The sequence below is a fragment of the Zingiber officinale genome, chromosome 6B (assembly GCF_018446385.1).
Source record: "Zingiber officinale cultivar Zhangliang chromosome 6B, Zo_v1.1, whole genome shotgun sequence".
NCBI lineage: Eukaryota > Viridiplantae > Streptophyta > Magnoliopsida > Zingiberales > Zingiberaceae > Zingiber > Zingiber officinale.
Genome location: NC_055996.1, coordinates 109,329,149 through 109,401,237, shown reverse-complemented (window position 1 = coordinate 109,401,237; position 72,089 = coordinate 109,329,149). Strand labels below are relative to the sequence as shown.

General features: G+C 37.9%; 2 protein-coding genes and 1 pseudogene across 2 annotated transcripts; 1 reads left to right on the top strand and 2 right to left on the bottom strand.

Annotated features, from left to right (window-relative positions):
- Positions 1-31,628: 31,628 nt before the first annotated feature.
- On the bottom strand, positions 31,629-51,513 carry LOC121988846 (annotated as a pseudogene).
- A 1,896-nt stretch (positions 51,514-53,409) lies between these two features.
- LOC121988845 (protein CHUP1, chloroplastic-like) lies at positions 53,410-56,022 on the top strand. Its single transcript, XM_042542534.1, has 4 exons — positions 53,410-53,747; positions 53,880-53,947; positions 54,026-54,724; positions 55,016-56,022. The coding sequence occupies exons 1-4, from the start codon at positions 53,531-53,533 to the stop codon at positions 55,805-55,807; spliced, it is 1,776 nt and encodes a 591-aa protein (XP_042398468.1). The 5' UTR covers positions 53,410-53,530; the 3' UTR covers positions 55,808-56,022.
- A 265-nt stretch (positions 56,023-56,287) lies between these two features.
- LOC121988844 (beta-galactosidase-like) lies at positions 56,288-60,094 on the bottom strand. The gene is made up of 18 exons (XM_042542533.1): positions 59,791-60,094; positions 59,615-59,710; positions 59,429-59,541; positions 59,260-59,326; positions 59,084-59,176; positions 58,866-59,009; positions 58,661-58,749; positions 58,482-58,587; positions 58,326-58,413; positions 58,143-58,261; positions 57,912-58,076; positions 57,671-57,840; positions 57,464-57,573; positions 57,280-57,389; positions 57,088-57,198; positions 56,897-56,998; positions 56,623-56,828; positions 56,288-56,517 (listed from the first exon to the last, which is right to left on the bottom strand). Exons 1-18 carry the CDS (start codon positions 59,965-59,967, stop codon positions 56,406-56,408), a joined length of 2,178 nt encoding a protein of 725 aa, XP_042398467.1. The 5' UTR covers positions 59,968-60,094; the 3' UTR covers positions 56,288-56,405.
- Positions 60,095-72,089: the final 11,995 nt, after the last annotated feature.

The window sequence follows — 72,089 nt, the reverse complement described above, 5'->3', positions numbered from 1 at the left end:
TTTTTGAGATTTTTCCTTGTTCTTTTTCTTCAGTTTGGGACAATCATCCTTGATGTGTCATTCCTCATTGTAGTTGTAGTATCGGACCATCCTTCTGTTGCGTTGATGTTTCCTCGTCTGCGATTTAAACTTATTAGTTTTAACAAACTTATTTAATTTTCTTACCAGAAGAGCCGCTTCAGTTTCGTCGATCGATGCTTCGGAGTCGGAGTCGTCCTTTTCGGCTTTTAGGGCGATGTTGAGGTTTGACTTCTCTACTTATTTAGGCTCTGCAAGTCGAGACTCGTGAAGTTAGAAGGTAGAGAATAAGCTTTCTAAACTACTTATCTCAAAGTCTTTAGAGATGTAGTATGCATCTACTAAGGACGCACATTCAGGAGTTGTGGGGGAAGACATTGAGCGCGTATCGGATGGAATCTCGATTCATTACCGATTCGCCGAGATTTTTCAGCTGCATTATCAGCTCCTTGATTCTCGCTTGAAGTTGCGCTACCTTCTCGTCGTTGTTCATTCGTAGGTTTGTTAGTTGTGTCCGGAGGATGTCGCGTCTCACTAGCTTTGCTTCTGAGGTGCCTTCGTGGAACTCCAGGAATTTCTTCCAGAGGTCTTTGGCGGAGCCGTAGCTTCCGATCCAACTTACCTCCTGGGGTGGCAGGACATTGAGCAGGTGGAATTCCGCCTTTCCGTTGGCCATGAAATCGGCTTGCTCCTTCTTCGTCCAGTTGCACTCTTCTTTGTCTTTTGGCGCTGCATATCCATATTTCATTATTAAGAGTAATCAAATTTAGTTTTAAAGAATACCTCCATTTTTCGCTTCCATGTTGCGAAGTGTAACGACCCAATTTTCCTGATTTCGAGTTCTAAATGTCCATAAAAATATTTGGAAATGCTTTTAAAATATTCTAGAGATTTTTAGAGTATTTTTACGCAATTTTTGGAGGTCGTTTAGTATGGTTACAAAAAGAAAGAAGTTTTGACCAAAAATTTATGAAAGATGAGATTCGAACCCAAGACCTCCGGCCGAACCGGACTTAACCGAATACAGCCAACCAACTGGGCTACGCGTGTTTTGTTAATCAAATATGAAGCGAGATGTATTTAAGTTATAGTAAGTATCAGAAATAAAACCTAGGTTATAAAGGGTTAATTTCTTTTACCCGAACCCTAACTCCTCTTCTCCTCACGCCGTGCGATTCATCTATGCTCGGGCGAAATGAAGCCGTATTAGGGCTTTGTCTCCGGCGCCGGCGAAAGGCCCTTTTCGGCCGGTCTTCACCGTGCGTGATCACCTCGACGAAGGGAGCTCGGAAACGTGAAGAGGAGCCGAGATTTCAAGCTTCTCCCGAAGCCCTAGTTGTCTCCTTCAGGTTGTAAGTCCTAAAAGCAAGAGTAAGTTACTACTCACCTGCAGTAGGATAGCTCCGAAGTTATTCTTGTTCTTTTCCTTGTTTCCGAAGCCTTGCGTGAACCTTAGAATATGTGTTGCTCATTCCTTACCATCGGGTGTGTTTTGAGGATTTCCGTGGGCTTTACATGAACCCTAGGTTGCATCTTGTACTTAGGGTGCTTAGATTTTTCAATTACAGTTATGCAAACCCTAGGCCTTCTACAAAAGCATGTAGTTCGGTTTAAATAAATAATCTACCTTGTACCAATAGGGTTTTCTCGAATTTTCTACTATTTAATATAGCACGAACAGTTTGTATTAAACATGCTATATCAAATTTGATTGAGCATTTAATGTGTTTAAACAGCCTGATAATTCTAACATCCTAAATGTTATTATTCATTTTCCAGTTCCATGCCATGCTATTATTTTGAGCAAGTGGTGAGATGACAAATGTTATTATTCATTCTGTGTCCATGCCATGGCCTAATGCAGTAGATTTATTCTCTGATTTCCCTGGAGCAGTATCATTGCATGTCTAAAACTACACTTGTATATGTTAAGAACATTAAGTGCTTGGATTTGTTCTACTATCACAGTGTGTTTTAAGAGTGTGGTTTAGTTTCGGATTTCATATGAAGAATTTTTGGATGTGCTAGGGATCTAATTTCTGCTAGTTTTTGAATCATACTGTAAAAGTTATGGTTTAGGGCTTGCCGCTGTGAGTTTCAAAGGAAATACATGAAAAGGATAAGTGTGAAGAGTATGTTGATTCCTTTGGTTTCTGCTGTGGCACTGAATAGGGGATGTTGAGGTTTCGGTTTCGGGTTGTTGCTAACAATGAGCATGAAGTGAGTGGATTTGGAGCATGTTTGCCATTTTCGTGGTTACTGTTATAAACAGAAATGATTTACATATTTGTAATGTCCCAGTATATGATTTTCTTGCTGCCATGTATTTCAAAAAGGGGAAATAAATAGTATGGTTTGGGCATGTGGTTTAGACCTCTTTAGTTTCCTAATTAACATTTTCAGAATAGCATGAATTCTAAATAAATAGCATGTTAGATGTGGCTATTGAAGTTGCTTTCTTAGCTCTATTTTATAGTATGATTAGTAAGCTTAAAGTTGCTTTCTTAGCTCTATTTTATAGCATGATTAGTAAGATTAGATTAGCTTTCTTTGCTCTTATCACAACATGTTTTAAAAAGTTCAAACTAGCTCTCTTTTGCTCTATTCTATAGCATGATTAGTAAGTTCAAATGTGCTTTCTTTTCCTTTGTTTTACAGCATGTTTAGAAAGTCCTAGTTAGCTTTCTTTTGCTCTATCTTACAGCATGTTTAGTAAGTCCAAGTTAGTTTTCTTTTGCTCTATTTTATAGCATGATTAGCAAGTTTGAATTAGTTTTCTTTTGCTCTATTCTAGAGCATGATTAGTAAGTTCAGATGTGCTTTCTTTTCCTTTGTTTTACAGCATGTTTAGAAAGTTCAGATTTGCTTTTCTGTTGCTTTGTTTTATAACATGCTTAGAGAGAGTTTGGATTTGTTTCCCTTGTATTGTTTTTATATAGCATGCTTAGTTAATTATAATCCTACACTTGTTAGGTATATCTAAAGGATTCCAATAAATCTAATAAAGGATTATGAGGAAACTGAGTAAAAAGAAAGAGACCAAGGTCTAGTTAAAAAGAGATAACAAGTAAACTAAAGTAAGAGGCTAGTACCCGACTTCCAAGGTTGTCGTTAAACAAATCTAGGTGACCAATTCCAAGGTCTTGGCCCTGGTAAGACCAAGGTCTTTACCTCATAGGACTAGAGACTCGCTACCTCAGTCACTATTAGAGAGCGCGCAAAATAAAGATGGTACTAAGCCTGGGCCCAAAGAAGAAAGAAGAAGAAAGAAAAGAAAAGAAGAAGAAAGTGAAAGAGAAATTAAAAGATTAATTTATGGTATAAAGATATAAGAAAATGGAACAAGTTTATGCTTAGAATCAATAAAAGTTTAGTTCTTTAATTCTAAGCTTACAGTAGTTGTTTCATTACTTTCCTGTCAGTTAGTGAGCATGTTTAGTATTCAGTTTTATTTCTGTATACCATGAGTACATGCAGTTTTGCTTTAGCATTTCAGTTTCAGTATTATTGCATTATTTTTTTTATGCACTTCGAGTTTTGTGAGATAGATTAGTACTTACTAAGCATTTTCGCTTATAGATCTATTTTTCTTTCCTCCTACTGCAGATAAAGGACAAGCTAAGATATAAAAGGGAGGCGACAGGGTGGTGGTGGTGATGAAGGTGTGTGATGACTGGACTATGGAGAGATCCAGAGTTTGCTAGCAAATTTTCAGGACCTACCTGTTTAGAGTTTCAGTTTATGTTTTTAGTTTTCTTCTTAAATGTTATTATGAAGTTGAGATTGTAATGGAGTTTAATTCGTATTTGTAGCTTGATATGCCCTACTGTTGGAGTTATGTTTGGTTACTATTGCTAGAATAGCTCTCTTTTAGTTATAGTGTGTATTATTACTGCGTGGTTGTGGAAATATATGTTCCAGCCGCCTGTGGCTGAGTATAGATTGTTTGTATTATGGATTTGGTCACCGGTACAGGGGAGACTCTGTCGAAATTTTTCGGTAGGGATTTCTCGTAGTTAAGTAGCGTACCGGTTAAGTAGAGTTAGTAGTTAAGTAACGGTCACTCTTAGAGAGTAGTAGTAAGAAGGGTGGTCGTTACACGAAGTCTCCGTCGAACTTTGGGGGATGAATATTTGCGCCGACCATTGTCTCGATCTTTGTACTTCAGTCAACTGTTAGTCCTTGTGAGGTTATCAGACTCTGATACCACTTGTTGGTTCAGCGGGACCGGCAAGAGGGGAGGGGGGTGGGGGGGGGGGGGGGGGGAATTGCCTGCAAACAAAAATACCCTCCTCAAAACTTTCTAACTCAAAATAAAAGCAACAGAAAAGTTAAGTAAAAATAACAGAGAAGAAAAAGGGGCTTAGCGAATTGACTTGGTTACAACCGAGAAGGTTGTTAATCCAAAACGGTTGAACAGGTGTACTAACAGAGTCTCCTTCTCTAAAGGCGGAGAAGTCTTTTACACTTTGAAAGCTCTTACACGTTGCTTGGAAATGAAATACAGAGTTGATTTTCGTTGATCCTGAATAACTGTTCGAGACCCCTTTATATAGGGGTTCCAAGACTTATCTAGTTCACCTGATCTTTGGGATCAGGATTTGACTCGAGAGAGATCAGTCGATCAATCCCCAGGTTCGGTCGACCGAACCTGCGTACTTGACCAGCCTTCCGTCCAGATGCAGTCTGTGTGGATCGAGCCTGCGTTCGGTCGATCGATCGATCACATTGTTCGGTCGACCGATCAGCCAACGGTCTCTCCCTGAGCTGGCCCGATTTACATGCTCGATTAAGTCTCTGGTTTATCTCTGGTTCGGTCGACTGATCGGGTAATGGTTGGTTGCTGACGTGGCTGCTGACGTGTTACCAACAGTTGGTTTCTGATGATAGGAGTTCGGTCGACGGATCATGGTGTCCGGTCGACCGAACACTTGTCAAGTCAACTTCCAAGTTGACTTGCTCTGGTTCCGCTTACTTAGGTGATTGCGGTCAACCGGAATAGGGCTCACACGAACCCAATTCCTGGTCTTCTCCTCGAGCAGTTTTCCGTCCCGGTTTTACGTCCCTCGAACGTCGCGCACGTTCTTCTCGTCCATTGGTGTACTCTTCCGTAGCTCTCTCGTCCTTCGGGTGCATCAAGCCTGTCGGCTCCCTTCCTATGTCGTTATTCTCGCTAGCTGTGTCTTCCGCTCGACTTCCTGCGCTCCTAAGCTCATGCACACTTAGACACAGAGATTAAAAATAAACAGGACCTAACTAACTTGGTTGATTATATCAAAATAACCACGAGATCCAATAATTATATGTTTGTTAAATGTTCAGTCTATATATATATATATTATCATTATTATTGTAATTTAGCCTCGAAGACCTGGCTACACACTTGCTGCACGAGTCCTCATTGTCTAATTATAGTATCAAACTTATGTTAAAATAAAGAAGAAAAATATTGACAACCATGTATTATGTTGCCAAGCAAAACGAGCCGCTTGATTAATTCATTGTAGCTCCCCTTATTGTGGTAAAAGATGAATATATTTGTCCCTAGTGCCCCCGTCAATCCGTCCTAGGGCTAACACATTATAGCTACCCTTATGATAAGTTCATATGTGGTTAATGAAAATATTAAATGTTCACTACACAAGTACAAGATGACGTAGTAGTGGATCTCAATCAAGAGAATAGAGCTGTCAGACGGACCAATCCATCGCGGGACGGGTTAACTCATGGCGGGTCAATCATTTGGTGGGGTAGGCCAATCCGTCAACTTGGCGGGTTGGGAAATTGTTAACCCAACCTAATCCAAGGCGGGTTACGAGTTTGGCGGGCCAACCCGCAGACCCATCAATTTTTTTAAAAAAAAATTTAAAAAATATATCATATCTTCAACGTTTTACTTCGTAAAGATTTCATCAATCAAATATATCCATAAACCGTATAATACTTATGTTAAATGAAAATGTACTATTTTTATTTCAAAATTATAACAAAGAAAAATAATAAATTGATATAAAACTTAGCTCACATGTATTTTTCAACCCGCGGGCCAACTCAAGCCCGTCGTGGGCTGACCTGCGCGGGTCACGAGCCTAGGCGAGTTGACCCGCGGTGGACTTGGGTTGATAAAATTCCAACCCAATCCGCTTAAATTATTTGGCGGGACGGGTCAATCCAACGGGCCCAACCCAAATTGACGGACGATTGGGCTTATACGACAAGGAGGAGTCTGCGATGAAGCGGTGCAAGGAGCTCCAGCCGACGCGAGAATTATCGGCGCAAGTGACCACCACGTCCGCGCTTGCCCCGCTCGCGGTATTCTATCCGGTACAAGACCGTCTGCTGCGAGGGGAGGCACCATCTTCAATGTAAAAAAACTTTAAATCTATAATAAAAAATAAAAATTTGGGCTGGGCTACAACCCATAACATCTTCAAATAGATCCGTCTCTGGTTGTATGGTGATGACCATAAGATTATAGTCGTTTGCAAGAGTTCCAAAGGGTAATTCTGGGGATGATCGGTTAAGAACCACTGTTTTCCACACGACTTGTGTAGTTGCAAAGAAGTCTGTACTTGAAGATTCTACAGGATTCTGAAGATGCTATGGAGCTTGCTTCTGCTTAAAGCAAAATTTCCACAAGTAACAGTGAATTAGAAGATGTTCGCACGGGAGTTGGTGAGCATGAGAGCGGAACTTGACAATGCCATCTCTCATCTGAATTTAATGACGGAAGAACAAAATGAATTTATAGGGAGGTGCCTATCTTTGATTGCTAAAATAGAGGTGGTTAGTAGACAACAGGAATCATTGAAGAGATGGTCGTTGCAATTGCTGTTGTCATCACAGTTAGATGCAATTTACAAGGAAAAGGATGCACTAAGGGAGCACCTTATTCAGGATGAGGAAAAGTCTGCTTCTATCAGAGAAACTAAATATTGCTAACAGGAAAAAAAAAAGGACTTCTGCAGCAAAGAGGTGACATGAAAAAAAAATGATAATGTTTATGCTGCTTAGAAGTTGGAAGAAATTGAAAAATAGAATCTTGAATTGCATTCAGCAGTAGTTTTTACTGAACAAGAGGCATTGATATTGGGCTTACCATGCACTTCATGGACCTCAGATTCTTAGTTATGGTTGATAAGATTTCCAAGATGGTCCATGACGTAGGAAGGGAGCAATTTGAGTCTTTTTATTATTTTTATCAAGTTAGGATTTTAAGAGTATTATCAACTTTGTAATGTTAGGGGTTTAAGTCTATTTAAACACCTATTTAATTGTTTTGAGGAAGTTTTTGATTAAGAAAAATTTGCGGTCACATCGTTTCTTTCCGAATATCGAGTTTGGTTGCCTATCTTCTTGCATTCTACAGAATCAATAGAGTTTAGAAGATCACTTCTCGTATTCGTGTACAAATCAATAGAACCGATAGTTTTTCGTTGTATCAACCATTTTGTATCTTGCGAGAAGATTATGGATGTTGCCGGATTGCACATCTTTACTTCAAGAGTTTGTGCGCTTACATGGTATTCCTAGATCCATCACTTCAAATCGTAATACCAAGTTCATTAGTCAATTCCAGAGGAGCTTATGAGGAAAATTAAGAACATAGTTAAACTTTAGAAGCACCTACCACCCTAGACATATGATCAGATTGAGGTGGTGAATCGGAGTTTAAGCAATCTTTCGAGGTGTTTGGTAGGAGCAAAGCCGAAGCAGTGGGATATAGCATTACCCCAAATAGAATTTGCCAATAATAGATTAAGAAACAGAACTACAGGTTTGTCTATTGGCCGAACTCATCTGCAGTACTGGACTTATTTTGCTAATTATTTTTAAAAAATTTGTATTTCTATTGGTGACTCCTGTAGGGAATATAATCAATTTGTCTTGAAAGAAACGTCAAAGCCAGTGACACTGGCATCTTGTTTAATTATAGTGTTCAATAACGTCCTACAGGAATCTAGGTTGGGACTCCAAAATTAATGAAGGCCACTTGGATGCTACGTTAAGAGGGGAGCTATTGACTGCTCTTGCCCAGTTGGGTCATGATCTTACAATCAAAGAAGCAGTCAGACGTTTTTATGCCTTCTTAGATGACACAGATACATCACTTCTTCCTCCTGATATAAGAACAGTGAAGCAAAGCATCGAGCGTGTTAGAAACAATGTAAAATGGATCAAGAGCATTAGGAGCAAACAAGTTCTAAAGAGTTTTTGTTGCATTCGCCATCTTCCATGTTGAACCCGGACAGTTTATTTAATTTGCTCAATGTTCTGATAGTTTCGTAAGCAAATTGTCTGAGTTTATTAACACGAAAATAAGCTTGAGCTCTGTGACTTAGGCTAACATTTTCTTCTATATGCTGACAAGTTGTGCTTGCATAATTTGATCCAAATTATTGCCAAAGACTGCAGAAAAATGACTGAAAATCAGAACATTGTGTGCTTATTTATGCCATGTATTAGTGCCTAATTTACTCTCGTGGCAAAAGGTGATTCGCTCGCCCCCAACGTCCCCGTCAATCCGTCTTTAGGCCAACACAGAGGAGGAAAATTACGGATGATCACTAGCCATTAGTGTAAATGGCCAAGATATGGAGAAGATTATGTTCGGTCACGCAACCTAATTTACTCTCAAGCAGCATGTAGGAAATGCTGACATGGCATGGGTGTGACCTTGATAATGATCATAATAGAAAGAAATAATCTTTTTTTTGATGAATTAAAAGAAAAAGATGCCATTGTGATTTGCCCTAGTGTTTTTTCTTTTTTCTAGCGATTGGAAATTTTAATGATGTGCTCTCAATAGAACAAATTTGTTTTTTATACATGTTGCTTGAATTGCTAAGTGGAGTCCCCTTGGGGCGGTGCGATCTTTAAGGTATAGGGTATTGTCATATGAGGTCTTGGGGTCGAAACTAGGCGTGACCGAGTATAACCTCCCCCATGTCTTGGCTATTTGCACTAATGGTTAATAGTCATCCGTGATTTACCTCCTCCGTGTTGGTCTAGGGACGGGTTGACAGGAGCGCTAGGGGCGAACGAATCACCTTTTTTGCCACTTGAATTGCTAAGTGGATTTTGATTTCCCCCGAGAGAAACAAGTGACTGTTAGATAAATGAGGGAAGGGAAGGATTGCAGATTTGCTGGGGTTATTATATTTGGTTAGGCTTCGATAGATGAGAGATCGATCAATTGGAGGCGAATGATTGTGAAATGTTGATATTGTTTTCTTCTCTGGTAGAATCCTTCATGGTTTCCTTGCCGCCCACTTTGTCGGCAGTAAATCGATTAGAATAAATTAAGAAGGCAAATCCAAATTGGATTGTGAGAGAAAGTGATCAATCATATATGATGCAAGCAAGCATACGTCAATCCTATTATTCAACGTGACGTACTCGCGCACAGATCGAATCATGGAGGAGTTGATCAGTTGCCTTTTCTTGACAAATTGTAACAACGATATTTCACGCGGGTAAAGAGTAGTGTCAATCTACTTGGATTCTAAATCTCTAGAAGATGTCTAGAATCTTATCTTTTATAGAGAAAAAAAACTCCATCTCCTTTTCTAAATCTAAATCATACGCGTTTGCTTGTTAGTGAAGTATGTTTGCTTTGGAAGAGAATTCTTTAATGTAGGGATAATCACAACCTTTAGCTCGAGATATGACTCGATTCGAAGTGTTGACTTTTGACTAGGGTACATCAAGACATCCATTTTATTTATTTATTATTGATAATCTAGGTATTCTTGGAGATAACCGGTTTGATCCCATAAAATTTTTTCATCGGTCATCAAAGTAAATCAGAAAGCACAGAAGTATAATAGCGGACGACCCAACGTCACAAGTTTTTTAAACTCCGTAAGTGTGTGTAATGTGTTTTGGGCGAGATTTAAACTCTCATTTTCTAGGAAGCCTCTCCCACCTCTTACGATCTAGAATACTGAACAGAAGAGCTAATTATTTGCGAGTGGAGAGATACAGGAGATCTTTGTTTATAGCCTAGTAGCATTATTATTTTTTTAATAATTGAGAGGTTCATGTAGGATCAAAGATGACACTAGAGGGGTGAATAACAATCATCTTTTTCTTTTTTGTTTCGTTCTTATTAGGATTTCCTTAGTTGCTACACATTATAGTAGCTACTACAACATATTGGAACTATTTCATATAACTCCTACAATGTGTAGTAACTACAACGTACAAGCTAAACAATCTTTTCTTATAATGTCAATAATCCTTTTTGATAAATTTAATTTTTTTGGTTGTATATTTTTTTATAGCATCTACACTTTGTAGCAGCTAGTAGCTTAAAAATATTTTTAAAATTTTTAGCAACTTAATAAAAAAATATTTAAAATCATTTTAATTATTTTTTCTCTTTATATTTTTCTCTGTATTATTCTTTTGGTACTATTGAAAATTTTAATTTAAATTGAACTAAATTAGTCATTCCATAGTAATAGAAGAAACCTGTTTTAATAATCAGTTATATATTTGCCCAAGTTATTGAAAATCGAAAATCAAGGATTGAGATGGAATGTGCATTAGTGGAGGAGTCATTTTCGTTCTATAACTAATATACACGAGAAGTCGAATTTAGTGCAAGAATAGGTAACAATTGTTGGTGCAACCTTAGGTCAAGGTTGACCTGGTTAACCTGACTCGAGTTGACCTGACTCGAGTTGTGTTTTGATGTTTGACGATGTTTGACGAGAAGAGAGTTGTATTCTTGATGTTTGACAAGAATAGGTGTTTGGGAGATTGTAGGTGCAACCTTAGGTCAAGGTTGACCTGGTTGACCTGATTCGGGAAAAGTCCAAGCAGGGAGCTTGACACGCGAAAAGTCCAAGTATGGAGACTTGGCACTGGAAAAGTCCAAGTACGGAGACTTGGCACGGGGAAAAGTCCAAGCAGGTAGCTTGGCACGCGGAAAGTCCAAGTATGGAGACTTGGCACGGGGAAAGTCCAAACAGGGAGTTTGGCACGGGGAAAAGTCCTGGTGAGTGAAGCCAGGCAGTCGGAGAAGTCCTGGTGAGTGAAGCCAGGCAGTCGGGAAATCCTGGTGAGTGAAGCCAGGTGAAAATCCTAGTGAGTGAAGCTAGGTGAAAGTGGAAGTCCTGGTGAGTGAAGCCAGGCATTCGGGAAAGTCCTGGTGAGTGAAGCCAGGCAGTTTGGAAGTCCTGGTGAGTGAAGCCAGGCAGATTGGAAATCCTGGTGAGTGAAGCCAGGTGAAAACCCTAGTGAGTGAAGCTAGGTGAAAGTCCTGGTGAGTGAAGCCGGGCAAGGGAAAATCCAGATGGATCAAGGGTGATCGGACATCTGGTGTTGAGAAGGTCAAGTAGGTCAAGGGAGTGACCGGATACTTGACACGAAGAGAAAAGTCCAAGTGGGTCAAAGGGATTGACCGGACACTTGGTGGAGAGTCTTAGCGGGTCAAGGGAGTGACCGGATGCTAAGCATGATGTACCAACAGGTCAAGGTTGACCGGATGTTGGTTTGGGAGACTTGGGACTTGGTTTGGGCAAAAACCAAGCTCTGGATCGGTCTGCAGACCGATCCAGTGATACGTTTGTGTATCTGATCGGTCTGGTGACCGATCAGATAACAAACAGAAGGCAAAGCACATCGGTTCTGTGAGCTTACTGATCGGTCTGGGGACCGATCAGCATGAAGCCTGATCGGTCTCCACGACCGATCCAGCTGTGGCCTGATCGGTCCACAGACCGATCAGGAAACGAACAGAAAGTTGGCAACTTTCTGTGAAGCATTCTGATCGGTCTAGGGACCGATCAACCCAGGGCCTGATCAGTCCCCAGACCGATCAGAAGGATCCTGGACCGATCAGGGTGGAGCCTGATCGGTCCACGTTAGACCGTTGAGTCACAACGGGTCGCTCCGTATTCTCCGCTGGCTTCTGTCTTCGCTGTGCAGGTTCGCAGGTTATAAAAGGAGATCAAGGCTTTGGTGCTAACTCTCCTTTTTCCTTCTTCCTGTCCCTAAGTGCTGCTGTGCTTGAGCTTTGTTGAGCTTCTCCAAAGCTTCGCGTGAGCTTCCGGCTGGATCACCTGCTGTTGTAGGCGCTTGGAGCTGTTGCTTCTTCCAGTCGACGAGAAGGCAAGATTGTTTTTACACTTGTATTGTCTTCTGCTTTCTTGTATTTCTTGTACATTCATCTTGCTGTTGCAAGAGTATTGTGGCGAGGTTTCTCCACCCATAAGGAGTTATTTTTAGCCGGTTTTCCGGGGACTCATCCACCGACGGATTGACTAGACTCGTCCACCTTACGGACACGCCGAGGAGTAGGAGCCCTAATCTCCGAACCTCGTTACATCGGTTTGTTTGAGGTTTGTCTTCTTTTCCTTCGTTTCTACGTGTTATTTTCCGCTGCGCTAACCTAGTTTGTAGAAACGCTACGATTTGGTGTCGGCTATTCACACCCCCCTCTTTAGCCTCCGTACGAAGGATCCTATCAACAATAAGAAAAATAAGAGAACAAATGAAGTTGGATGGAAATAATTTGTATACTTTAAAGGACATACATATGATAAATAGAATAAAGAAGCACAAGGTGATCGATCAAAGTAAAAAGGGAAAGAGAAAGAAGTTATGACTGGATGCAAGTAAAAAATTTCACTTGTTAAAGAACATACTAAGTTAAATTGGGATTCTCGACTCCTTTAAAGGTGTATTTGCTACGCTTACATCATAATGTTTATGCATTCAAGAAAGTATTAATTCAATAGTTTTCAGAGGCTAATGTGCTAACTTATCAACAAATTCAATTATTGGAGATAGAGTATGGAGGGTTTGAGCATGTATGTTTTACAGAAAGAGATATTAGAAATTTTGAGAAAGATCTAAGGGATGAACAAAACGGTATCAATGTTAAAATACTAGTCGAGTTATTTACATCTAAGATAAAAAAAGACTTAAGACTCCTTTGTTTATGAGACTGATTCAACTAACAGATTCACTAGATGTTTTTGGATGGATCATGTATCAAGGAGTGCATACAGTATATTTGATGATGTAGTTATATTTGATATGACATATAACACTAATAAATATGAACTGAATTTTGTACCCTTTGTAGGAGAATCATCATCATCAGATAATTGTGTTTGGTTGTGACTTTCTAAGTGATGAGAAAACAGAATATTTTGTTTGTTTGCTTAAGAAATTCATAAAAGTCATGTGTACAGGTCCACCAATCGTGATCATCACTGATCAAGTTTCAACATTGACAAAACTCATTGCATAAGTTTTCTTTCAAACAGTCGATTAATATTGTTTGTGGCACATATTGAATAAATTTTTAGATAAATTACTTTCTTTGATTTTTCACAACTACTATCGAAGCATAATTAAATGTCATTATGAACTTCTCAACACTCAATGAATTTGAGAAGTCATGAGATGATATTATCAAGTGTTTTAGCTTAGAGGAAAAATGATTTGTTGTTATTGATATCTGAATTATGACAAAATTGAGTTATATTATATTTTCGTCATGTATTTTTTTGTTGGAATGTCATTTAATCATAGATCTTAAAACTCGTATTCATTTTTCAAAAAATATATTTTAAGTAAGAACTCATTGATAGATTCTATCATTCATTACAATAGGATATTACTATACTAAAAATACAATGAGTTAGTTGTTGATCATATTGATATGAATAAATATTTCAAGATTATGATAAATTGATCAATGAAATTTTAAATAGTTAAATTATATAAAAAAAAGTTAGTTGCATGGATTAGGCGTTTATTTACCTCAGAGGAAAATAATAATTTTCACCGAAGGCCACTCCAAAGTCTTACAGGGGAAACTATTTAGCCTATTTGCTGAAAAAGTTAGCCATTTCCACAGAGGGTGCGGTGAAATCTTGATATTGTTTTCTCCTTTGGTAGAATCCTTCCGCTTCGTTGAAGTCCACTTTGTCGGCAGGAAATCGATTAGAATAAAGAAGGCAAATCCAAATTGGATTGGGGAGGGAGTCTGCAATGCATATGATGCAAGCAAGCATACCTCAATCCTATTATTCATTGTGACGTACGTAGCGTTTCAAAAGGCACCGTAAGGACCGTCTAGAACCGCCTAGACGGTCGGCGACCGCCCACCACCCATTCTTTTGCAAAGAAGGCCCTTCCCGGCATCGAATTAATCAATCGCCTAGGACCGCCAATTTTTTTTATTATTTTGATTTAAAAAAAGAAATTAAAAAAAAATTAAAAACATCTTTTATATTATGGCTCTCCTTGTACATTTTAATTTCCAAATTGACAGGGTGAAATTGCATATTATTTATTTATTTTAGTTTTTTAGGATAATTTTTATATTAAGGCTCAAATTTGTTATTTGTTTGACTAAAGTTGAGATTTGTGTTACTTTTAGGGGTTATGACTCAAGTTCATTTTGCTAAAAAAATTTCGATTTGTGTGATTGACTAATTGTTTGTATTAGGGTTACTTTAGTTTTTGGACCTTTAGTATTAAATCTGGTATCTTATTGTTGGACTTGAATTGATAATTAATTTTTTGAATGCTTAATAATTATTACTTGAGTCAAATGATTTTTTAAAATTGATATTGAATTATTGATAGGTTTTGACTTGTATAGTAAAATATTGGGTACTATATCTTTTAAAATATCTATTTCAATGTTAGAGATTGATACCCCTTTGAATTATAATTCGAATGATGTTAGATGGGAATTTGTAGACTTGGCATATCCTAAAAATTTGGATTTGTGGAAATGTAAGTTGTGTGAAAAAATAACTAGTGGTAGAATTTATAAGATCAAACAACATATTGCCATATCAAGAGAAATATTGCTCGTGTAAGAATTCTTCGGATGAGGATAAAGTGAAGGGTAAGAATGTAGTTGAAGAAATAAGAACAAAAAAGAAGCAAAAGGATATGAATGAAATGAAGGTGAGAGAAGAAGTTGTTCTTGAAGAATATGAGGAAGACGAAGGGAGTCTAGGGACAAAAAGAAATTTACTTGCTCTTGGCCCTATGGTCCAGTTTATATCTGTCATTAATCCCAATTCTTCATTGAGTGAAAGTAAGAAGATAAAATAGCAAAAAAAATATATTATTGATGTACTTTGGAAGCAAAGGACACAAAGTATGTATCAATATTTAGCTCAGTGGATGTACGAGTCTAATATTCCTTTTCATATCATTGACAATGATAGCTTCAAGAGGTTTTCGGAAACCTCCAAGGCGTAGCACAGACGGTGGACGCATGGTAACTCTGGTGTAATGGTCAGGGGTCAATTCTCCGGGGTGATGACCGACACGGTCGATCCCACCATGCGCTCAACGTTTGTGTATCTGCATGAACCTCCATCCATATCCGCGGGGCCGACTCTAGGGGGTCGCTAAGGTAGCGGATCTACCTTCAAGAGGTTTTCGGAAGCGATTGGTAAATTTGGCCTAGGTTATTGTCCTCCAACTCAATACCTATTAAGGGAGTCCTTATTGAAGGAAGAGATAGATATAACTAAAAGTCTATTAAAGAAGCAAGAAGAAGAATAAGCTTTGAATGGTTGCTCAATTTGACCAATGCTTGGACCGACTAGAAAAGAAGAAGTATTATGAATTTGTGTGTCAATTGTAAAGAAGGAATAACTTTCCTTTCTTCTAGGAAAGCATTGGATGAAGCACACACCGGAAATTATATATTTGAATATGTAGACAAGTGCATTGAAGAAGTTGGGACCTAAAGTGTAGTTCAAGTGGTAACAGATAATGCTCCAAATAATATGGCAGCAAAAGATTTGTTGAAGGAGAAGATGTCATATATATATGTTAGATTTCATGTGCAACTCACATCGTAAATCTTATACTTCAAGGAATTGGGAACCAACCTAAGCTCAAGGAAGTGATTGAGAAGGCAAAGAGCATGATTATTTTTATTTATGCACATCACAAGACATTGTCAATGATGAGAAAGTTTATCAAAAAAAGGAGCATAGTGAGAGTGGAAGTAACACGATTTGCAACCTCTTTACTAACTTTGTAAAGCTTGATGGAGAAGAAAAGTGAACTTATTGGAGTTGTGTTAGGACACGTAGAGAGCTGGGGGGTTAAATCGCTTCGTTTGCTTCTTCAATGATAACTTATAGCAAAAACTTGAAGCGAAGATCTTCACAATGCTAACACCCTTGATTTACTTGGTTTCCACCTCCTTGAGGTGACTAATCTAGGAATCCACACAGTGCACATAGTTCTACTATGAACACACTCCTTCTCGGAAGCCTTTCGGAGGCTGAAAAACCTTGTACAATCTCAAAAATAAGAAATACAACAAGAATACAAGAGCAAATGAAAGTAAATGTTTTACAATGAGATCTTGCTTAGCTTGCTATCTTGTTGTTAGAAATGTCTCTTGATGGGTTGGAAATGCAGCAACACTTCTTCCTCAAATGTCCCAAGACTGACGTGAACCTTTGTTTCTTCAAATCTTAGTGAAACCCCTTTTCTAGGGTTACCTTGACGTCTCTAATTGACTAGACTTACCCCTAATCGATCGTTACATTAGACGACTATTCAAACACCTACAGAATGACTCTTTTTCGTCAATCTAATCGATTAGTGAGCCATATCAATCGATTCAACAACTTCTAATTGATTGTCCTAATTAATTCAAAAGCTTTCTGTTTACGAGAAAAAGTAATGTAATTGATTGTCCAATCGATTTCCAAACTCTCTGTTCTCTCATGAAAATAGCCTTAATCGATTACCCAATCGATTAGCCAAGCCTTAATCGATTGCCCCAATCGATTACAACTTCTTCTATTCTTTATGAAATACAACTCAATCAATTACTCTAATTGATTGACAAACTTTCTCTTCTTGATACAAAACAACTCCCAATCGATTCCCAATTGATTGGAACTAAGCTTAATTGATTGTCCAATCGATTTCAAGCTCAATTATACACTTACAAAAACTCCCAATCAATTAGGCAATCAACCTAATCGATTGAACCAAGTCCCAATTGATTAAGCACTTTGCCTAATCGATTGGACTTGGGCAATTCAATTGAGTTGATTTATTGTCCAACCCTAAGCTCTGATCTCAAGTTTAGGGTTCCTTTACCCAACCCTATAGTCATTCGTGATTCGTTGGGACTTCCTGTTGTCTAATATTTAATCACCCTTGACCTGCTAGGGCTTCTTCACCAAATGTCCGATCAATCCTTGACCCACTTGAATTTTCCATTTCATGTCAACTTTTTATTAGACTTTCTATCATCAAATGTATGATTAACTTTTGAACCACTTGAACTTTCCCTTGACTAGCCCCACTAAGACTTCCACTACCTAATTCCTAGCTAGGTTTTCAATGCCTAGCCCCACTAGGACTTCCTATTGCCTAGCCTCTAGTTAGGACTTCCTGTTGTCTAACCTCCATTTAGGACTTCATGTTATCTAACCTCTAGTTAGGACTTCCTAGACAAGTATTTGGTCATCCTTTGACCTACTTGACTTCTCTCTCACATAGTCAAATATCGAAATTCAAGCTCCAGCTAACTCGAGCTTAGTCAAACTGGCTGACCTTAATTCAAGGATGATTGCACCGACAATATAGTTGCTAGTGATGAATAGAATGCATACAAATATTCAAAGAGTGAAAAGGGGAAGGAGACATATAATATCGCTTTGAGTGCGTCTTTTTGGAATGGGGTAAGTTTTTGTTTAAAGGCGTTTCATCTTGTTGATGGGGATAAGAAGTCATCTATGGATTTTGTGTATAGAGAATTAGTTAGAGAGAGAAAATAGATTAAAGTGGCATTCAAAAATTAAGAACTTCCCTATCATCTGCTTATTGATAAAAAAATTCATAATCAGCTTGATAGTTCATTACATTTGGCGGCCTACATCTTGAACTCTTATTACTCCTTTAATGATCAAAGTATAGAAAGTGAAGAAGTGGTCACGAATGAAATTTTCACTTGTGTTGAATCATTCTTTCCTAATGATATTGATAGCCAAAGTGAGTTAGTAAATGTAGAGTTGTTGAAGAATATAAACAAAGCATGGGGATTTGAAAGAGCATTAGCTGTGGTGGGATGCATAAAAAATGATAAGAAATATGATTCAGGTAAGAACTAAGTAATAATTGCTTACTTTATTTTATAATTTTTGTTGCTTGTTTCTTGATTTTGCTAATTGTTTTTGTTTGATTTTTTTTATATATAGTTAGATGGTGGCATATTTTTGGAAATGATGTACCTAAATTGCAAAAGATAATTAAAAGAAATTTTTTTTTTAACTACAAGTTCTTATTGCTGTGAAAGAAATTGGAGTACTTTTGAGAGGGTAAATACTTAATTACTTTTTGTGCACAATGTACTAACTAGTAATTACTAAATATCTAAATATGTATTCAAATATTAATATTTTTCTTTAATATAGATTCGTAGAAAGAAAAGAAATAGACTATGATCCCGTCTGAAAGTGGTGTGAGAAAAAAATGTAGATGAGATGGCTAGAATGTGGACCAAGTCGTCATGACTCAAAGGGAGGACAACTTGAGGAGTTGTCGTTTAGGTTGACTGAATTGCTGGACTTCCAAAAAGAAGCCAGGAATAGGGAGCCGAAGGTATAAAACGTCTCCCGTCAATAGTGCTTGCAAGGCTACTAGAAGATAGGAAAAGATAGACAGAGTATTAGGAGTCCGGGTTGTTCCAACCTTCCACTCCAATGCTCAAGCCAGTATCTGACAATAGGAATGAAGAAGATAAACAATGCAGTAAAGTAAGACATATGTGTAGTAAAATGTCTGTATAAATCTCTTATACCTTGGCTTGCGGGGCGGGGCATTTTATAACCTATGAGGATGAGATGCCATATCAAAGGCTATCAGAGGAGATGGTGTGCTTCTGACATAATGTCATGTCATAGTGAGGAAAATCTCATTGCCTATCCAAAAGTCATATCAATCATATACTGCACTGTATAAGAACTTATGGGATCACGCTAAGTCCATCCTACTATCCCATATGTCATTTCAATCAACATGCTAGAGCATCTGAGTATTTGAGCCTGGGAGAATCATCAGGTCAGAGTGGGGTGAGTTGGAGCGTCTGATTGACAAAGTCGATCAGACATGAACTAGATACCCGGTCAGAAAGATGGAGAAGCCAACATCCCAAGAGGTGGCGGCAATGGTTCAAAGGCTAGAACATGATAGTGGCTCGCAGGCTGGAACACAACAATGGCTCGAAGGCCGAACGACTACAATGTCAGAACACAACAGTGACTCGAAGGTCTGAACACAATAGTGGCGCGAAGGTCGGAACACAACGAAGGTGGAACACAGTTAGATAAGTGATAATGGGGTATGTGACGACAGTGGCAGGATTTATGCCAGGGGCAGCGACCGCTGGGGGTAGCATCCAGGGGATGACATCTCGGAAGGCTGCGTTGCCAATTGTGGTATAAGGGCAGCGTCGACCGACTATGGAGTGAGGGCAGTAACCCCGGAGAATGAAGGCAACGCCTTTGGGTTGGTTAGGGCCAAGGGTGGCTAGTGGCTAAGTTGACGAAGCTACCGATGTGTAGAGGGAAGGGTCCCCACGTGTCCTCATCTCCATTTACCACATTACAAGTTTCCCCTTCAAGTCTAGTTAAAGGAGGCACGAGTCTGACTGACTAGATAGTTTATCGTAAGGTTGAATCACTCCTGACTACAAAGTCAGATCATTGGCCTTGTCGTATGATGTCGAGCAAGTAGCTCTGGTGATGCTAAGCAAGCGACGATAAGCAAAAAATGACGTTGAGCAGATGACTGAGTAGATGCCGAGCAGGCGACCGAGCGAATGCCGAGCCAGAGGCGATAGCGGTGTCTAGCGAATGGCGAGGACAGTGTTGGGAGAGCAGCAAGTGAAGCGAGTGCCAATAAAGCAATGAGGGTGGCGAGTGCCGACTGAGCGACGAGTGAGGCAAGTGCCGACCGAGCGGCGAGTGATGTGAGTGACGAGTGAGGCGAGTGTCGATCGAGCGACGAGTGAGGCGAGTACCGAGCGGTGAGTGAGTCAAGTGCTAACCGATAGGTGAATGGTGCTAGTGCCAACCTAGCAACGAGTGAGGCGCGTGCCTACCGAGCGGCGAGTGAGGCCAGTGCCGACTGAGTGAGAGACGATTGAGGCGAGTGTCGACCGAGTGGCAAGTGAGGTGCGTGCTAACCGAGCGGTGAGCAAGGCAAGTGTCAATCGAACGGTGAGTAAGGCAAGTGTCAGCCGAGCAAGAAGTGAGGCACATGCCAACCAAGTGGCGAGTGAAGTGAGTGCTGACCAAGCAGCTAGTGATGCAAGTGTTGATCAAGCAGGAAGTTATGCACATGCTGACCAAGCAGTGAGTGAGGCTCTTGCCGATCGAGTGGCGAGTGAGATGTGTGACTATTGAACGACGAGCAAGGAGAGTGCTGACCTAGTGACAAGTGAAGCAAGTGTCGATCGAGCAAGAAGTGATGCGCATGCCGATTGAGCGACGAGTGAGGTGCATGCCGACCGAGTGGCGAGTAAGGAGAGTGTTGACCGAGCGGCGAGTGACAACCGAGAGGTGAAAAACTAGTTCCGAGTAAGCGGTGCAAGCAATGACATAGTACTAGGCCCATGACTCCCAAGGATCCACGAAGTTGAGGATTTGAATAGTCTGAGCGCTGGCAGTCAAAGGGAGCAAAACCCTTAGAATCATAGGGAGCATAGCCCTAAGAGTCATAAGGAGAAGAGCCCCTGAATATCTGATTGGGGAGTAGAGCCCCTAAAATATCTGATTAAGGAGTTGAGCCCCTAGTACCTGATCGCTGAGTTTGGCCCCTAGTCCAAGATCGGGGTATTGTACCACTAGTCTCGCATCGAGGAACTGTGCCCTTAGTCTCGCATCGGGGGGTTGTGTTTCTAGTATCACATCAGGGAGTTGTGCCCCTAGTCTCGCATCGAGGAGTTGTACTCCTAGTCTTGTATCAGAGAGTTTTGCTCCTAGTCTTGCATTAGGGAGTTGTGCCCCTAGTCTTGCATCAAGGAGATATGCCCCTAGTCTCGCATCGGGAATCTATGGCCCTAGTCTCTGATTGGAGATCTAAGCCCTCAATCTCTAATCAGGGAGTTGTGCCCTTGAAATCAATGGGAGCTAAGCCCTGAAGTAAGTTGGAGCTAAGCCCGTATGTTAGTGGGAGCTAAGCTCGTATGTTAGTGGAAGCTAAGCCCTGAAGTAAGCAGGAGTTGAACTCGTATGTTAGTGGGAGCTAAGCCCTGAAGTAAGCGGGTGCTGAGCTTGTATGTCAGTGGGAGCTAAAACCGAATGTCAACGGGAGCTAAGCCCTTAAGTAAGTTGGAGCTGAACCTGTATTATTGGGACACTTCGGAGCTAGAGGGTGGGGGGGGGGGGGGGGGGGGGGGAATAACTTGCTCGCTTCGTCGATGATGATCTTTTGCAGCGGATAACTCGAAGCAAGCTCCTCTAATGCTAATATAAGGATTTACTTAGTATCCACCTTAAAAAGAGCTAACTAATCCAAGGATCTACACTCGAGTACACTCTCCACTATATAAACGCTCCTTCTCAGAATAATCCGGAGATGGAGAAGCCTCGTACAAGCTCTCAATATAATAAGAAGAAAAGAGAAGCAAATACAAATGAAATTTTACAAGATTTACAATAATGATGCTCTAGCTTGCTCTCTTCTTGTTTGGAAATACTTCTTGATACTTGGAAATACAGCACTTTGCTTTAAGAGCCTTCACGAATCGCCAGCAGTAAGCTTGAGAGAGATCAGGAGAGGAGGGCAGAAACAATGCCAGAAAAATCCTTTTATCAGGCTCATAACAGCTAGTTTTCAAGCGTAATTATGACCCTAATCAATTATGCATGCCTAATCAACTAGCCTGATTGATTAGGCATGCTTATATTTGTGCGAGAATGGCTCTAAGTGATTGATATAATCACTTACGGTGTCCTAATCGATTACACCAAGCGATTAGGAAACCTTCTGTGCATTCACGAATTCTTGGCTTAAGCGATTACCCTAATCGCTTAAGCCAAGCTGAAGCTCATTGTGCACTCCTGAAAATGAGCTTCAGCGATTCTCCTAATCACTTAATCTTTGGTAATCTATTAGCCTAATCGATTACCAAATTCTAACTTTCAAACCTAAGTCTAGGGTTCCCTTACCCAACATCCGGTCAACCGTGACCTGTTGGGACGCCTCCTTGCCTAGCATCCAGTCATCCTTGACCTGTTGGAAGTTTTATATCAAGTATCCAGTCAATCCTTTGACCCATTTGAATTTTTCTCCTGATGCCAAGTATCTAGTCAGTCTTGACCCACTTGGACTTATCTCCTCGTGCCAAGTGTCCAGTCAATCCTTTGACCCACTTGGACTTTCAATCACCAGGTGTCCGGTCAACCTTGACCCACCTAGATTTTCAACTGCCTGACATCGCTCACTAGGACTTTTCATCACCTAACTTCACTCATTAGGATTTTCATCCACCAGCTTTACTCACTAGGGCTTTTCACCTAGCTTCAGTCATCAAGATTTTTATCTGCCTAGCTTCACTCACTAGAGCTTTCATCTAGCTTCACTCACCAGGATTTTTCAACTGCCTAGCTGTTGGAACCCCGTTGTAGTTTTGATGTGATCAAGCAAGTTAAAGTTAGGTTCTGTTATGTTTGACCCTTGTGTCCAAGGGTGCAAGAGCTTAGGAACACAAGAAGTCGAGCAGAAGACGCAACTAGCGAGAAGGATAGCACGGGAAGGAAGCCGACGGGCTTGGTATATCCGAGGGACGAGGTACTGCGGAAGAGTACACCGATGGATCAGAAGGACGTGTGCGACGTTCCGAGGGATGAGAAACCAGAGCAGAAGCCTACTCGAGGAGAAAGCCAGAAAATGAGTCCGGGTGAGCCCTATTTCGGATGGCTGCGATCACCTAGGCGACCAGAGCAGCAAAAGAGCGAAAGGAGACTGGAATTGCTTCTGGAGGAGGCAGCGCCGACATTGGCGGCTTGCGAAGGAGACGGCGCCGACGATCACCTCCAAACAAACGTCCTATGATGAAGAGGACATGACGATGGGCAGCGACAATGGAGACAGTGCCGATGGTTTTCGTAAGAGGCAACGTCAGCGGCTTGCAGAGGAGGTGGGATCGATAGCTTGGGGAGGAGGTGACACCGATGATCACGTGGGTGGGAGCAGCGACGAAAGCTTGGAATCGGCAAAGAAAGGAAAAATCGAAGAAGAAATGGAAGGTTTAGGTTTTTAATTATAAAATACATAAGTTTATTTTAAAATTATAAAATTATAAATTAATTATATTTATTTAATATATATTATCAACTTATTAATTAATATTATTAACTAAATTTATTCTAAAAAATAATCAAATATCAAATTGAAACAAAAGACAATACATTAAATATTAAATTAAGTTGTATTATAACCTAAGGGTAAATCAAATAATATTCAATTATGTTTTATTCCCTATAACTTTAGTTATGTGATTATAATTACATAACTAAAGTTATGTATGATAACTTAAACCCAACATATCCTGAGAGTAGTACTATTGATCACACACATATAAGATAGATAACTCACGGATACAAGTTCAATAACTCCAAGACATCTAATACTAAGCTAAACGCAAGTCGAGCGGACTAGGACTGCTCTAAAAATTGCTTTAGATTATAACATTATAGAGAAATGAAATGAAACTAAAGATCACACACAATAATAGGTATAGAGAGTTTGTAGTTGAGATCAAAGTGAAATAAAATCACAGATAAAATCACAGATAACAAAAAAAATGATAGAGAATATGAAATTGAGAGATATCTCTCTCTCTATATATATTGTTGTTGTATTGAAACGTAAATATTGGTCGGCTAAAAAGATAGGTAGAACTAGGATATACAAAAAGCTATAATGAATTTGTAATTGAGATGTAAATGACATGAAAATGTCGATAACAAATAAAAAGTTACCAAATTTGAAAATTTCACGCGTGAAATGAAATGTACTCAATTGGAATTATTCATAAACATAATTTACTAGATTTATCTCCATCGCATGGAAAAGAGGCTCTCGTTCTCTAGGATGGGGATTATTACCTTTTATTGTAATAAGCATCGATACAGTACATAAAGGTGGGACCTGATAAAATCAGGTAGTCAAAAGTCAAGACGACGTGACAATCAACAGTCAATGAAGGATGAGAGTTAAATCACCCCGCATCACTAGTTGCATAATTCCTGGTCGGTCATCGTCAGGCCAGACCCTCAGAACTAGGACATAAGACAAGGTTTGGACTAGCCTTAGGCCTGCCCTCGACAGATCAGATCTTCCAAGCTTGAGCTGTGTAGACAGGTCTGGTACTTTCACTAAGATAACTCCTGGTTGGCCTTTCAGTGGTTAAGACGTAAAAGATGGGTCCCTCACCACAGTCTTAGATAAAACCCGAGCGGGTCACCACAGCTCATCATCCTCATCAAGACTTAAGCCAGGTGGTACATCTGAACGATCATCCTGAGCTGTCTGTAGCAAAACCCGGGCAGGACGGAAAGTGCTATACGACACTAATGCCAAGGAATCGTAACCTTCTGTCAGAGAATAACTGTCATACGTCAGGGAATATTCCAATAGTCTGCTTTCACCTGCGAATGGAACCTTCCTTCCACTAATAGGAGGCCATCGTACACCATCTCTCACCCGACAGGCCCTGAGACTCGACATTCTCTGACAACAGGTAGACTCTGAAGGTATGTAGCGTCATATAAAAAGGGAGGTCCTCTTCCTTAGCCAGATACACACACATATACACTAGTTTTCAGCAGTTCTTTTTCCATGGTACAATGTTCTTCTAGGAAAAAAGGACCTGACTTGAGCGTTGGAAGGCCTACGCCGGAGACTTTTTCTCTGGTTTCTGGTCTAATGCTCTGGGTGCTTGTTTAAGTGTGTGCAGAGTTTAGGTACTACCGGTCCTCATATTATAGATCAGGGAGTTCCACGTGGGGGGTTTGCTTTTCAGACGTGCATACACCGGGTGTGTCAAAGTTGCCTTTTCGTCAACACCAACGACATCTTCACCAGACAGGAGGTCTGGTCGGACTAGCCCTTATAGGGTCATCACAATTGCGATCTGTTCTCTCTTTAGTCGTCTAGCAATCGAGTCACTGCCTATCGCCCGGCCAGACAAACGATCTGGTCAGATGAACCTCCGGGCGGCACCATGATACTGGGCCCTCCTTTCGCTGAGTGGGCTACCATGCCTGATCGGACCTTTCATGTCTAATTGGCCCGTTGCCACTCGTTCGACCAAATTTGGTGACCCAGCAATTCCATGTCTTTGACCTCCTTGACTTTAACCTCCATGTCGACTGCTTTTCCCACCTTTGACTCATTCTTGGTAGACTCCTTTTACCACCACATCACTAATAAATTTTTGTCTTTAGGATTTAGGAGTTGTATTATAGTATTAAGTAAAAAAAAAATTAATAAAAAAAATTAAATGTGTAGGGGGTGTGCATGACAAGATGTATATATATATATATATGTCTAGGCGACATGCATGCGAGATGCGCGTGGGTGCCTCGCATGGGAGGCGCTTGTATGCTTTCAATTTCCTAGTTTGTATATTTTCTTGTAAAATTTCTATGGCAACTTAATAAAAAGGCTTTATTTTGGTCTCTTTGTCTTCAAAAGTTAGGATCAATCTCGTGGTTTTAGCTTGTAAAATCTGTGCTAACTAAGTTGGGCAACAAGAGCTACTAAAAGCTCATTATAAGACCTATAAAAGTAAGGGTGAAGCTTGAACAATAAGACATAACTAATGAGAAGCAATAGGAAAAATACCTTCCAAAATACCTAGATTTAGTAATCACTGTTTAAGATTATTGTTCACAAGTATTGTTAATTTTTACTATTCATAAATTACTATTCATTTTTACTATTCATAGGATCAGATGTGCATGATATCAAAATTATATATATATATATATATATATATGTGCTTGGGTGACGTATGTGCAAGATGCACGTGGGTGCCTCGCTGCATGGGAGGCGCTTGTATGCTTTCAATTTACTAGTTTGTATATTTTACTACAAAATTTCTATGACAACTTAATAAAAGGCTCTATTTTCATCTCCTTGTCTTCAAAAGTTAGGATCTGTCTCGTGGTTTAAGCTTGTAAAACCTGTGCTGACTAAGTTGGGCAACAAGAGCTATTGAAAGCTCGTTATAAGACCTACAAAAGTCGGGGTGAAACTTGAACAATAAGACATAACTGATAAGAAGCAATGAGAAAAATATCCTTCCAAAATGCCTAGATTTAGTAATCATTGGTTGAGATTACTATTCACAATTCTTAAAATTTTTTGAATAACATAACTTCAACACAATTACCATTCATAAATCATAAAAATCTCAAAAAAAAAAAACATAACTTCAACACGAAATACATAAACATCTGGCATCAAAGCCTAAGAACTGGGACCATGAATGACTTCTAATCTAATCAACTTATAGAGGTTAGACTTTCTAGATCTAGCCACACAAGTTTCGGCTAGAACAATTATTACTGTTGATCAGCATAAGCATTTATTAGAGCAAATTATGACCATTATTTACACACCAACAATAATCCTCATCAAAATACAATCACTGACCTACTTCTTCACATAGGAACTTCCCTATTAGAATAACGAAGCCAAACAAAAATATTATTAGAACAACTATAGTACTTTGTTTCAACAAACTCAGATAATATAAGATCTAAGGAAAAATATAGACTTCTTAAAAGATGTACAAAACTCTTTAAACAAAAGATTTAGTCAATTAAATTTACTTAGTATTCATACCAAGAAAGAAATACTAAGCCTTTCAAAATTTATTGAAGAACATAAACTTAAGAAGTGAAAAGTTTAGTCAAAACAATTTGAACTATAGTCCAAAATTGTTTTACTTCAGGTTAAAGAACTAATTATATTATATAAAACTGAACTTGAAGAAGAACTAAAATGTATACATAAAACCCTCAGAAGATATAAAATATAAATGAACAAACTCAACTTTGAAAATTTATACTACGAAGAAGCATTAGAATTTTCTAAATAATATTACAAAAATCAAGATAATGGGTATAGTAAACTAGAAGTTATTGGACAAGGGGACCAAGTTTTAATTTAACAAAATAATACCATACTAACACTATTATCATCATTACACCATAGACTTACACTACTAGAAAACAAACTACTTCAAGTAGAAACACAAATACAAAAGATAACCAAAGCCACAAAGTAGAGAGAAAGCATAGATAACTGAACAAAAGACCTAAGTAAGTTATCCACTGGAAATATAATCCCCGGAAGACAACCGAAAACTTATTTATCAAAACGAATTTGGCAAGAACTCAAATTGAATCATTTGTAGGCCCCTCATAAACAATAAGAGGATAAACAAAAATCAATACAAACTCATGGACAAATACTATAACTAGACGGTGTAACAATACATCCACATATCAATTGGAAGAACTGATAGATATAGAAAGAAACTTAGTAAAATTCCCAATCCTTATCAAGTTGTGTTGTTGTTTTTCAAACTGTTCAAGTTCCACTAGGTCTCTTGGAGTTAGGTGGATTTCTATTTCTGTGGGCATGTATATGAATTCATCTAAGTCATCAAAAAACTCTTGTTGTGATGAGTAATTTTTATCGTGTGTTTGTTGGTCTAACATATTGTTACTGTTATTTTCAATATTCAGTAGATTGACATTATCATCTTCTTTGTTTTCCTCATTGCGTGATGTGGAGGGTTTATAATTGTTAAATCTAACTATCAAGCCGCCATGCGTATCATTATAGATTATTGAGTCTGTTGGTTGAAGAGTTTGTGGTTGAGTGTTTAGATTTAAATTGAGACTCTAGTCTAGTCCTACTAGAATTTCTAAAGAGAAGTTTTGGGTTTTAGGAAATAAATTGCTCTTGTAGTAAGAGCTTCAATGATATTATGTATTTGTACCCTGAAGCTATTATTAATTTGAGTTATTATCTTGCCTGTGAATATTATATCAATCTGTCTGTTATGTTTTTGAAAATTTCCATATCCTTTTGCTTTAATAGTGATTTCAATATGTTTGATGAAGTCTAAAATAGACATTTGAAGTTTGGGCAGAAGTACATAATGCTCAGATTATTATTCATGTCTACCTCAATAAGTCTTATAATTGCCTTTTCATTGTATGAGAATCAAGAGTCATAGAGGACTAACAAGACTTTAGCTTCCATACTTTTTCTCGTTAATCCTCTAAGATTGAATACAATGAGTCCTAAGTGGATATAATTATGTCTTTGCTCCAAGAGTGCTCTCGCAGACTATTCAGTAATAAGATTAAATTTTTTGTCTCATCCGTCAGGAAAATAAAGAGGTTGTGTCCTATGATGTCTGTAAAATGCGGTAGAAAAGGATTATATTCCTTTGCCCAGCCTATGAAAGCCGTGTGTGTGTGTGTGATCTTTCTTTTCTTCTGCTAGGAAGATAAAGAGGTTGCATCCTATGATGTCTATAAAGTGTTGTAGAAAATGATAATATTCCTTTGCCCAGCTTATGAAAGCCGTGAAATTATGACAAATATTTCACATAGGTAATGAGGAGTGTCGTGTGTGTGAAATTATGACAAATATTTCACACAGGTACTGAATCTACATAAGATGTGTCGAATCTTATCTTTTCAAGATAAAAGAATATTCCATCTACTTTTCTAAATCATATGGGTTTGCCTTGTAGTGAAGTATATTTGCTTTGGAAGAGAATTCTTTAATTTTAAAAATGTAGGGATAATCCCGACTTGGACGGTAAATGAATCAAATATTTATGAACAAGTTTAGTAGTCAGCTTGATAAAATTTATTTATGTTCATTTAATATACACAAAATCGATTAAATAAAAAAGCTTGAATAATGACTCATTAAACTAAATAAATAAGCTTAAACACATATATGTTCAGTTCGTTAATATTTATGAACATTGTTCTTGAACAATGTTCACAAATAAAACTCTTATCAACATACAAAATAAAAAAAAAACTTTCAAAATAAATAAAGAAGTTTAAATTTTCAAGCTCAATAACCAATCAAATAAGAAAAATTTTCAAACAATCAAATAAGTTTGAATTGAAAGTTCGATAACATTTAAACGAACTAAATTTAAGTCAATGTTGAATTAAAAGAATGATAACATCTAAAATAACCAAGTTCAAGTCAAACTTGAATTAAAAGTTCGATAACATCTAAACGAACCAAATTCAAATCAAGCTCAGGCTCATCAAAAATACATCAAGCTAATCTGAACAATCATTTCAAAAATTTAATTTATTTTAGACTCGACTTAGTTTAGCTCAATCTTATCAAACAATCTTAAACATCCTAAAACTTGATTTGTTTACAGCCTATCCAGACCTTTAGCTCGAGAGATGACTCCATAGATTCAAAGTGTTGACTGTTGACCAAGTCAGATTTAGTTTGAATGCAAGAGGTCTTTGAAGTGAAAATAGAACAAGAGAGAGAGAGAGATTGAAGTATAATGAAACTATGGATGACAAACAAACTATCGCGACTTTGTAATTGAGATCGAAGTGTACAGTAAACTGGAGAATAGCAAAAAAAAATAAATACAGAGTTTGAAAACTTCACGAAATAAAATTTACTTTGTCGCTATTATTCAGAAACAAAATTTACCGTTTCTTTGTTTCACTCACGATGCCCAGAAGAAGAGGACCAAAGACACCGATCCGACGAGCACGCCCACAAAGACCTTCAACAGAGATTTCGCCGTGAGGGGAAGAAGAATCCAGAGGACGAAGGCGAAGACGGTGAACAGCCAGCCGGCCGTCAGCCACTTAAACTTAACCCTCTCCACTTCCGCCGGCGTCCTGCGCCCGCTCCCTTCCTGATTCTTAAACAGAGCATAGAAGAAGCCGATGAAGCTGGCGAAGAATCCTATGACGATGCAAGAGACGAGGGGCTCGAAGAGCGGGTGGGGCTCCTCGTGGCCATGCACCTGCAGGACGCTGTTGAGCATCGTCAAACACACGCCCCCCGGCGCCAGCATGACCATCAGGTCGAGTGGATTCTGGGAGCCTCCCGTCGGTTCTTTGGAGCTCGACTGCGACTGCTCTGCTGTGCTTTCCGTTTCCTCAGGGGTTAAGCTCTCTGGATCCGTCGCCGACGGTGGCAACGACGGTTGATGATCGATAGGAGTGACTGACTTCCTGCGAAGACCGAGATCGCCGAAGAGACTCTTGAAGAAGAGGAGCATTTGGATGGCGGCGTTGGTGCGAAGATCGATCGCCATTTTTTTCTCAGTAATTTGAGCTTTCAGTTCAGGACTTCAGGTTGACTTATAATCTTTAAACTTGCATGTTAAGCTTCCTAATTTGTTTTATATTTTCAAATCAGTCCAGAAAGTTTATGTTAATTAATCTAATTAACTCCAATGTTGTCGATTATTTCTATTGAGATTATTCCCAATCAATTGTACATCATCACAAGTATATTATTATTAGTAAAAATTTACTTGCAATCTCTCATCGTAACTTAAACTTTGCATATATATCTCCGGGGTTATGGTACCACAATAGAATATTCAGGTTGTCACCCAAACACCCGCGGTTCAAATTCCAACTATGACGTATTTGTAGTAATTTTTCCTCCAAATAGGGGGCGCAATCAAAGGATGCTGGGCTTCTGGACTGGCCGCCGTGTGCGCTTCCCAATTTACCCTGGTGTCCGGTGGAAAACTTTCGTGGGATCGGACCGGTCACCCTAGGAATAGTCAATGAGGCTAATTGAAATTATCATTAAACTTTACATATATTCCTTATGCATTAAAATATTTATTTCCACTCCCTAGCCAAACATAATAAATATCAATTTACTTAATTGCTTCTCATATTTTTTTAGATACAACAAATCTAAAAACTAATATAATTCATTTAAATTGAGCATATTAAACTAAATCTAGTATATTTTCTATCAAATTAAGCATAATTTTTTTTTACCTCAATTGAATGGAAAATAAGCTAGATTTTCTTTAAATGATGGTCAATTGGATGGAAAATATACTAGATTCTCTTTAAATGATGCTAAATTTAAGAAGAATTATATTAAACGGGAAAAAAAATCATACTCATTTTGATAGAAAATATACTCGATTTTAGTTTAAAATACTGAATTTAAGAGACATTATACTCATTTTAAAACTTTACCTAAAAAGTATGAGGATAATTAAGTAATGATGTTTGCATGAGAGAGTTAAGCAAACAAAATTTCACATAGGGAGTGAAAATAAAAATTTTTGGATATGAAAATTATATGCAAAGTTGAAGTTGGAGTTAGGGACTTAGTATAACCACAGAACTATTGCTAATCCATTGTACTATAATTTTTAACAAATCTTTCGTATACTTCTCGAATGGTATACCAGCACTGTTCGATGAAATTTTATTTGCTTAATTAATAGCTTTGTTACGCTTTCAAACAGTTTAAGAAAAAATATTTTTAAAAAAACACGCAAAAAATTTGTTAACCATATAAGAATTTATTTTAAAAATATAAAGACTGTGACAGATTAGTTATTTTTTTAATAAATAGATTTGTCAATCTTTATTTCAATGAAGTCCCAAAGTTTATTAGCCATTTTGGCTCGTAGAAGGTATTGAGTACTTGAGTTCTTTTCATCATCCTTCAGAAGCTTGGTTGGCAAAAATCAATTCCGGAGCGTACATTGATTTGCTGGAGAAATCACAGTTGCTGTAAGCGTGTAACTTGTACAAGGCAAAAAGTGCTTTGATCGATACTGGTTCAAGGAGACACAGATTAGAGAAAGTTCCAGAGATACACATTAAACAACATCGATAAATCTGTAGCATGAGCAAAATGCTTCGTTAACACACTACTGTACAACTCAAACAGCTCCACAGAACCATGGGATTTGGACAAACCTGATTAAAAATGAGCAAGCAAGTCAAGCAGGGCACTTGTCTAGACGAACTCATTGGTGAATTGGCCACACTTATTGGGGCATTGCGTCGCCTGAAGAAACCATATCCACATCACCACTTCCTCCAGTCGATTTCCTTCCACTGTCACCTGGTGATGCAAAGTATTAATATAAAGAACCACATTAAAATTATTCATGAAATAGGATAAATGGTTAGGCACTTACAGGCTTATAGCTTTCGAAAGTAACAATATTGGGAAAAAATGATAGTAGCTCCGGATGCACTGCCTTTATCTAATGAGAAAACCAAATCAAAATATTAATAAAAAGTAAATTTACTAAGTTAAAACAAAAGTCTAGTATCCTTCATATACCACAAATGTGTGATAATCTTAACCTCAGCAGAAACAAATATTGCAAAGAGAAGCATAATGGGACACTCAAACGAGTAACACAATGGATGTTTATGATACACTAAAACATTGTTTCAGATCAAGCGATATGGGAAGATTGCGGAACATCTAGCTTTGCATGGTTTGCATATATACTGATTGTATAGTTATTTGCTGTTGACATAGGATAGTCCACATTTTTCTGGCTCTTGAATATGAGATGGTTCATGCTGCACTTGGTGCAGAGCAATGAATAGAAATCTAGTTGTTAAGCCATATCTCTCTATTTTAGCTTTGCTTTTTTTTTTTGTTTGCACATTCCTTTTTTCCTTGCATGCCAAAAACTATTGGGCACACGTCCCCAGCAAAAGACATCAAATTGTTGTTAAAATATTGATTTTGCAAACTAGTAAAATGTTTTACTAAGATAACTTTGTCAAAATAGAATTGAACAGCATTATCTCTAGAACGTCTTTCTAATGACTTCTAGAATAGTGTGGCATCACAGGTACATTCATGGATACAAGCTAACTGAGGAATCACTATTTTTCATTTCATTCATAGACTTACACAACTAGGTAGTTTATTACTTTTTCTATGAAAGGAAACATTTAGGTATGAAAAATAATATTAATTAGATCAATTCCATTTTTCCTCTGAAAGCTACTCTCTCTCTATTTTATGCTTTTATAACACTGAGATATGCTTCCTTACATCTCTCAAAAAAGGTGCAAAATTTAAGCATATAATATGAGAAAAAAAATGACAGTATTTGTTGACAATAAAGCCAAGAACTAGGTTTTCCAAAACATAGTTTGACTCAAAAAATATAAAAAAGTGATTTTATACCATGAAATTGCTGCATCCCTTTGACAGCATCCGAGTTCTTGTATGTATATCCAACAAAACTCAAATCCTTAGGATTTAGCAATTTCTGTACCAAAGTTATGTTCACACAATAAGTTGGTATGTTCACAACACGAGCGTGGGAAAGGTTTTGACATGGTTAAGTGTTTTATCCTAATAATCTTACGGGAATGCCTTCCAACAATATGAAGCAACTAAAGTATAAATTATTGGATATATGGGATAAACCCAGTTAGCCTCATATATTGACTATCCCTGGGAATGACCGATCTGGCTCCACGAAAGTTTCCTACCGACCACCAGGTTAAATCGGAAAGCGCGTGCGGCAGCCAACCCAAAAGCCCAGCATCCTGTTGTGTTCCCCATTTGGAGGAAAAATTCCTGCAAATACGCCATAGCTAGGGATCGAAGTGGTTGATGATTCAATAACCAAGAAGGCCTAGTGCCTCGCTACAGCCTGGAAGCCAAAATATTGAAATAAAATGTTTAATTGACTAACTGATAAAGCATTAGATTGAGATTAGTTAATGCTTTAATTTTTTTATTTTTCTTACTTGGAAATGTCTCAAAAAGATTTTGCAAAAATGTCTAACTTAGATTTTTTTTTTTTTTTTTTTTCGGCTTGAATTTTTTTTTGAAAATTCTTAGAAATATTTTTTGCTTGCAAAAACTTAGTAAAATTTCTCAAAAAATATTTTTTTTATTTAAATAGTTAGTCAAAAATATTTTTCTGTTTGAAATTTTTTACTTAGAAATTTTTTTAGTATTATCAAAATTTGATAAAGGTATTTCAAAATTTTCTACCCTTAGATTTTTCTTGGTACCCCATTTTTATATGATTAAAGGGGGACTAGGAAGAAATTAAGTTTAGGGGGAGGTAGATTCAATTTTTTTATTTTTTACACTTTATTGCAGAATTTATTATTTTAACTTGTTTCTTTACGCTAGCTTAACTTGGGTTGCTCACATCAAAAAGGGGGAGATTGTTGGAACCCCAAGGTTGTTTTGATGTGATCAACCAAGTAAGGTTAGGTCCTGTGGTGTTTTAACCTTGTGTCTAAGTGTACAGGAGCTTAGGAACATAAGAAGTCGAGCAAAAGACGCAACTAATGAGAATGACAGCACATGAGAGAGCCGACGAGCTCGGTGCATCCGAGGGACGAAGTGCTGCGGAAGAGTACCCGGGCAGACGAGAAGGAAGCGCGCGGCGTTTTCGAGGGACGAGAAGCCAGAGCGGAAGGTTGCTTGAGAAGGCCGAAATTGGGTTCGGGTGAGTTTTATTTGGTTGGCCGAAATCACCCAAGCGAGCAAAGCCGGAGCGGAAGACCCAGACCGAGGTGAGCAGCACAGGAGCAGAGAGCCCGGACGAAAAAAGTCAACCATGTTGACTTTAGTGGTCCGGGCGCCCGGAAAACGACTTTGACCATATCACGATTTGACCGTGATCCGTTGCGAAGGGGATAAAGTTTTATCCTCTTTCAGGCGCCTGAAACCCTCCAGGCGCCCCGACCAAGGCTATAAATACAACCTTGGTCCAGAAGCTTTTCAATCAATCAAGCAAGCACTGTAGCAACACTTGTGCGCTCTTCTTTTAGTTTAGCTTCTCATTTCTGTGCTTTCACTGCTGTAAGAGGCTTCTCCGCCTGAAAGAGATAATTAGTGTGATCCATTCCTTGGATTAACAACCTCCCTGGTTGTAACTAAGTCAAATCCGTGAGCCTCGTCTTTTTAGTTTCTTTCTTTATTTAATTTACGCAAGTGTTCTTTTAAAAGTCCGAGAAGGGTATTTTGGTTTTATTTTTGCAGGGCAATTCAAAACCCCTTCTAGCCGGCCTCCAACCATCGTCAACAGTTCCAAGATGGCCAAAACTGGTGTTGACAATTTGCATACATTACGATAGTCAATTAGCAATTGGTTGAGCACAGAGCCATCTGTATAATGGTAAAGTCTAGACATATACATCATAGACATAATACCATTAGACAACTACTCTCCACGGGAGTTATCACTATTAACCATGTGAAGTCAAAGATAACCTGGCAAATTCGTTAACCAAATGGTTAAACAGAGAGTTAGATGCAAGCTTATCATGAGGGATGGACTTGATGCCGATGGGAAATGTTGGTGCAAAGGAAACTCAACTCATGCAGACTGGAGAATCCAAGAACTAGGCTGCAAGGGACAACCTCATTGTATCGACAAAGTTGCTCATTGTGGGGAACAACCCAATGGACCAGTGAAGGATGGAGGTGGAGCACACGACTTTTAATGATCCAGTAGAGTAATGATGAATACTCTTAAGAGATTACCTATGTGAGAAAGAAGTGGAGCCGCTTCGAAAAAAATTGGAGGCACAATTCTTAGAACTTCTCACATAACTAGGCGTGTTCATTGCCAAAAATGAACACACTCATGAGAACTGAGTTGTATAAAGGAGTCTTGGGTGAGATATGTCAATGCTTACATAAACGGTTGAACAGTTCAAGGACATCGCGTCCAGTAAGCAAACAGATCTTCACAAGGGAAGGTTCAAAGGCTAAAACCTATTTGTCCTATACTGGGCTCAACTGTTGAATGCTATCACATACCCTATCTCCATTCATGTGGGAGATTGTTGGATATATGTAAATGGAGAAGAGGTGGAAAGGAAAGAGGTTCCATTGTGAATGAGACTTTAGTCCCATATTGAGAGTTTCAAGGTATATTAGTTGGTTTATATTGATTCATATGAATATATGATGTAAATAAATGCATTGGGAGATACTCTCTCTCATGCATGGGTACATAGGGGGAGGAGATCCAGGGCTCGAATTGCATTATACCAAGTTGATTCGTGTGTGAGCACGACCTGCGCACATTGAATGTCGGACCGGTCAAGGAAACATTTGCCAAGTAAATGAACCAACGTTTTGCCATCTAAATCTCTTTTTGCTATCCACTCAAGAGTGTAACAGAAGCATTAATATGAAATTAATGACGATTCCATAATATCTTGACATTAATTGTGACATTAACCTCATTAATAGTGATTTCGTAACGTCTCGGCATTAACGGCGATGTTAAACTCATTAATGATGATTTCGTAATACCTCGACATTAATGAAGACATTAAACCCATTAATGGCGACATTAAACGCAACATTAAATGACTATAATTTGATCATTCATTGCAAGCAAGGTGAGAACTCCTATATAAGGAGGCTGAATCTTAAGTAAAGATAAGAATAGCGGAAGATAAACAAAAGCAAAATAATTCCTCCACCTTCATTCCCCTATTCTTTTCTCTCAGTTGTGTATCCACTCGGCTGAACTACTCGTGATAGCACTCAGGTGCATTCTCAATTTGCCACGAACAACAGTGTTTGGTTGTGTGTGTGGTTCTGCGTTGTATCCTGGGAACAGACGACCCGAGAGAACATCGAAGCACAGCCGAAGGTGAGGCGAATCTGTTTCAAGGAAACTGTGTTGAGCGCAGGCCTCGACACCTTCCTCTCCGAATTCCTTTCCCGATTCGACTGCGCACCGCATTAACTCTACGACTCGGACCACTGAAATCTTGGCAGAACCAGTCACATTGGCGGCCTGAGATTATCCGCTCAAGTCATCACAACAGACAAGTTAAAATTGATTTTGTATAATTGTAATTCAATAATTTTTTCCAAAAATCTTTGGCAGATTGTCCAACATAAATATGTTAGTTAGCTAGTAGTAGAAAGCAATAACATGCATGAATAAAGTTGGTCTAGCACAAAGAGGCCAAATGTGCTGTCAAAAGATATAGCGGGCTAGGCACAAAGCTTTTACTTTTGGTTGCATGAAGGCAAAAGGTGCTAAATTGCCCCTAACTTGTCAAAGCATGCATCATGTATATTTATGACTAGTAGATTGAGAAATTAAAGTTCTCTTTTCAGCTGATATTCAGGCCAACAAGAGTCTCAAAGTGAACCGCAACAAATCAGTACATAAGACAATTCATTGGGCACATCTTCGAGCAATACATTTATCGACTTATGTTGATTGGTTACGCTCTGCTGATTGGTTAGCAAATATTTTATTGATATAGAAGACAATGTAAAAGAGTGAAAATTGATAGTTTCCAAAAGAATATCAATTGTACAATGTAAGCCTGATATACAAAATACACTGGTCACATTGAGTTTCCAATTTTAACAAATATATAACTTTAGTCACAGTTTGAGAAGTATATTTCTTCAGTCTTTATAGCTTCACAGGTGATTATTTTGGTTTTTTATGCTGGTTGAGTATGGTGAAATTCGATGTGCAGGAGTTTCTGATTTTCTAAGTTTTTTTGCGGTTGTCATAAATTTCTAGTATTCTTTGTGGTTGTTCAGACTCATGTGGATTTAGGGCATTCGTGAATTTTCTGTTGTGACGTTTAAGTAGGAAGCCAAATGGAGGAAATAGGTTGTAAAATATAATTCATTTGTCAAGTTTTTAAGTTGAAATGTTGACATAGATATGCCTAAGCAGGTCCATATTCTTTGTAAGAAATTATTTCAAATGGGCATAAAAATCTGTATACGTTGTAGTGCTCCCCCTGGCTATAAAAAAAAAATTATATGACAGTGAAATCAACCGTGCTTTGAGTTAAGAGTATTATGCAATAAAGAAATACAACAAAAAAATTAATGTAGTATCAGCAATAATTTAAGAGTGTGCATAGGTTTATTAAAAGCTAAAATGTTTATAATAAGATGAACATTAGTACTTTACCTACCTTTCTTGATGGTCCAGAACCTGTCCTTGGTGGAGGAGGGTCCAATTGGATCACAGGCAAAAACAGAGGAGCAAAGGAAGCTAATATCACACGAAACAAAAAATATGTCAATGTAACATTGCTCATCTGAAATCAGCTAAATAATATTTATTTAGGATTTAAAATAGAAAATTAGTTAGTAATATGAAGCATGAACTGGTATCTGTGAACACAAACCAACTGATGCAGTCAAATGCAGATCGGAGTATAAAAAAAAGCCAGCAAAAAGCAAATTGCAGTATAAATTCATGAAGAGAAATAAGTTTCATGTCTTGCAACCTTTCTAATACTAAAGATATGGAGAGAGAAGCTAGTCACTTCTCACAAGCAAAACAAGTTAGTGAAGGACAGAGAGGAAGACCACTTCATCATACTTCAAGAAGTTTTGAATATCTAATTCACCATTAACTTCAGGTTTAAATGCTGCGTACATTTCATAAAGTTTATCCCAAGCAACTTCTTCGAAACAAGGATGAGCCTGGAAAGAAGCAGTTAAACAAAATTCAAAATAAATAAATAAGGTTCAGCAAGATATTCTTTTGTAAATTTTTAACATTTGAAGTTTACCTTTATTTGATCTGCCCCTCCACTGCCAGGCCTGTGCTCAACGTCACATAATAATCTACAAATAAGATCCTTTGCTTCAGCAGACAATATTGAATCTTTTGGAAATTTGAGTTGATTTCGCCAATATGCACAATCTAAAAGTACGGTTAAAAATCAGAAATTGGACAGTGGCAGATCATTGCAATAACCAAGATCATTAAACATCTAAAGCTACAATCTAGAAGACAATATCTAAAAGTTCCAACCTAGAATACACTATCTAAAAGTTCCAATCTAGAAGACAACACAGGAGATTCTGTGCCCATGTGAAATCAACATAACACTCCAGCAAAAAATCACAAGAAAGCACTAGCTCAATTTAGTATAAATTGTGGCATAGAGACTCACGGCAGGAAAGTATCTTTGTAATCAACCACTTCTAGTTTAGTTGCTCAGATGCAGGATTGCTTCATTCCGAAAGGACTTAATCTAGTCCCGTCAATTTGTTTGCATGTACCTCTATCTTCAGAAGTAGCTCCAAGATTTGTATAACCAAAAATTAAGTCACTATTACATGATCACAATGCTTATGCCTTGAACAGTTTGTCACCTCATGGGTACAAGACAGATGTCATAAACACAGTTATTGAATTGGATCTCTCAGTCAACTAAGTTAGAAGGAATCAAAATTACTTCAATCAAAGATCAAGTGTTTAAGTCATTAGATTCTTTTTTTTTATACCAATCTATCAATTTTTTATTATCAAATGACAACTAGACCAACAAAATGAAAAATATAATGTGTATTTGTAGAAAATAAGCAGAGTTAAAGGATGGCAATATTATAACTACAGAGAACCTGTAAGGTCCTAAGGCAGGCAGGCAGGCTCATCAGCAAATTATATGACAATTCAGAAGCAGACATGATTCTATCATCCTAACAGATTATAATCATACTGATAAGTTTTTATCAGAAAAATAATTGTATAGCTATGAGTTTAGCCAGATTTAACCTTTTGGCAAGTAGTTTTTGGATCATCAGAGTAGACTGGAGGATAACCAACAAGCATTTCATACATTATTGCACCCAATGACCACCTGCATATTTCTCCAACAATTAAGTACAACTGAATATACTTGTTTCCATGAGATATAGTGCATAACCATCCTCAACATTTAAATGCAAATAGGCAAGAGCATGTATCCATGTGTTAGAATATGAGTGAAGAATTATTAGAGTTAATATGTTGAATAGGTTTAATCTCAAAAAGGATACAATAATTTGCTAATCTTTAATGAGAGAAAATGTGCCTACTCAGTCAATCCATCAAACCTAAGTCAGTTTTCAGTGTCCATAATATTATTTCATGATAAACAACATATACTACAAACACTCAAGAAGTAGATATTGCCAATATTTTATAAATATTAATCATATTACAAGGGAATCCGTGCGAACAAGGAGTAGGCATTAAATGCTCCAGCTACACAATTAAATTGTTCTGCAAATAAAAGTTTTCTAGTAATATAAAAATAGGTTTCCATCATTTAGAAGATTCAAGCAATAACATCAAGTTGTGATGCAGAATCATTAACGAGAAGGGAAAAGATAGGGAAGAGAGCAATGCTTTTAAAACTGGAACATCCAATTCAACCGGTTAATATGAGAACTGAAGCCCGTCCTGGTCCTGTTTGATGTATGAAAACCAGGGTTTGAAAAAATTGGTAAAAGGAGCAAAAATCAGCTTGAAAACGTTGAATTGGTAGAACCAGATTTTTGAAACAGATATATTTTAAATAAGCATATGCACAAACTATTTGAATTTATATAACTGGTAGATAACGGTATAAGATTTTTTTTAGTATATAACTTTAGCTATATGTTTGAATATTTTTACTCTACATAAGATTTTTATATTTCAAAATGATTTATTTTAATATCTTTATTAAACTAATATAACATATCTGATACTTGTAAAAGTATGAATCATATTTCAATAATCAGTTTCCAATTCGACTGACTCGTTGAACCATTGAACTAATATCCTCAATGGTTCAATCTCCTGAGAACATTGGGAGATGGGGAAAAGTGGGAAATAAGATGGCAGACTGCCAGTGTAGGGAGAAAAAGAGATTCAGAGTACATCAATTCATATCAGCATAACACGAAGCCGTTCATTAGACAAGCCCTCACATAGGCACTAGAGAAACCAAAAACTACCTACCAAACTTACTAGACAAAACACCATACTCAATACATCATATACTAGAAAAAACTCAATAATTAATTAAACTCTGTGATGTTCAACCTTAGCGGATAAACTCAACTCAAGCTAGTTAAATCATAAATGTAAAGTGGTCTAATTGATGTAACTTCAGTTTGCGAACCCAATTGATCAGCTCTCACACTCAGTCTTATGTCTTGCATATGGTGGGAAACTGGGAATGGAATCACAGTATATTGCATGCCAGATCTATAGATCATTAGACTAGCATTAGTTACAAAGGTTGATCACCACATTGATGATTTCTTGTGGTGGTGCTTTGAGTTATGACCTATATATAAGTTGCTGCAGACGTATTGAGAGAGAGGTATGAAGGTTTGGTGAGATGGCAAAGGCTAAGGGCTGACCGTGCGAGAAAAGTACTAAAAATATGAAAGGCAATGCCAGGAAAAGAGGGAGAACTGAGAAGAAGAGAGAGGTAAGGGAAGGAGAGGGTATGAGGGGATAATGTGACCAGAGGAACCTAGAGGAAAAAGAAAAAAGGGAGAAAATTTGAAAAAGAGGAAGAGAAGATGGGGTTCGGCTTTGATGTCACTTGATGCAGAATAATAGAAATACCGAATACGATTTAGTTAATTAAACAAGAATCTTTACATAGCATTAAGAAGGAATTAACAACTAATCATTCAATCCACAAACAAAAACATCAATCTCATTTTGATAATTACTAAAAGGCCCCAACAATTAATTCAATAGCAGTTAAGCACTGCATCAAGTTGATTTTCTACTGAATATCAGATAAAGATTACAACCACAACTAGAAAGCATGTGGATATGAGGATTCAGATTTCAACAATTACTTACCAATCACACTCCATGCCATATCCCTTCTTCAATAATATACTTCAGGAGCAACATAGTCTCGTGTTCCGACCATGGAAAATGCCTAAAAGAAGATACGTTATATCAAAGACTTGAGCTATGAAAAGGAATAATATGGGTAGTAAATTTTATTATGAAAGAAAACAATCATTCCACAGAGCAGTTATGAAGTAAATATACCAGTTTCCTTCTGTTCATTTGCCAATGCAGCACCTCTCAAGGGCTTTCCATATATTATCATTATGTTTATCCGAAAACCCATCTATATCCCTCGACTCCCGGATATTTTCATCAGGCATGGGCTCATCTTCCTTCAATATTGAAAGCTTTGAACAATCAATGAGCTTGCACAAGCCAAAGTCTGACAGCTTCATGTGACCATTTTTATCCAATAGAAGATTGTCAGGCTTTATGTCCCTATATGTAGATCTTGAAATGGTGAAAAAATATCGAAGAATATAATTGAATGTGACAAGCATTTGTGACTTCTAATCTGCAATGTACAGACCTGTGAATATAATTATGTTTATGAAGATTCGATCGCCAGCACACTTTGAGAAATATAAAACCTAGCAACAGTTTCAGTAAGGTATCTTCAATAATGAGTAGGGTCATCATGTCCCCTCCAGGAAGATACTCCATGATTAGGTAAAGGTATTCATCACCTTGAAATGAATAGTATAATTTTACAATGTAATAGCTAGCGACTTCAGCAAACAAGTTTCTTTCAGCTCTTACATGTCCCACCTAAAAGAGAGCATGGAAAGCTACAAGTGAATTAACAAAAAAAGAAAAAGAAAAAAAAAAAGACCTATCAAATAGGATGGAAGATGTCAAGTAAGAAATACAACCATTGCTTACAGCTTCAATTACTATTTATATACAAGGCAAGAGCAGCATTGAAGAAAGGTAATCTGAATGTTGGAGAGCAAACATATAAAATCAAGAAGGGGGAAAAAGTAGTTCTCCCTTTTTTAATACACTACTTGGATGTTTGAATAATTATAGCAAAATTTCAAATAATCAGTCGCAAACAACCCTATGCCTTCAAAAAAGAAATACAGGAAATTAGACATGATGTCTTACCTCCCCCCTGCTAACCATTTCAGATTTCCTCAACTTCTTCATGGAATAAATATTGCCCGATGACTTCTCCCGGCAAAGCCTGACCTGTATACTGTCCAGATTACATGCTAATGGGATTTTGTCATTGCGATCTTTGAATGATAAAGCATTTCAATCCAATTTGTATACACATCATATAGTATTTCAGATCACAGGACTTCATGGTCTTTGATGGTAGAAAAACAAAATTCAGAGAACAAAAAAATATGAATAATATCATAGGATTGAAATATTGAATTTATTAGATACTGTCCAGCTAAATTAACAATATGATAGAATCATATTTCTGTCTAACCAAGTAATACAGGATGAGATAACTGTTGATGTTGTCTTCAGCAATTTTCAGAATAATGCTCAGATCTTGTTTTAAGAAAATCTGGAAAAGTAGTTCATGAAGCCAGCAAATAAATCTAAAGCATTTGAAGAGTCTTTTTGTACTAATATGACCAGATGCAGAACCTTCCATTGAATTTTTAGCCACACTTAAACAAGTATATCATCAGTGTCACAAATCTACAAAAAGAAAACAAAAATGCAAGAATATCAGTTAGTATTCTTTTTCGCATCTACAACCATATTAACGGACATATGGGAAGAACCAAAGCAATGTTCTAACTGCAGGTGCAAGGCTGTATGTTTGCATATTTTAGAATTAATTTCCCTTCTGCGACAAAGATCATACAATTTCAGACCTCCCCAAAAGCCCCTCTTCCAATTATCATCAACAGCTCAAATCATCGACACAAATCTTATACCTTTTAAGTCTCATATATTCTGTCTCTTTCTCTCGAGCTCTTTGAATAAATTGAGTTGCTCTTCCTTGGAAACTTGTGAAGAAGCCAATGTTCTCTCCAAGAACCAACGTCTGCATTTGAACATATTCTCATCAAGCACCAATCCATGAGATTCACCACAATTTCAAAAGTTGATATAAAAATAAGAACATATGTACATATATGTTGGCTGTCATACATATCTCTAGCTAAAATATTTTCCAATGAAAAATACAACAAAGTTACCACTGTTTAGCTAAAGTCATAATGCTAGTCCATCTAAACTTTGGTTCCACAATCGATAAACAATCTAAAATAGCTTTCATTCAAGAAATTTCCTTAGAAGTTGAGACCACCAGAATGTGAGCAAGGTTGGTGGCAAGTATATTTTCGGAGGATCAACAGAAGGGCACACAATCATGAGAGAGTAGAAAAAAGATACGAAAAGTAGGCCCTTGGTGATTAGTAATGTGCTTAATCATTAATAAGCCACTAGTGTCATCTTGGCCATTACTTGGTTAGCTTTACTTTAAGAACCAGACATGTCAAATATATGCTACACTCAGTTTTAGGCCGTGAAGTGTAATATACTTTTAATAAGTTTCAGTCCTTAAGTAAACAAAGGGAATAAATTTAAACTTAGATTTCGAAAAAAACAAATAAGGATGGTCGGATAGCAATCGTCTAGAAACATGATTAAGAGTTTACATGATTCAGAATCATATCAGTAGCATAGAAAAAAATCATCATAGGCATTTTCAATTTTTGTAGATTATGCATTCTTTATCTGAGTCAATTAGTTTGCAATTCCCCTTTCAGAGCCAAGACACTCTTGGAACTTGTCATGTGCCTTGCTTGCAAAAATATACACTTCCAATTCAATCCTTTTTTTACAAATTTGAGTACAGAAGCGAACATTGCATCTGCATTAAATGTGGTCCTTAGAAATGACAAAACAGCTTTGAAATTCCAGAAAAAGTGTCTTTTTCTCCGGAGCTTTCTCATTAAATAGAATTGCTTTACAATTTATCTTTAGTAACAAAGTAAATATAGCTACCATATTAATTACTGATAATCTAATTTAAGTATGTACTAATTACAAATAATCTACTCTAGGTAATAATATATACACAGCTAATTAGCACAATTATGGCAAAGTAAATTCCATATTTGATAGGCCATAATATCTGCCATTGATATCCCCCCTCAAATTGATGCTGGATGATCAACAAGCATCAATTTGTCAATAAGAAAGTGATGACGATGTCGGGAGAGAGCTTTAGTAAACACATCAGCAATTTGGAATTCAGTGGTTATATGTGGAAGAGTGATGACACAAGCATCATATGCCTCACGAATAGAATGACAATCTACTTCAATGTGTTTGGTGCGTTCGTGAAATACTGGATTAGTAGCAATTTGAATAGCACTAGTATTATCTGCATGAAGTGGAGTAGGTTCAAGTTGGGAAAACCCAAGTTCACCCAACAGTCCTCGAAGCCAAACTATTTCAGAACAAGCAGAGGACATAGCGCGATACTCTGATTCTGTGGAAGACTTAGACACCCGATCTTGCTTCTTACTTTTCCACGCAATAAGAGAGGTACCCAAAAACATGCACCAACCTGTAACTGAGCGTCGAGTATCAGAACAACCAGCCCAATCAGCATCACTATATGCAACCAAACGAATAGGAGAGCCCGCAGAGAAGAAAAGTCCCCGGGAAGAAGTGCCATGCAAATAGCGAACAATGCGTCGAACTGCAGCCAAATGAAGATGTGTAGGTGCTTGTAGAAATCGACTAACTTGTTGAACAGAAAAGGCAATATCAAGCCGGGTAATAGTCAGATAGTTCAAGCTCCCCACTAGTTGTCTATATAAAGATGGATCTAGGAGAAAATCACCCTCATCACGGCGATATTTAACGTTCACCTCTAAAGGATGATCAACAGAACGACCGTCCACCGTCCTGTAGACCAGCCAAAGCCACTATCCCCTGAAGATATTTATGTTGGTGTAAGAAAATTCCAGCTGGAGTAGAGTGTACTTCAAGCCCCAAAAAATAGTGTAAAGATCCCAAGTCTTTCATATGGAAAGACCCTTGAAGATGCTCTTGAAGCTGAGAAATTAAGACAGAGTCGGACCCTGTAATAACAATATCATCAACATATACCAGGAGCAAGACGATTCCTTTTGCAGTTTTGCACAGGAATAAAGAAGAATCATACTGACTTTGGACAAAAGAGAAGTTAATAAGCGTAGAGCGGAACTTGTCAAACCAAGCACGTGGAGCCTGCTTTAAACCATAGAGTGAACGTTTTAGTTTGCAAACATCAGAAGAGGGTGTAGAAAATAATCCTGATGGTGGAGTCATATAAATTTCTTCCTTAAGATCTCCATGCAAAAAGGCATTTTTCACATCCATTTGTCTCAATGACCATCCCTTGGAAGCAGCAATAGCAAGGATAAGTCGCACTGTCGTCATCTTAGCTACAGGAGCAAATGTCTTCTCATAATCCACTCCATACTCTTGGCGATTACCAAGTGCCACCAGCCTTGCTTTATATCTATCAATTGAGCCATCAGATCGTAGCTTAATAGAATATACCCATTTACAACCAATGGGCTTAACACCACTTGGGCAAGGAACAATATCCCAAGTGTGATTCTCCTGAAGAGCCTGAAGTTCATCCTGCATAGCTTTAACCCAACATGTCTGCTTAGTCGCATGCGAATAAGAGGTAGGAACTGTAGTATCAGCTAAAGTGGCAGAAAACCATATTTATCAGGAGGATGACGAGTGCGAGAGGATTTTCGAAGAACCATTGGATTAGGATCGGGAAGAGTTTGTGATGGTGAGGTTTTTCGTCGTTGATATATAACGCCAGGTATAAAACGATCAGTTGATGGAGAGGTATTCTCAAAATGAGGAAGAAGAATACTTCCAGAAGGAGAAACATGTTGCAGAAAATAATACTCATGCTCAAAGAAAATCACATTTCGGGAAATACGCAAACGATTAGCAATCGCATCATAACATAGAAAACCTTTTTGAACATTGTTGTAACCCATAAAAGCACACCGTACAGATTGAGCTGTAAGCTTGTGACGCTCATGAGACGGCAAGTGGACAAAACAAACACACCCAAATGTGTGCAACATGTGATAATCAGGATGCATACCGAAAAGACGATAGTAAGGAGAATCAAAATTCAGTTGTTGAGAGGGCAACCGATTAATCAAATACACAGCAGTAGACAAGGCTTCCACCCAAAATGTAGGCGGAACTGAGGACTCTAGGAGGAGTGTGCGTACCATATCCAATAAGTGACGATGTTTTCGTTCAGCCACCCCATTTTGCTGGGGAGTATAAGGACATGACCGTTGTGATAAAATACCTTTGTTTTGCAAAAGGGCTTGAAATTCATGTGATAGATATTCACCACCATTATCAGACCGTAAAATCTTAATGCACGTAGAGAATTGTGTCTCAATAAAAGCCAGAAATTTTTGAAAAACAGTGAACACATCAGCTTTACTACGTAGAAAATATATCCACGTGAATCGACTATAGTCATCAATAAACGTCACAAAATATCTATATTGTGCATGGGAAGTAACTGGAGTAATGCCCCAAACATCACTATGTATTATCTCAAAGCATGTTTTAGCAAGACCACCATGAGTAGGAAAAGGTAGAACTTTACTTTTCCCAAGTTTACAAGTAGTGCAGGCAAGAGGTAATAGATGTTTAAAAGACTGAATGTTGTCACCAAGAAAGCCATTCTTCATTAAATTAGATAAAATCACATTATTCGGATGGCCCAATCGTTTATGTCAAATATCAGCCTTATTTGCAGTAACAATAGAAGAGAAGGACAAATTTCTAGGAACAGAAAACTGCAACGGAAATAATCTTCCCACTTTAGGCCCCTTCGCGATCACCTGACCCGACACCTGATCCTGTACAATACAACCATCACGAGAGAAATGTACATCACAGTGATTATCAACCATCCGACCAACAGAAATTAGATTTGTAGACAACCCAGGAGAGATAAATACATGACTAAAAGAAGACCCTATATCACCAATGGCTGTAATTGGAAGATTACTGCCATTAGCAATTTGAATATTTTGTGAGCCATTATACTGTCGTACATTATGCAACAGATCAGGTGACCCAGTCATATGATTGGACGCCCCAGAATCAACAATCCATGAAGAAGAAATATTCATACCTTGGCCCTGAAGAGTAAGAGTAGAAAAGGCTGTGAGAATCATCTGTTGGACCATCTCTGGCGTAAGAACAGATTGATTGGTGCCAGTGACTGTAGATGTAGGACCAATAACATTCAGATTTGGAATAGTAGCTTGAAAAGCTTGGGTTCGTCGATTTTCCGGACGTGTAGGACATTCCTTGATAATGTGCCCATGTTGCTTACAATAGTTGCAGAATTTCTTACTGCAGTTGCGAGCAATATGCCCAAACTCCTTACAACTATAACACTGCAGTTGATCCTTACCACGGTTCCTCCCTTGAGCAGCATAAGCAACATTGATAACTGTAGATTTTTCTAGTGATGCACCTAGAACAGCTTGGGTAGCCAATCTTTGTTCTTCACGCAACAATTCTCCAAGACATATATCCAAAGAAGGAACTGGATTTCTATTTAGCAATCCAGCCCGAGCAACATCAAAGTCTGATCTCAATTTCATTAAAAATTGATTGCGTTTACTAACTTCATGAATTGCCTGAATACTAGCTAAGGCCTCCTTTGGTACTTTTGAATATATAATATTAGAATATTCACCCCAAAGATTAAGAAATCCAGAATAATATTGCTCAATAGAAAGATCACCTTGACTGAGGTTACCAATCTCAAGCTCTAGTTGGAATCGCCTTGCAGTATTATCTTGATGATATATTCGTTTCAGGTAATTCCACATCTCCTTAGTCGTATTAAAAGGACGTAAATTGTTCACCATATGAGCTTCGATGGATCCGAGAAGCCAAGAGATAATTCGGGCATCCTTTGTCTCCCATTGACCAAGGTCCTTAGCGTTTTCAGGAGCCATTAAAGACCCATCAATGTGACCCCAAAGCTCCTTCCCTTTCAGAAACATCCGGAACTGAAATTCCCATGTTGCATAATTCTTTCCGGTAAATTTGATTGCCAAAGTCTCCGTAGGTATTCTTCCAGAAAAATTCTCATTAGCCATCCGAAAAACAAGTCAATCCAGAAAAACAGAAATCTTAATCCAAACTCTCAATCACAAGTCAATCAACTGAGAGAAAAAAATTGTTGATTGGAAATCAACCCAAAAGAAACAAACCAGAGAGCTTTAAGGGCAGAAGAAATTTCAGCCTTCCTTTGGCTCTGATACCATGACAAAACAGTTTTGAAATTCCAGAAAAAAGTGTCTTTCTTCTCCGGAGCTTTCTCATTAAATAGAATTGCTTTACAATTTATCTTTAGTAACAAAGTAAATATAGCTACCACATTAATTACTGATAATCTAATTTAAGTATGTACTAATTACAAATAATCTACTCTAGGTAATAATATATACACAGCTAATTAGCACAATTATGGCAAAGTAAATTCCATATTTGATAGGCCATAATATCTGCCATTGATAAGAAAGAGTGAGAGATAAGAATTTATCACTCTGAGAAGTCAATTCAAAGCAACTTTACTTTAAATTAAAATATCACATTTTTCAGAAGGATAAATGAAGTCAATTCAAAGGGATTTACACACTAAAAATAACAAGACTGGGATAGCAAAGTATTAGCAGTAGCTCATGAGTTTAACTTCTAAATTATGGCATCAATTTCAATGATGAAATATTCATCAAAGGAACTAAATAAACATCACTGAATTGTATAAGCAGTGCACAATAGTCATGCTGGAGGCTGCACACTATTTCATATTACGTTCTTTATCATATTCATTATTATCATTCAACTCAGCTCAGATGGCAACTATATCATATCAAAATCCAACCAATCAACCAATTAGAAATCTTATAAAAACAACTTTGGAAAATAGTAGCTCTACAGGTGGAACATGATGCTTCGACTATGACATTTCATAATTCTAAATAATAAAATAGGGATGGCCCAGCTATGACTTTTTAAATCCGTGGCCTACATATTAAATTATTTGGGAATTGACCAAAGGGCACACGCAGATTTGAGATATTCCCAAATCATTTACCATACTTTGAGAATGACCAAATGACGTACTAATTTGGATGGCCTTCCGTTCTATCCCTCCTAACTTTTTAGTCTCCTTCCTTTGCATGCAACTTTCCTCTCTTCTCTTTCATCCGATTAAATTTTCTTTTTTCTCTCTCCTTTGCATGCAACAATCAATGTGGTGCTGGTTTTTAAAAACCGGCACCACTGTGGTGGTCTACTCTCAAATCAAGCTCAATGTCGTTCTAGTCTCTAAGAGACCAGATCCAAACATTCTAACTGAAAGTTAACATAATACTGGAGCATCTCTGGAGACCTGAAATAAGTAATGGAGGACACCTTTGGACTCTTTGCAACCTTAGAAATCTACAGAACTTGAAATAGGTACAATTTGAGCTCTCTAGGTCGATTAATTGACCGAAATTCATTGATGGACCTAAACTATTTGGATTTTTGCAAACTTACACCCATCTGATAGGATTTAGTGGGAAGAAGATAGATATGATGTCAAACATTGGTTCTGATCAAGGAAAACTATAGGTAGTGTGGGGAGACCAAGACCACTTTCGGCTTGATATGCGAACAGATCAAGTCCAACTTGGTCATGGTCTCTAGGAGACCAGGATCACTTTGGGCCTGATCTGCAGACATTTCTTGATCAGAATCAAGGGTTGACACCATATCTATCTTCTCTCACTCAACCCTACCGGATGGGTGCACGTTTGCAAAAATCTAAATAGCCCAGATCCATCATTGGGTTTCGATCAAATCCACTAATCAACCTAGAGAGCTTAAATTGCACTCATTTCATGTTACGTGGGTTTTTGAAGTTGCAAAGAGTCCAAAGATGTCTTCTATTAGTTATTTCAAACTCCTCAGAGTGCTCTAGTCTTATGTTAACTTTTAGCTAGAATGCTTGGGCTGTTCTTCACTTCTTCTATAGACCAGGATAATGTTGGACTTGATCTAAGAGCAGACCATCACCGCAATGTTGGTTTTTAGAAATCAACAACACCACGGTATTAATGTAATTAAGTTATTGTGCTGACTTTTAAAAATAAGCACCAAGCATGCATGCAAACAAGAGAGAAAAAGGAAAAATTTTAATCGAAGGAAAGAGAATAGAGAAAAGTTGCATGCCAAGGAAAGAAGAAAGAAACTAAAAAGTTAACTTTAGCGGGAGGGGTAGAATGGAAAGGACACTCCCAAATCAGTGTGCCCTTTGGTCATTTTTGTGCGATTTGAGAATTTCTCAAATCTGCTTACGCCGTTGTCAATTCCCATAAGTTATTTTCTCACGAACTGAACAGAAAACTAAACCCATGTTAGACGACACTGGTCGGGTCGGGTCAGGAAGTGGATTTGTGTATAGCTTCGCCGAATCAAAAATGAAGAAAAACAAAACAAAGGAGCAGCAATCAATTCATAAAAAGACAGCAGCAGAAGAGTTGGATCAAATCCAGAGAGACCGAGATGCCCACTATACCCGAGATCAAGCAGCTCGAGATCGAGGAGAGAAGGGTAAAGGGGCCAATCGAGCAAATGGAGTACCTAGGCCGACCTTTCTTCCCTCTCGTGGATGTTTTCATCTGATTCTTGCAGTGGTTCTCAATGAACTGCTTCGCGGCGGCCACACGCTCCATCGTCAAGCTCGACCCCTCCTGAGGGGGCGGCCAAGCATAAACTAAAACTACTGTTAGGCTGTTTTTCCTATTTTAATTTGGACACCCAATTATTATTTTTTTATTATCATTTTTTTATATTTAAAATATTTTTCTTATTTTTAGAAAATTTAAAACTAAAAAAATCCTTTTTAATCTGATTTATTAAAATAGCATCCCGCTAATTTTTTATTAAACAATAATAAATAACCATGAATTTTAAAACTTGGATGAACTAAACAAAAATTAGTTAGATCTGATCAGTGCCGGATCTGAGATTTTGAGGCCTGAGGCGAGCACAAAATATGGTGCCCTCAAAGTTTAATATTCATATATTTTTTATCAATATAAATATAATAATATTTGAAACATGAAATCTAAGAATAAAATATAGATAAAATATATCATCAAAAATAATGTCGTAAGCAAATACTAAACAAAAAAATCCAAACAAAATATAAAATTCATGTTCCGAACTAGTACTTGAATATTATTTGTCTCGCATTTTTTGAATTAAAAGTATTGATTAAATTTGCATAATTAACTTTCTCAATGATTGTTTTCTTAATAGATAATATAGCTAACCCATTTAGTCTTTCTTGCGACATAGTTGATCGAAGATAAATGTTAATAAACTTCAACTTGAAAAAACTCCTTTTGACATATGTAATTATAACTGGTATAGTCAACAAAACTCAATAAGCAATGTAGTCATTTGAATAACAACAATCCATTATTTTCAAATAATTCAGCACACCAATTGCTCTTGTTGCTTCTCCAGATAATGAGTGTCTTAATAACTCTAGTTCTAGAAATAAATCTGATCCATCAACATCGAAACACCTATCATGTGTTAATGAATTTTGAAAATTGACATATGAGCTCAAGAGATCATCATCATCAATAGACAAACAACTTCTCCAAACTAAATAAAAATCCAAAGGTTTTTTCGTACTTTTGAAATTGCTCAAACCAAATTTCAAGTGAAGAAAGAGCTTGATCAATTATAAATATGAAATAATTAACTCAAAAAGATTCTTTAGAAGATTGAGGTATCTTTTCATTGCTGATCTTATCAATTTGTCTTTTTTTTTTTTTCGAATGATGCACTTTTCTCAAAAAATAGGTTCAATTCCTATTTTACTTACAATACTCAAAAAATAGGTTCAATTCCTATTTTACTTACAATATGTTCAACTACAACCATGTTTTGATCAAATCTAAATTTTTTTGAAGAGAAAAGAAATAAGCTCCTCCCTCTCTTCAGCGTGTAAATGTTTGATGAATTTGTTGATTTCTTCTCTCTTATTTAACGTTTTTTGAATCGGTCAATTTCTTTTCTACATAATCACGTTTAAAACTAAGATAGAATATTTTTTGGGATACAAATTTAGATATGACTTATTTATCAACTATTACTTATGAACTTTTTAAAAATAAGCTCGTGAACATATCAAACTAATAAGTTTTTTAAAAAAATTTGGTGCCCCAAATTGTTTTGGGCCTGAGGCACTTGCCTCACTTGTTACACTATAGGTCCGGCCCTGGATCTGATGGACCAAACAGATTAATAATAAAAAAAAAAGTTATTTTACATTTCATTTCAGTTATGTCAAAATATTTGCATTGGAATATTTGTCAACAGCTGCATCGTCAAATACAGTGGAAGACAACAGCGGAGCAACTGCTGAGGTGGGAAGAAAAAAGACAGCAACAAACAAAATCAAATTGAAACGTAAACATTTATAAAAAAAAAAAAGGAAACGTCCGGCAACAAACCCAACAAATCAGATCAAATTCCAGCCAGAAATATCACATCAAAACGTGGGCCAAGAAGCAGGTACACATTCGGGTGTACGTAACGGTCAACTTGTTAGAAGCCAAAAAGAAAAGCTTTGATCCTCTTTTTGGTCCTGGTGATGGTTTACGCGCCGTTGAGATTGAGAAAGCGCGCACCTCGTACGCAGACGATCTCGAAGGCGGCGGCTTTGGATTGATGCTTCTCGAAAAGGTGTGATCTTGGAGCGGGTCGATGACCGCGGAGGTAGATGGGGCGGCGGCTCATGATGGCCGGAGAGGTGGCGTGGAGTCGGAGCTGGTGGAGAGAGGGAAGAGGGACGGAAAGCCTCTTTTGGTCGAGATCGGCATCGCTATTGCTCTCTCGGTAGCTGTGTTTCTCGTTTCCCAGTTCCGGCGGCGGTCCCGTCGTCCTCGCCCTTGTCCGCCGCCTCGTCTTATCCCGTCTTCAGGTTTTCAATAACTTCGTTTCTATCGTTTTTTTTTTAGCATCATTTTTGGTTTTTACTAAGTTTTAACCGGGAGAAATTGAAAGCCCTAATGAATCAAATCTGATTTTACTGCATCTGATTACAAATCAACAGCTGGTGGGGAGCTGCGCACTAGCGAGAAGGATACCGACGGAAGCCAGGATTTCCGCAACCTAAAAAACGTAAATTTCCAAGAACCAACTTAGTCGATCTCCTTCAGTTTGTTTTGTTTCTGTTCATTAGATGATCATGTTTAACAGGAAGAAGCTAATGTAAATGGCACGTCTACCACCACGACGAGGCTATCTCCTACCAGTAACACCTCAAGCGACGCAGAGGGCTTCCTTTTGCCTGAATTGAACGATTCTTTAATTAAGGATTTTGAGGTGTCAAATATGGAGTGGCCAAAGGTGAAGGAAGAGATCACGCGGCTAAGGGAGATGGTTGCGTTCCTTCAGGAGAGGGAGAGAAATCTTGAATTCCAGTTGCTTGATTCCCATGGAGCAAAACAGCAAGAAGCTACCATGAGAGAACTTGAGAGTCGGTTGAAGATTAGTGTGATGGAATCTAAGATGTATAGTTTGAAGATAGAATCTTTGAAGACTGAAAACCAGAAGCTAGAATCTCAGATGATGGACTATGCAATAATGAAGAATGAGCTTGGGGCTGCCAGAGCAAAAGTTGAGTTTTTGAAGAATAAATTTGAGTCGGATAGGGAGAAGGAGAAAGAAATATTGGCCTCTCTTCATGAGAGGATTGTATCTTTGCAGCACAGGGAAGAAAGCTATGTAAATAACAACGCAGAACTGGAAACCAAGTTGAAGAGCTTGGAGGAATTGGAAAACAAAGTTATAGAACTAACAACTATTAATTCAAGGCTTGTGGAGGAGAACTCCAATTTGGCAAAGAGGTTTGAAGCTCCACAAAGTTCCAAGCCTTCAGTCCTTGAAAGTACAAAGGTTTGTCTCAGTTCTTCGTTTAGAAGATTTCACTGCTAACAAGTGCTAAAAATGTGAGGTACATAATCATGTCACTCCATCTGCTTCAACTGTTTGTGTTGTGCTTTCTATGTGGTTTGGTATATTTTTAATTTGCACCCATTCTCTTCTCCAAATGATCTTCTCAAAATCTTTTACCTGTTTGTGCTGTTGGGGTATCTCAAAAAAGTAATACCAAATTTATGTCCAGCGGTGCACAATTGATGCTTCAGTTCATTATAATGTCTGAAGTGAAGTATAATTTCATTGCAGGTGGAAGAACTGCACGAAGTCAACCAACTGAGGAAAATCAATGAAATCTTGAAGGAAGAGATTGAACAATTACAAATGGATAGGTGTGCAGATGTTGAGGAACTGGTTTATCTTAAATGGATAAATGCTTGCCTAAGATATGAGTTGAGGAACTATCAACCACCTGCAGGGAAAACAGTTGCAAGAGATCTCAGCAAGAGCTTGAGTCTAAAATCAGAACAGATGGCCAAACAACTCATACTGGAGTATGCAAATTCTGGTGCAGATGAGGGAAGTCTAAATCTTTTTGAAGCTGCTTCGGAGTATTCTTCACAAACTTCTACAGAAGAACCTGAAGATACTTCATTTGATACCTCATCGCTAACACGGAGTTCCCACAGAGCAAAGTTTCTCAGCAACCTTAAAAACCTGGTATTAGGAAAAACCAAACATAATAGCACAGATTTTGCAGTGGATGCAACAACACCAAGTTCAGCACGTTCAGAAAGAAAAGTGGAGGATTTTCAAGAAATGAATCAGTTGCTGAAGCATAATCAAGATTTTTCCTCTCAGATAAATTCTAGGCTGTCGTTGGACATCCAAACACTTCAGAGGCTTGAACTAGAAGAAGCAAGCACACCTCATTGGAATGAAAAAGCAACACTCAGTAGAAACGAGCCACAATCTTCTTTAGAACTGTATCACGACCAAAATAATCTGATTGCCCAAGAAAACACCTATTTTCCAGAGAAAGCTGAGTTGAAGAAGTTTGCAGGTGCTTTGAGAAGTTCAAAGAGACACGTTCAGAATTAAGGGAGGGTCAGCATCCTCTAGATATTGAAGCCTAAATATTCCTTCACGCTTCAATAGTTACTAGATACACAAATAAGTGTCTGGATATACACGTTTGACACACTAATTGGTACATATGGCAGATGCTGCCAAATATTCATAAATACCATTAAACATGTGTTAAATTCTCTTGCTTTTGTTTTCTTAATGAAACTAAAGGTTGTGGCCATTTGAGATTTTTGTGCTCTTGACACTGGTTAGACGCTTCCTTCTTTTATGCATTCTCCTTGAGTGATGGCAAACATTATGTAGGATACATGAAATCTGATTGTGAATACAACCAAAATGATCTGGTTTACAGGATTGTTTGAGCAAGAGGAGTTGATGACCTGATTGCCATAGTAGTTGTTCCCCTACTGAATTACTTGTTTGTTTAGCCTTTACAAGCTTAATCAGGAACGGATTTTCAATGAACGAATAGTAAAATCTAATAAATCTCCATGCAAGTTTATGCACATCTTATCATTTTAAATTGGCCAAGGAAAATAATTTTTTTCCGTTTATTGAGGGAACTGCAAAACTACATTGACAGCACAATATTTTCAAATTTTATGTCTCATCATTTTGCTGTTCTCTTCACCAAAGAAATGCCACTTGGATCCCCTCCCAACTCTTCAAACACCACAAGGTAATTCCCAGTTGGATTTAACCATGATCGAGGAACATGATACCTGACATTTAAAACCAATAATTAGTTAGTGTTGAAGGTTGAAACCCTATCTCCAAATTTGCAAACTGGTTAGCCTGGTCTAGGTTTCAAAAGATTGTGTACTCACCATTTTTGAGAAGGCTCTCCACAGTTGCTCAGACACTTCTTCTCATTGTAATTGCCACGGTAATCACAGCTCCTACAAATGCCTGATGCCTTGTTAGCAGGCCAGTAGCGGCCAATGCCCTGCCCATTGATCCATATCTGACCTTTCCCCATGCTGCTCATGTCCAAAGCCAATGGCTCATTTCCAGATGGAGCATTGAAGTAGGCCTGCACAGTGAGACCAACTTAAGGTCGCCACTCCTACAAAGTAAGGGTCATGCTGATACTCCACTGACCTGGTACCAGGTGAAAGGCTGGTCCTTAGCTGCATCTCCCCACTTAACTGAAGAACTGCCACTAGCAGTGTGCAGATTCAAATGCTCACCATGTGTACCAATCTGCAAAGTGCAAACACATCATTTTCTTTCTCAGATACTAATCAGAAAGGAAATGTCAATAAAGAAATTGAAAAGTGGATAAGGGAAACCTGATAAGTCCATTTCTGTGATGACAAGTCTCTCTTTCCCTCATTAAGGCCATCTAGGGTAACTGGCCCTAGAACACCCACATTCCATGTCTCAAAGTGGTTACCAATATTCTGAAACAAACACAAGTAAGTTCATCAGTTATGAGATTGATTGTTTTTTATTTTTTTTATAGAAATATAGTTTGCACTCACTTGTAAGCCAACTGATACACTCAAAATGGAGATCTTGTTGCTTCCTTGCCACATTTTCACATTCCCTGAATAAGTTATCTTTGGATTGTCTACATCACCATACACGAACCCTGTGGAAAATTCACTGTTTAGATGTATAATTTAGCGAGTGAAACGAGATTGGTTAGGCGAGAGCAATACTCACCGAACTTCTGTCCATTGACAAAAACTTGCATGGCATGACCGGCCGACATCACAGTCAGATAAGGCCACTTGCCAGTCTTCAGGAAGTGTTCATTCGGGCTGATGTCGATGCTGAAAGGATTGTTAATATATGGGTCATTGACTTTGCTTCATCTGATCAAAGATTTCAAAAGTAGTTAACTCTCTAATTACATCTTGTTATACTCACTATGTGGTGTACCAAAGGTAATCTGACTTGTCCCATGTCAAGCTTAACTGTTCAATTAGTCCATCTTTTGTGAAGGAACTACTGTCCAATGAGCTGATATCTTCAGTATAGGACTTAAAAGAGAACCCTTCGAACCACGACATCTTAATCTGCGAAGTTGGAGCTGCTACCTGAATCGTAATCGAACATTAGTCCCAAAGTCGTTAGCATATAGCGCATTCATGAACACCGAAAATCTTACCTTTGCAGTGTTGAATGTCACGGTTTTGCAATCAGGAAGGACACTAATGGACCAAGCTGGAAGATCATAAGGGAATCCATTGAAAGTGACTCTAACAGCTGAACTAGGATCATTGTTAGCAAGGAATGCAGCACAGGCACCGGAGTTCGATCGGAAGACATGAGCCTATAAGGAATCAAAGATAAGTTCTTGCCAATTTTTAAACCATTGAAACACTGGAACTAAACAAACCTCTTGACTGTTTCCAAGTTTGGTGACTGTGGGATCCGCTGACACAAGTGCCGGCTCACAGAGTTTGATGGCCTTGTGGAGGTCCCTTAGGTGACCCCATTTAGGTTGCCTCAAGAGCCCTGGAAAAAGGGTTTAGTAGCGTAAACAACAGGTTTTAATAAAATATATATAATTTTTTCATACCATATTCATCAATTGGGGCATCATAGTCATAGCTTGTTGCAATGAAAGGGCCACCGGAAGTTCGACCGAAATTTGTTCCTCCATGATACTGCCAATCTTTTTCACTTGAGTTACTTGTTAATTGAAAAATCTAAGTAAAACACAATATTTTCTTACCATATAGTAATTGATGAAAGATCCACCTTTCTGGATAAACTTTGCAACTGCATAAGCTATGTCCTCAGCCGGCCTGTAAGGAACTGGGCCTCCAAAAGCAGTGAACCTATGGAAATCGAGACAAATGAATTAATTCAGGATTTTTTTTTTGTGGTAATTTAAGGGGATAAAATAATTACCAGCTAGTCCAGAGTTCTGTCCACATAGTTGGTTTATTCGGTTTATTTGGAGAGAACCAATCGCAGTAGAAATCATTACATGTGTTTATCTAAAAACACAACGCCAAAGTCAATTAGTTTTTTTTTTCTTTTTTAAAGAAAAATAAGAAGAAAAAGGGAAAAGAAAAACACTAATTTAATGAGAAGAGGCCTATTGGGGACTTACTACTGGATCAGGGGCATCGTCTTGTTTGCACATAACCCATGGAATGCCTGTGCTCAGACCCACAGCCATTTGAGCAGCCCAGTTGGTGTAACGGACAGCCGGAGCACCTCCATAAAATTCTACGGGACCGTATTCATTCTCAATCTGCTCAAATTATATATAAATAAATAAATAATATTTTATTAAAATTTCGTTAAACACTAAAAAAAAATGCTTACCTGACATAGTATAATGGGGCCGCCCTGTGTCTGAAACAGACCTTCGGCCTTCATCATGGAGACGATCTTCGTCGTAAAACTTTCCATCGCCGCCTTTTGCATTAAAATAAAAGGGCTTTTTTTAGTTGGAGATCAAGTTAACTATTAAAAGAAAGGATTTTTATGAGAAATCCTACCTTGAAGGGCCCATTGTCTGTCCTAAACTGGATTCCAGGAACATACTTAAGCCAAACAGGAAATCCTCTATTTTATAACAGATGAGTTACTATCAGCAGATTGCATGGGAAGAGTTTAAAGAAGAAGAAGAAGAAGAAGAAGAAGAAGAAGAAGAAGAAGAAGAAGTACCCGAAGTTCCATTCTGCGCAAGCATAAGGACCAATTCGAAGATGAACGTAGAGGCCGGCCTCTTTCACCAGCTTGACGAATCGAACGAGGTCGTAATTGCCTCCAAAGTAAAACTGTCCTTGAAATCTTTAGTTCAAGAAGAAAGCAGGATTGGAGAACAGAACAATGGAGGAGTTCTAGCAAAACCTGTCCTTGAGAAGGCTCGTGGCCGTTCCAGAACACGTAGCTCTGGATCACATCCAAGCCGCCGTCTTTTGCCTTCTGTATAAGGTCTGGCCACATCTGGAGACGATCCCAACAATAAAGTTCAAATTTTGCACAATAAAAACTAAGAAATCCAGAGAATAATGTTTCATCCTTACGTCCGGAGTGCTCCTCGGGTAGTGTATCGAACCGGAGATTAAAATCCTCCTACGACCGTCGATGATCAGCGCCTTATGGTCGTAGCCGACGGAGGCTTCCACCGGCAACGTTGACGCCGCCAACATCGCCGCCGCCAGCAGCAGCAGCACCAGCGCCGGGAGCCTGCCGCCGCTCATGGTGGCCTTCCTATCCGCCGTCCTGTCTTCAAAAGCTCCTTCTGAAGTACTGTCTAATCTCGGACTTCCCCTGTTCTCTCTTTATCTGCCAATTTAGTTGAAGTGTGAAAGAGAGGGAGACGGAGGAAACTGGAGGGAGTCATTGCGCTTTAAGAAGGGGGGAGGACTGCGAGCTCCGGATTGGTGGAAAAATGGAGCCTCCTGTGTAACTCACGGTGACGTGGCGACATCATCCCCGAATTCATTTTTTTTCTCCCGTCTCTTCGTTCTAAATATATCAGTTAATTAAATTATATCATATCCATAATATATGATAAATTTTTAAAAACTTTATTTTGATAAATAAAATTAATAATTAAGTATCTTACTATATATGTGCTAAAGGGACAAGTTTTTAATAAAATAGCTCTTATAATTTATAAGGAATCTGATAAACCCAATTAAATAAAATTTTAATAAATTATTTTTTATTAGAATATTTATTTTATTAACATTGCTGAAACTTATACATATAAGCTAAGAATGGTAGTCGGACTAAAAATGTTATCTAAATGACTCTCATGCTAAAAGTAAAATCCAAAAATGTAAGATATGACAAGTAAAATTAATCAAATTCTTAGCTGGCCCCCAGGCTATAGCTCGCTTAAACTAATACTTGGCCCCGTCCTTCTAAAGGTAGAGATGATGAACCAAATAGTTATGCTCTTAAATTGCAAATCTATATTGACATCTTCGAGAATAACTTTTATCTTTGGTTTTGAACTTTTGATAAATGATCAAGAAGGATAAAAAAAAACTTAAAGAGTATCTAAAGGTGCACTTCCTTCGAATGAGACAGTTTATTCTTCTTTTGTAATCTAGACTCTAAAGAAGTAATGAATTATATATAGTTGATCTTATCGATATTTCAAACTTTGGTAAAACGGTTTTAGGTAGAAGGTTGAACTTTATCCCTGCCAACCTGCCTCACCGAATCTTGAGCAAGCAAGACATTGCGTCCATTAATGAATTCGAAACACGATAGAGACTTGCCGTGTCACAAGAGTGATGTTGGAGTCGATCAATATGGATTATTAACTAACAAAGTCATTCCGTTTAATATTTGCTTGCGTGACTCATTGTCTCAACGTTTGTGTCATCAGTATACATTCATGAAAAATCTTTTTTTTTTTTAACTAATTCAACCATTTTTAAAAAAATAAAAAATGTTTTTTATGATTTAAATAAAATAGAGTGCTTTTAGATTTATTTTTAAGTGGAACCAGTGTAAAAAGGTCAACTAATTGTAGAACCTTTTGAAGTCAAACTGTAATCCAAATAAAATGGATTTCTTACTCTCCTAGTCAGCATTTTCTTATCTATCCAATTTGGATTTGTATACTATATATTGTGACTGAAGAGGAATGTATGCCATTGTCGATCTCGTACAATTGGAAGTCCTTAAAAAAATAATAATAAAAAATAAATAAATTTGTATACTATTGTGACTGAAGAGGAATGCATGTCATTGTCGATCTCGTACAATTGGAAGTCCTTAATAAAAAAAATAATAAAAAATAAATAAATTTGTTATTTTAATCGTCCCTAGTATTGATATCATGGATATAAAAAGAGATAAATATAAATATATAGATGTTAGACGTAATAGGATGGAATAAATCTCAGATCAATTGGAAGTCCCTTAAGATAGATGGTAAAGTGACACATAATTTAAAAAAAATATGGCACGCAATAAATTGAATTTTTTTTTAACTATTTTATTATAAACATTGATATGAGAGGTAACCAGTGAATATTATGTAGTTAAGGCTAAGTCAATAGTCTTATTAAGGTGATGATTAGAGTCAACAAAAGGTCCAAACCGCCTCCGACTCCGAATTATCCACGATGATTCTACGTCGGCCTCGACTCCGCGTCAACCTCGACTCCGCATCAGCCTTGACTTCACGTTGGCCCCAATTCCATGATCATCCCAACTCCATGTTATTCCTAACTCCACATCGGTCTCAGCTCCACACCACATTCTACTCTATGACCGTCCCGACTCCATGCTATTCTCGACACTCCATAGCGTCCCCAACTCCGCGTTGCTCCCAACTCCGAACAGGCTCTATATCTGTACCATTGCTTGCGGAAGATATAGACAACGTGAATATTTTCTTGGAAGAATGTGGGAAAACGTAGCCATTTGTTCTAGGAAACGTGGGTAATGTAAGTGGGAATCTCAAAACACATGGACAACACGAGGGCATAGTCAAAACTTTATAAAAGGTCATCAGCTCCTGGAGTGTAAGTATGTGCGCACACACCTGTGCGCACACACCTAAACTTCAAGAAATCCTAGGCCACTCATTTTTTCTTCTTCATCCTCCCTTGTCGAAGACATACTAGAGCGTAAGAGTGGCTGTACAGGGGAATCCCTGGTCGTCATTCTAACTCTCTACTTCTTGTTTACTTCCCTTTTGGCTTCGACAGATTTCTTTACAAAACCTTGATGTTTTTAGGTGATCAATGATAAAGTTAACATCGATGCCAACTCATCGGTGGCTTGTTGTCGATTGTCTCAAGCACAATCAAATTGACGATGTCCGTGGGAACATTGAGTTAAGACATGAACTGAGACATTAAGATGGATGCCACGAAAAGATCTAATATCATTGTCATGACAACAAAGGATTTCAACAAGTTGGTCACTATGACAGTGCAGGTGGTGCTGCAAGGATAACCTCAACAATCAACATCACTCATAACCAACCCTCCTATGGAGGTGCCTCCTCGATCAATTGAAGTGTTTGACCAAAGGTTGACTCGATCGACCGGAATGCCTCAAGGGGCAATCCCCACTCTCATCGATACATCGGCTATACTTATCCTTGAAAACTTTGGGAGAAACCCCCCCCATCAAAACCATTTAAAGTGAAAAGCTCCCGCATATGGAGGAGCAAAGGTCCCTCAAGACTCCATTCTCAAGAACTATCTTTCAAGATTAAATACTACGCCATTTTTCGAGCACTGCAACTCGGGGAATACAATGGAACAATCGATGCCGAGGACTACATATGTATGTTTGAGAACACCTCCCTATTATATCAGTATACGAATGACATTAAGTGTTAAATCTTCTTAACAACTCTCTCAGGCTCAACGTAAAGATGGCTCAATCGAATTCCATCTTCCTCCATTTGAACCTTCGAGGAGTTCAAAACTGTATTCGTGCAGCACTTTGCAACCAGTTGGAAATATCATAAAACTCCACATGACTTGTTTGTGTTGGATCATAGAGTTTCGCTAGAGAGGGGGGGGGGGGGTGAATAGCGATTAAAAAATTTCGAAAGAGTACGCAACGGAAAAGTCGAAAGCTAAACAATGCTAACACAAGAAACTTTTACTTGGTTCGGAGCCTTTGACGACTCCTACTCCAAGGCCCGCACGCAAGGGTGCTTTCGATGGGCAATCACTAATAATTCGACAGAATATTACAAGTTAAGTACAGAAATTAATTAGTAAACGAAAAAGCCGACAGTTATGAAAAATAAGACAGAAAGAAAAATTTGTCGGTGAGCTTTAGTAGCGTCGCAGGAGCACAAAAGAGCTGATTGTGAGTTGTTGGAGCTTCAGCCTCTACCCTCCTTATAAAGGAGGTTCAGGGAGCCCCGAACCTTCAGGATGCCTTGATTATGTTGTAGCCGAGCCAACCAGGGTGCTCCACGCGACGAAATGACGTTGTGGATAAAATTTCACCTTCGGGCGCTCGAAACCATCCCGGGAGCCCGGACCCTCATTTTCTAGCAGATTCCTTCCTGCAAGAAAACGTTAGTCCGAAGGTAAATACAAGATATATATCCTGCAACACAGAGTATTAGCACAGTTTAAAATTAAACAGAATATTAATTAGATTTTGTCTCTCTGAGACCGGAATCTAGTCAAGATCTCGACTTAGAGTTCCGAAATAGTTCTAAGTCAGATCAGCGCCTAAGTTCCCTTCCCGGGAACGTGTCCTCACAGTCACTCCCCTCCAGTGACTTACTTTCACTTACCTACCAGACGTCTGGTCAGCCCTTCAACCCGTCTGAACTTCATGCCAGCTATCCGGTCAACCTGTCGACCTAGCTGGACTTCGTGCCAAACGTCCGGTCAACCCGTCGACCCGTTTGGACTTCATGCCAACTATCCAGTGGCCCGTCGACCTAGCTGGGCTTCTTGCCAGATATCAGGTCAGCCCGTCGACCTGTCTGGGTTTCTCCTGCACACTCGATCAGAGTGCTAGATAATAACGAAACTAACTTAACCTATTTTTTCATTCATCAAAACTTGAGTTAGACCGTTAGTGCTAACCGCACCATCAGTCTCCCCCTTTTTGATGCAATGACAACCTGGTTAAGTTAGTGATAAATATGCATGTAAGAAACAAGCATAAGGTTGTTAAGTTAGCTTTTAAATTTTGTTCTTAAGGTTGTTAAGTTAGCTTTAAATTTGTTCTGTTTCTATTTGTTTAACTAACTTAACTACCTAACTCTCCCCCTTTGACATTCATCAAAAAAATAACATAGAACAACAAGGTAACTTAAAAAATGCAAGGTAAAAGAAATTTAGAAATGTAAATCAGATTATCTTGATTGAGTATAACATAGAAAAATGGAATAAGTTTTTAACTTTTATTTTTTTCAAAAAAAATTAGCTACGTTTGACTTTAAAAAGATAATTGTAATTTTAACTTAATCTTGCAATTTAGAAACATAATTTGCAAAGATGGTAAAAAAAAATTTAGGGTTAAGTTCAATTTACAAGTCAAGATTAAAACTAAGTAAAATCAAGTTTTAGTTTGTAAAACTTTAACGAAGTAAAATTTAAATCTGACTTTATAACCTTTTAGATAAATTTTCAGAAATATGTTTTCAAACCCAAATATAATTTTCAAAAATGAAGAATCCAATTTTTAAAACCAACTTTTTAAAACTAAGTTTGGAAAGTTTAAATCAGAAATCAAATTTAGAAGGTGTCATTTTCAAAATTAAATTTAAAAAGTTTAAAATTTGAAAAATAAAACTAATTTTCAAAAATAATTTTAACTTTCGAAACTAATTTTGAAAACTAATTTTAAATTTTTTTAGAACACTTAGTTTTGACTTGATTTAAAAAGAGATATTTTGTAAAAATTAATTTTAAAATAATTAACCTCCCCCTGAACCTAACATTACAAAATCTGTCTAACCAGTTAGCTACTCACTGACTATTGAAGGATAACAGCTTTCACTTGGTTAGTCAAGTTAAGTCTAAGCATCAGTTAGTGTTTGACTAGACTGAATGACTTAACTTGATTAATATATGTTTGGTATTTAACGCCCAGACTTATATCGATGTACTGAAATAAGTATCTTAAGTCAAGGCAATTCACCTATGCATCTCACCCCTTTCTATGTTTGGCAATCACAAACAAAGAAATCCTAAGGTGTTGGTGAGATGCTCAAGTACTAGCCCTAGGGGAACATGCTTTCTAAGGAATTATCCTAGTCTAAGGCTAAAACAGATTTAAAACTCTAGAAATGGAAGATTTTAAAAGAAATAAAGGTTTTATCCTAGAATTTGAAAATATTATTTTTGAAAACAGTTTTTGTAATCCTAGTCTATTAAACACATTTCTAGTTCTTTGCGTAGATTACTAAACTCACTTTCAGGGAGGGGTTTGGTAAATATGTTAGCTAAGTTAGATTTAAACTCAATGTACTTGAGTTCAATATCTCCTTTAGTGACATGATCCCTAATAAAGTTGTGCCTAATTTCAATTTGTTTGGTTCTGGAATGATGCACAGGATTTTTTGTTAAATTAATTGAGCTAATATTATCAATTAATACTTTTACATTTGTAATGTTTAAGTTAAAGTCTTTTAAAGTGTGCATCATCCATAGTAGTTGGGCAACACATTCACGTATTTTGACTCAGTTGTAGACAAAGCAACACAGTGTTGCTTTCTACTAAACCAGCTAACAAGTGATGGACCTAGTAGTTGACATCCACCGCTTGTGCTTTTGTAGTCTAATTTACATCTAGCATAATCTGAGTTAGAATACCCTATTAATTTAAAATTATTAGTTCTAGGATTCCAAATACCTACATTTGTTGTTCCTTTAAGGTATCTAAAGATTCTTTTGAGTTGAGTCAAATGTGATTTTTTAGCACAGGTTTGGTATTTAGCACACATACTAACTGCAAATAAGATATCGGGTTGACTTGTAGTTAAGTACAGTAGGCTATCTTATTGGTTGGTCCTAGGAAGATCATACCGATTCCACTATACAAAAATTTTGTACAAGTGTTGAGCATTTCCTAACAACCTATTGTGTTCTTTAGAAATTAAATTCGGAATCACAAACGGAACTTAACATTATTGATTCCAAATTTAACTTATCTGCTCTTTTAGGTTTGGACTTGGATCGCAAACGGAACTTAACATTATTGATCTAAATCCACCTATGTTATAAATTTAATTAAATATTAATTTCTAAAATTGACTCCCAGGACTGCATGGCGAGACACTAGGCCTTCTTGGGTATGAGATCATCCACCACCGCCTAGACAAAACCTTTTGAAGAAATCTAATATTTAATTTTCTTATATAACTCTAGGTTTAACCAAAAGGAACAATCGAATCACGGGATCGAAAAACAAATCAAAAAACACAACTTCGAATATCTAATCCGAAAATCTAGAATCTTATGCCTCTTGTGTTTGGAATTCATACAAAGAAAAACTAGTAAGATGCGGAAAATAATTACTAGTTATACCTTTCATTGTATGCAACGACCTCTTGATCTTTTACCGTATTCCACTTCTAATCCCGGACTTTGTGTGGGCAACGATCTACCGAGATGAGAACCACCCAAGCCCTTCTTCTTCCTTCTTGCAAGTTTCGGCCAAGCTCCTTTCCTAGTAAAGGAACTTTGGAAGAAGTTCCTAGAACTACATGATGGAACTTTTGAATCAAAGCTCGCAAGACGGGATCTACTCCGGAACCAACTAACGAACCTCCGAAAGGAAGAAAATGAAATAGTCGCACATCTGCACTCACAAATCTCGGAGAAAAGGTAACGAATCGAGATTCATTAATGTACACTTTAAATGCATTCCCTAGGACACCTAAGTGGACCTTTATAGTCGACTCATTTTATATATCTAAAGACCTAGAAGTTAGTTCATTAGAAAATCTTTTTTTTCACTTTTGAACTTCACAAATCTAGATGTGTAGAGATGAAAAGGGAGCCTAATCAAAACATTGCCCTGAAGGTAAGAACGGACAATCCAGACTCAGAAATGTCAATCGACGAAGATGAAGCAGCGCTATTAGTAAGAAAATTTAATAAATCTAATAAATTTAAATCGTGACGAGAAAAGCATTATCGGAACAAAATGAAGGTCCGATGTTACAACTGCAATAGAGAAGGACACATTAAAGATGATTGCCCAAAATTGAAGAACAAGGACAAGGAGAAGAACAAGAAGCCAGCTCGACCCAAGCATAATTTAAAGGTGACGTGGGACGACACGTCATACGAATCCAAAGTCGAAGCCTACGCCGGACTAGCCCTAATGGCAGACCATTAAAAAGAAGACGGAAGTAGCTCAAAGATGAGCATCGATGAAGGAGAAGGATCATCAGAGGAAAGCTACGATGAAGGGGGAGCATCAAAATATGAGGTAAGTCAGGTACGTGCCTTATCTCCTAAAAAGTCATTTCAATTTATTAAGATTTTTTTCAAGGATTTAGTAAAATTAGAAAAAGAAAACATAGACTTGAAAAAATAATTAGCCAATGCATCCCCCTTAGATTTGTTTGATAATTTAAAAATAGAAAATGACAAATTGAAAACAGAAATAGAATATTTAAAAAATTGTGCATGCTCAAATAATCAAAATATTAGTAGATATAATAATTTAAACAAGTATTTTAAATATCATAAGGGCAAATTAGAAAAATATCATAAAAATACATTCCTAAGAAATTTCTAATTAATCCTATAGGAAGGAACCTATTTTGTGTCCTAAAATCATATTTAGATTAATTATTTTCTTAGGGATTTCAAAAGGAAAGTTAAATGTTTAAATTCTTTAAGAGGCTGTCTAGAAGCGGTTGATGCTCCAATAACCAAGAAGGTCTAGTGTCTCACTACAGTCTGAAAGTCAATTACTGAATTGAATGTTTAATTGACTTACTATGAAGCATTCAACTAATGCTTTAAATTTTTGTTAGAAAAGTTTATTTAAAAAGGTCTAATCATTAAAATTTGTTTAAGTTAATCTAAACAATCTGTTAATTTTTTTAAAATTTTTTTATGAAGTAGTGATCAAAATGTAAATTTTTTAATTTTGCTAAAATTCAACTTTCGTAAAATTTTTCTGTTCAACCCTTGCTAAAGTTTTTATTATTAAAGGAGTTTTTTTTTAAATCAAAGTTTTTGAAACTTTTCATATTTGTTGTTTTTTTCCTTAGACTTTTTCGACTTTCTAAGTAATATGTTTAAACGTACCACATTTTTAATGTGATCAAAAGGGGGAATAGTAAATATCTAGAGAGGTAGTACAATGGCAGTACAATTTTAATCTTTTTTATTTTTTGTACTTAATTTTTGTACTTGTAAATTTTTTTTTTTGCAAAAATTATAACTATTTGTTTATGGTTTACCCTAACTTAACTTGAATTTGATCACATCAAAAGGAGGAGATTGTTAGTAACCCAAGGTAGTTTTGATGTGATCAACCAAGTCAGGTTAGGTCCTGTTGATTTTTAACCCCTGTGTCTAAGTGTGCAGCAACTTAAGAGCACAGGAAGTTGAGCAAAAGATGCAGCTAGTGAGAAGGACGACACGGGAGAGAGTCGACAGGCTTGGTGCATCTGAGGGATGAGGTGCTATGGAAGAGTATGCGCTCGGATGAGAAGGAGACGAGGTGCTTCCGAAGTCGGAGCAGAAGCTTGCTCGAGAAGGCCGGAAGTTAGGTTCGGGTGAGCCCTATTCCGGATGACCGAAATCACCTAAGCGAGTAGAATCGGAGTGGAAGAACTGGAGCGAAAGGCCCAAACCAAAAAGTCAACTTGCGAGTTGACTTGGTCTGAGAGCCTAGACTGAGTCCAGGCGCCCAGACGGTCCGGGCGCCCGGAACAGAAGTTTTAGCCATTTGCGACGTGGCGCATCCCGCTGCGTCAGGGATACACTTTTATCCCATTCCAGGCACTTGGAATCCTTCCAAGCGCCCCGAGCAGGGCTATAAAAGCAGCTCTGCTCCCAAAAGCTATGAATAATAAGAAAAAGAGAGAAATAACACTTGTAATTGATTCAGTTTCAGTTTAGATTTCTAGTTATGAGATTTAACTGTTGTAAGAGGTTTCTCCACCTAAAGGAGAATTTTAGTGAACTTTATATCTTTTTTGGATTAACAACCTCCCCAGTTGTAACCAAATAATTTCTTTATGCCTCGTTTTTATAGTCTTTTAATTATTTTATGCAAGTGTTGATAATTATTAAGCGATAAAGTTCGAGGAAGGTAGTTTTTCTTTGTCGAACTATTCACCCCCCTCTAGCTAGCCGTCGAGGGTCCTACAGGCCTATCCTAAACTCCTGAGCCACCAACCGGGTTACAAGTGAGCATATTCTCGTGACTGAAAGAAATCTAGAGATTATAGCCCCGAGCCTCTGGTTGGGCCTGTACCAGACTCCCGAGCCATCGGTTGGGTTATAAGCGAGCATGTTTTTGAAACTTAAAGAAATCCAAAGATTATATCCCCCGAGCCTCTAGCCGAGCCTGTCCTAGACCCCTGAGCCGGCTGGGTTATAAGCGAGCATGTTCTTATGACTCAGAGAAATCTAAAGATTATAGCCCCCGAGCCTCTGGCGGGCTTGTCCCAGACTCTCGAGCCATTGGACGAGTTATAGGTGAGCATATTCTCGTGACTCAGAAAAATCCAGAGATTATAGCCCCCGAGCCTCTAGCCGAGCCTGTCTTAGACTCCTGAGCCACCTACCGAGTTGTAAGTGAGCCCGTTCTCACAACTCAGAGAGGTCTAGAGATTATAGTCCTCGAGCCTCTAGCTGGGTCTGTCCTAGACTCCCGAGCCACCGACCGGGTTATAAGCGAGCATGTTCTTATGACTTAGAGAAATCCAGAGATTATAGCCCCCGAGCCTCTGGCCGAGCATGTCCTCGACTCCTGAGCCATCGGTCGAGTTATAAATGAGCATGTTCTCGCTCTTCTATATCCCAAATTCTTAAATTCCCACTCAGTTCTATTATTCAGTTCAACAAGAAGCGGTGAAAATTATTTACTCTTATATTCTAAATTCCCGAGCGACTAATTGGGTCATAAGCAAGCAGGTCCTCACACCTTCAAATCCTAAACTCTTAAATAGAGTTTAAATCTTCTAACGGATTCTAATTATACTATTATTATTTTATCCGGCCTGATTATCATACTCGGTAGTGTTATTCTACCTGGTTTATTGCTCAGCTCGGAGATCTACTATAAAGGATCCATTCTCAATCTCATTATTAAATGGTTGTACTTATTTAGCTTAATCAATACGCTCGACATTATTACATAACCCGGGTTATTATTTAGTCCGGTCGGCAGTTATGAAGAGTTTGCTCAAGAGTTATCTCACAAATATATTAAGAGATTATAGTCGTCTGGTCTGATTATTCCGGTCAGTGCCAATATATCATTCAGCATATCCTTCAGCCCTTCTGATGCAATTCATTTTTGCAAATTGGTCACTCGGATTATCATTATTGCCATACTCAGTCTATGGTGCGAATTAAGAAATAGCTTAAATTACCACAGTTCTGGAGATATGCTAGAGGCGTGCAAGAAAATAGGTGAGATTTAACAATGTTTAACACACGTTTTTGTTAGGACCTTCGGATGGCTAGAGAGGGGGTGTGAATAGCCTCCTTTCAAAAATTCAATCAATTTCCTCACAAGAGTTTGTTAGCACAGCGGAAATAAGTAAAATGAAAACTGATGCAAGGAAAAGAACAAACCACCACTAACAAAATGATGTACGAGGTTCGGGGATAACTTGCCCCTACTCCTCGGCGTGTCCGTAAGGTGGACGATCCCTTGATCTTTAGGTAGATCACACCCCGGACAAAATCCGGCTAAGTGTTTCTCCTTCTCGGTGGAGTAACCTCTCCACAAAAGTTACAGAATAGATTTGAAAACAAAGCTCAATGACTTACAGAGTTTTGTGGCTAACGGAATGAACAAACGAAACTTACAGCCACGAAGTGAAAAACGCAAAGACAGAAGGAAGCTTCAGCCAAGAGCTCAACGACACAGCCTCTTGCTTGAGCGACAGAGAGTTTTTCCAGAACCTTAGCAAACCTCTCTTCTTCCTTCTTCTTATTCTGCTTTCTCACTGTCCCGAATCACTGTCACCTGTGTCGAATCGCTGCAACCAACTCAGGCGTCGCCAATCACTCTTCCTTCTCATCTGGTTCTCTGAACTCACACCAATACCATCTATGGTCTTCACTGGTGTCTCTGAGCTCGAACCAATGAGCAAGAGTCCAACTGATCGTGGCCAGTGAACGTTGAAGCCCGAATTGCATCACTTGCAGTGAAATACAGCATAAAGGGCACTTGTTCTTATTCTTCTGATGGAGCTTCATTTGAAATTAACCAATGGCATGATACCTGCAACCTGTAACTTAAAAATCTCACGCAGATGATTTGATCGGTGAATCGGTGAATCATAAATATCGAGAAGCGGCGAAACAACGACAAGTTGTGGATCGGTCAGCAGATCCATAGATCTCTGGACCGATCGGACTCCTGATCGGTCTCTGGACCGATCAGGACGATCGGTCGACTATGGGTGGATCGGTCCACGGACCGATCCCCTATCGCTTTGAGTCCCGGCGTCTTTCTGATCGCTTCTTTCCGATGGTCCAGACCGATCAGATAACCTGAGTATCACTGGACCGATCGATCCCGCCGATCGGATAACCCATAGAGACTTTCTGTGTGGTCACCGATCGGTCACGAGACCGATCGGTGACTCATGTATCACTGGATCGGTCTGCCGACTACAACCAGAGTATCACTGGATCGGTCAACGGACCGATCCAATGTC

Excerpts from the sequence above, each read along its gene's own strand:
- LOC121988844 (XM_042542533.1), bottom strand. The coding sequence starts at position 59,967 with ATGAGCGGCGGCAGGCTCCCGGCGCTGGTGCTGCTGCTGCTGGCGGCG. Across the intron at positions 59,010-59,083 it reads GCCCCATTATACTATGTCAG|ATTGAGAATGAATACGGTCC; the intron begins GTAAGCATTTTT and ends TAATTTGAGCAG. Across the intron at positions 58,262-58,325 it reads TGCCCCAATTGATGAATATG|GGCTCTTGAGGCAACCTAAA; the intron begins GTATGAAAAAAT and ends CCCTTTTTCCAG.
- LOC121988845 (XM_042542534.1), top strand. The coding sequence starts at position 53,531 with ATGACCGCGGAGGTAGATGGGGCGGCGGCTCATGATGGCCGGAGAGGT. Across the intron at positions 53,948-54,025 it reads ATTTCCGCAACCTAAAAAAC|GAAGAAGCTAATGTAAATGG; the intron begins GTAAATTTCCAA and ends CATGTTTAACAG. Across the intron at positions 54,725-55,015 it reads CAGTCCTTGAAAGTACAAAG|GTGGAAGAACTGCACGAAGT; the intron begins GTTTGTCTCAGT and ends ATTTCATTGCAG.